We start from the raw sequence: 72,089 nt of genomic DNA on the forward strand, positions 1-72,089 counted from the left end.
CAATAGTAATCTTTAGGACAGGTCTAATATATGAAGGGAACTGACTTTATATCACTTAAGACAGTAATAGAATATATCCTTATAATAGATTATACCTTCCTATGTATCAACTACTACTTTGTTAAGAAAGATGGTAATAACTCCTAGATCAGGATTAATATGCGATGGGAATTGAATATGTATGTTAATAAGTATGCCAAAAGAGGATGACAAACCATATTTTATAGGCATTAACAAGACAACAGTAGTAATTCTTGGGTTAGGGCCAACTTATGAAGGAGATTGACCTAATATCATTTAAGATAATAACAGAATGTATTCTTATAACAGATCTCATATGTATTAACAATCACTTGACTAAGAAATATGGTAAAAACTTCTAGACTAGGAATAATATGTGATGAGAACTAAATATCTATGTTAAAAGAGATGGCAAACCATATCAACTGGTCGTTTTCTCCTTACAACTTCTCTGTAAATGCTTTATATAATAATAAACAATAAAATTATTATAAAAAAAAAAAAAATCACCTTGAGCAGTTGCCTTATTCCACACTCATCCTTGTCCCACACTCAGTTATGCAAACATATTTTCCATATATGAACTTTCCATATGCACATATAAATACCACTTCTTCCATAAGCATTAGCCTTTTCTTTTGGGTCCATGAAAAACAACTTGAAGATGGAAGCCAGAAAGAATGCATAATGAGTGCTCATTGTTTTTCATGATTTTTTTTTAAAACATTTTACCGAGCAAGTGGTAGATGGATTATAATTTTTTAAATTTATGATTTATTCTTTGCATTTCTCCCCAATGAGAACTCAAAGAGGCTTACATCAATCTTTCCCCCTCCTTTTTTGCCTCAGTACAACAGCCCTGTGAGGCAGGTTAGGTGGAGAATGTGTGACTGGCCCAAGTTTTTTCTCCCAGACCCTTGTCATATATTCTAATCCCTACACCAAACTTTTTTTTTTTGTATTTTGGGTTGAGGATGATGTACAAATAAAACTGAGAGGCAGATTATTGCAGATTATGTGGAACACATAATCTGTGAGAATCGGGCCTTTACTGGCAGTTGTGGCACCAGAGGCCACTTGAGGGATAGGTGGGTTGGTGGCTGACCAGGCCTGGCACTGACCCCGCTCACTCTGCCACGTTCTTGGCCACCACTGTTTCCAGGGCCTCCACTCTAGCAGCTGCCCTGGCAGCCTCCACCACCGTTGGCTGCCTCCCTGACTATTATACTGTGGCTAGTGGGGGGCTGCATGGACAGACGTCACATCCGTGACTTTGTCCGTTTCACCACACACAGCATAAGATGTGTTCCGCTTAAAAATGCATTGTGATATACACTACGGATGATGTGTGGGCTTTATGCACAATACAGTCTGAGCTGGGAAATAAAATGCTCAGTTATACACCAAATGATTGCATGAAATGGCTTTCATTCCTTCTATGGTTCAAATGCTCAACCCTGTGTCATAACGAACAATTCACCTAAAGTAGTTTGGCAGGGATGTCCATTTGTTCTGCACCGTGCCACCCCCTTGTTTTGCAATGTAATGTCATTAAAATGCAAAAATGTAATTAAAAGTACAACTGAATATTCTGTGGCATGTGGAGCAGTGCCTTCAAGCCTTCCACATCCCCCTTGCTTAATACATTTGCCTTGCTGAAACGCACGTCTCCTAAAACCTTCCTCTCAAATTTTCAGTTTCATTTATTGTTATGTTTAGCATGCAATTGGCAATCGGCACCTGCATTTGAATGGAACACAGCATGGCCTCTGCTATTGATTAATTTGTGCTAATTAAAAACAGCAGTGATTTTGCAGAAAGAGAAAGATGTGTAAGTGTCAATAAATTACAGGAAATTTCACAGATTAAAGTTTGCCAATTTCTGCCTGCAAAATAACTAAACAAACATTAATGGCCTTTCCCAAGAGTCTAGAAGCATCCATAGGGATTCTGGAAGGGTGACAGGGCCCTTTGGTGAGTCCCTTTGTGAGTTGTTGAAAGCAAGTTCATGCCAGCCCTTTTCCTTTGTTCAAATGTTAAAAATGCCCATTTGGCCCCATGTTGCCACAAAGTGCTGCAGAGCTGAGCGGGGCATTTTCTGTGCCCTCAGGGCCGCCTCAAGGGGGGAGCTTGGCCTGGAAGGTCTGGCTCTTTCTCCATCTAAATGGGCCTGCAAAGGGACAGGCCCCATTGGCCTCCTCCGGCAGACTGGGGAATGCAAGTATTTCCGTGTTCTCATGATGCGGGGCAACAGAGCACCTAACACAATGTCTGGCACCGAAGTCATGTGGCCACAGGGACTAACCCTGCTGTCATATTGGAGCTGGCCTGGCTTTCTCCACTCCTGTGGAATCAGAATCTGCAACCTCTCTCCACTCACCAACAAGAGCTATTTCAAGAGACATGCTAGAGTAGGGTTGCTAACTCTGGGTTGGGAAATATTCTGGAGGGTTTTTGGGTGCGGTAGATCCTGAGGAGGATGGAGTTCAGGAGGGACTTCCCTGGGTGTAACACCACACAGTATACCATCCAAAGTTACCATTTTCTCCAGGTGAACTTATCTCCATTACCTGGAGATCAGCTGCAATTCCAGGAGGTCTCCAACCACCACCTGAAAGCTGGTAACCCTAGACTGGAGCCTTCCTTGCTAGTGGTTCTACTCACACACAACTTCTGGACTAGAGTTGCTAAGAATATATCTTGACATAATCAAAGCCATTAACACGTTGAAGCAATGGGTATAGTCCCACTGGCGGTATACAATGGCAGTGTGGTGTAGCAGTTAGTGGTGAGTTTGGGCTAAGATCCAGGAGACCCAAGTCTAAGCCTTTACTATGCCGTGGAAGCTTAGTCACCTGGGGCCTCTTAGGCAAGGTTCTTGTGAAGACAGTATGGAAGGGGCCAAAGGAGAATAATGTTCAAAGTCATTTGGGGGCCAAATTGGGGGGGGGGGGGAAGTGGGTATAAATAAATAAAACAAATCTAGGTTATGGATAGCTAAATAGACGAGAAAGAGAGAGAGATGATAGTCTGATCAGGTCTCTGGAGACTAACCTCCCAATGTAGACCAGGAAGGAGAACACTGACTAATACTGTAGTTGATATTTTATCAGTGGGGACTAGTGACAGCAGATGCTCTTCTGATAGCTGAGACTCACTCTGAAACTCTGCAACCACCTCCAGTCAGTGAGAATAATCACTTAGAGCCTGGTTTAGTGACATGTGGTCACTGGATCAGAAAAAAATGTATCATGTAGGGCCTATGTTTGCATTTAAACACTTGCTCTTTCTCGCTGTGGGCAACCCGTCTAGCTGTTAGGTTTAAATGGCTGGGAGCCATTGCAGTGGTCCATGTTGTTTCCCCCTCTTCTAAGTGAAACTGGCCAGTTCTTTTCAGGCATTTTGCTTTGGTTGAGTTTGAAATCCCAAACCAAAGTGGAATTTTCGAGTCTGTGCCCATATCTATTTGGGAAAGCTGGGCTGCTGGCTCCTTTGTTCTAGTACTGTTCACATCCCACAGAGTGCTCCTCCCTGAACAGGCTATATTGATTCCGCATTACAGTCAGTTTTCTCACAGGTTAACGTTTATGTTGTTTGTTGAGGAAGGGAGAGTGGCAGCTGACAGAGGGGACACACTTCACACATTCTCTTGTAAATGCTTTAAAATCCTCTAGGGTTTTTGTTTTTGGAGAACTTTTCAGAAAAGCTTTCAAACACCAGCCAGAAAAGGGTGTCAAGGTGAGTAAGAGATTGGGTTACACATCTCCACTTCACAATGCTATCTTTTCCTTTTTTAACTTAGGATTGCTGATTACCAGAGGCATCAGTGTACAGATCTCCAAATCGGCATAGTTTTGACACCCATTCAAGTGAAGCTCCAAGCAGAGAGAGAAAGAGAGAGAGAGGGAGAGGGACACAGAGAGATCAAAAGTGGTGGCACGAACGTTAGTAAAGAGACTGGGTGCCTTTGGGTCTCCCTGTGTACTACCTATAGGTAATTGCCCAAAGGAGAAAAAGGATTCTATATATTTAGGTGTATGTGACTAGGAAAAAAAAATAAAAGGCCTATTAAGATGAAAGAATATGAGGCAGATTTCAGATTATTTGTATGCTATGTTTGAAGTTTCTTCCCACCCTAGTGACTACAGACAGCTGGAGAAGGGAAGAAAGAGCAGGTGGGCACGCTTTGAAAAAATGTTCACTCCTGTGTCCCTCTCACTTGTTATATTTCAAAGCCTTTTAAGGGAGGGGGGGGGAGGAGTGATGCTCAAAGACTATAAAGCCAAGATCAGCAGTAATTCCATTGGCACAGGATTTAATTCACTGCTGGCACTCGTGGCTCTATTGCCTTGTTCCCAAAAAGCAAAGAAATAGTGATCACATTTCCAATAATTGATTGCTGTATATCAGGCACTTTGGCAGTTTCTTCTCTGACTCAGGGTGGCTGTCTCATCCTCTAGAAGGATTCAACTGAGAGAATTCCAGGCTGGGGCCATCAGGAAAATGACCCAATAAGGGTTCAGCAAAAGAAAGGAAACGTGCCACATTCTTGGCCCTCACTTCTGATCCTAATACTGGTCAGACATAAAGGAGACCAGTCATCTTAAGGAACTAAGAATACAAAGGAACTGACCTGCCAGTAGTTGTGTCAAGCAAGGAACTAAGCTTCCAAGATAACCATTCCACACATGTTGAATAATACACATTCAACACACTTTAGAAGGTGATTTTCCTGTTTTGCACAGGTTGATTGATTGCTCTCTGACCCACAGAACTATGTTCCAATGAGTCTCCTAAATGTAACCTTGAACCTGTATGATAGGGAAAGTGGGATAGGAGTGTGATGTATACAAAGGCATGCTGAAAACGGCAACATACAACTGATTGCCGGGTGAGTTTCTCTTGCTTGTATTCCCTCCATTTACATGCAAGGTGAATCCCCTCAAAGTTTCCTGGCAAATTCCTCTCCAGCTGAGCACTGTGCCAAACAGCTCCGCGCCTGTATATTCACGGCCTGTGCTACAGGGTCATGTTGGTGCTGCTTCTGGCTACTGTCCCCTAGTATGATAATTGAAACATCTCATTAACTAGAGAAGAGGCAGAATCTCCCAGGATCACAGTCAGGTTATTAAATTTAACCACTTGAATTATGAAACAGCAGTGGGCAAGCAAGACATCACATTCTAGCAGTTAGGATCTCACTGTCTCTGCTCTGGGGCTGCTGGGTTCACTTTCTCACCTTTAAAACTTCCCTCCTTCCCAGTTTCCCTCTTCTTGCTCTTTTATGTCAAGGAGAAGGAAGCACATGCATGTGTGTGACTTTACTCTGAATGGGAAAACGACAGCACCAGCATCCTTTCCCAGCTGCCTCGCCACCACCATCATGTGCATCCACATGCATCCATGCTTTTAATGGGAAGGGAGGAAACTCATGGGTTCATTCCCCCTACATCAAAGCTGCCTTTCCCTCTTCCAGGGAAATCATAGGAGTAACTGTATATTTTTATCCTGCAGGGCAAGTTACAATTGGGAGTGGTGGTGATGGTTTTCTTTAGGAAAGAAGCAGAGCACAGCAGTCCTATTCTAGAATGATCTAATTTTGGCACCATTTGTGCACTTCAGAGGCAATGCAATACGGCCAATGCCACTCATTTAAAGAATGTATCCAACTTCGCATCTGCATGATTTTATGACTGGCTCCACCCAACAAGTTTAGGATTAGTGGATAAAAGCTGAGTACCTCCTTCGGTTGCTCAGTTATGAATGGAGACACACGCCACTGTGATCCAGGCACCACTGAAAGCTTATGTTCTGACATTTTGTGAATGCTGCTGAAGAAAGTAATGAAACAGGCTTTGCAGGTGAACACCTTCCACTCCACGAAGGACACAGCAACATTTTTTGGCATTAAAATGGCCACAACTTTTGTTCACTAAGCATTGGACAGTATGGGGGAAATGGGTCCAACCTTCGTGTGACCCTCCAGCCACAAGGCAGCCAATTTTAACCCAGCAGGCATCTGCCATCTGACATCCGCCAGGCTCCCCTGTGCACCCCATTGGCCTGCTGGCTACCAGGGAGGTGGCAGTATTTTGGGAACCCATTGAGGCGTGAACCTCTGCTGGGTTCCCTTGCCACCTGGAAATGTGGTTCTGCCATCAAGGTCCCCTCCTCCATGAGTGGGAACCACCCAGCTCCACTTACCCACAGCCTCATATGGAGGCCCCTTCTCTAGAGCAGGCCAGCATGTTAGCCTGGTCTGCTCACCAATGGATCTGCCCCATGCCAACTTACCGCCGGTTGTGACAATAACACTTCAAATAGAAACTTTATTTCTTAACAGCAAATAAGCAACAAGTATACTCTTCTCATTACAGCAATATCAATATAACAATATAACAAGAACAGGTGGGTGGGCAGGCATGCACCCCCTACCCTCCTCCTTATAAAGGGCAGGGAGGGAGGAGGCCGAGCCCTCCCTCCCTCCACTGGCTCCCACAATGTGATGCCACCCAGAAGACTATGGGACTTGTAGTTTCAAGCCGACCGGCAGGTCTTCAAGTGGCATGGGGCTTCCTCACAGCAGCAAAGTTCCCTGGAGTCAGTCTCGTTCACCCTTGTTTGTACAGGAATCCTGTTCAGCATGCATTATTGAAAATTTTCCCTCTGGCTTGCCAAGAACTGGATAATAACCAGGACATAAATTTTGATTAACAATTTATTGCATTGTTGCTTATATGCACACACACAAACTGCTTTTTTGCTATGATCCACCCACCAAGTAGCCATCTTGTGACTGGTCTCTCTAAAGGTTTGGAGGGAAAAAAACAGGTAGTTCCCAGAAACGTTTAGTCTACCCTCCCCTATTTTAAAGCACAAAATTGTTTGTAGTCCATCCCCCTTTTTGCAGCTGTACAGCTGGATGCATCTGTTGAATGAGCAACACTGCCCATGTTGCATGGCTTCTGAAGTCAGTGATAATCAACTGAGAAGTGAATGCAGGAACTGATTGCAAGATTATTTGTATTCGTAGCCAGGCATGGAAGGCACTCTGAGATATATAAATACTAAGTCTCAAATTCAAAATCGTAAACTTCCCCCCCCCCCTCATTATGGTGTGTCTTTAGAAACAGCACTTGATTGTTGCAGATGGGTGGGGGTGGGTGTTGCAAGAAAAAGTCTAATTATGGGAGAAAGCAGTATAATTGTTCATATCAGATCCATTCAAACTCTCTTGGTAATATCCAAACAGCTCACTGCTCACAACCAGTGAGCAGAATGCCAGCCAAAATGGCAGGTGTTTGAGTATAATTATAGATGAATAGTATGAGACTCGCTGAAGGTATGAGAGCTGGACCAGTGCCATAGCCCACTGAGCCATTATCTTCTCTTTCCATTCAAAAGAGAAGAATAGGGTTGAGACAAGGAATAAAGACCCATCATCCGAATTCTCCTGGACTAAGATTTTCCCATTTGCTAGTGTCCTGGCCAAAGTCTTTCCACCCATGACTGAAATGGCACTCATCAATGTCTCCTAAAAGAAGCAGATTTGCCCAGTGCAAGCAAATGGAAACATTTCTGTTGCCGACTCATTCCCCCCCCCCCCACACACACACACTTTTGCTTCTATTTTACCTGCCATTTTCTGAAAGCAGCTGATAACACTAGCAGTGCTTGAGCAATGGAGAGGAGAAAAACAGCTATTGGCTGAAGCAACCTTGTAAAAGGAGAAGGACCAAGTGGTCCAAAACAGATAAAACGTTGCCACAGCTGAGAGGCCAACTGACTGCAAAACAGTTCTCCTTGAGGGCATTTAAGCATTTTCCTTATTCTCTGTGTGATTCCCCATTCCATTTTGAGCTTTCCCCTCTCTCATGCGGCAGTTTTCACCTGTTTTCTTTCTCACAGTTTTCTTCATGGGAAAGGGTGGAAAAAAGATCTGTTCTAGCCCAGACTATATGTACTATTCATGATAACCTCCTTCCGTCTTGTCCTATTTATTATTCCAAAACCATTTCATGGCTGGTTCTTCTTCTCATAGCGGCTATTTTGTCATCGGCTCAATCTCTCATGACAGCCTTAGGGCCAAAATGCAACCTGTGAGAGAAAGTCTTCATGAAAACAAGGGAGAATTAAGCATGACATTTCCTCTTTAAGCGACTGGGTCTCAAGACCACTCAATATATCAGGCAGTCATGTTGAAGCAGCTTTTAAAGGAGTAAATCTGGGGGGCTTTTCGCACGCCTTCAAAATCGCACAATGGTTGCCAATTGAAAACGCTACTGATTTGCCGTTATGCACAACGTCGTTGACAATCTGCCACACACCTGAAACCGATCTGCAAAAAGCGCTTCCTTGTAGCGCTTTCAGGGAAATCCCCAAAAGTGGATTCACCCTCCGGAAAGCGATACACTCCTGCAACCAATCTGCAACACTAGCGAAAAAGACCTGTGCGTTAACATTGTTGCGGTTTCTACAAAGTCCCTCCCCCTGGCTCTCTCCTCTGATCTTCCGGCGAAGCGATCGCCATTTTTTTTTCTCCGAGTGAGCGGGGATAAACGCACCAGTGAGCCTCTTTCTGTTTAGAGGCTTCCCTGGCTTCAGTCCCTCCCCAGAGTCACTAAGCACAAAGAACAGAAAAGCCTGTTTGCTGATGTATTTTCCCTTTATTTTTTACACTTTCAGCCGAAAATCAGGCCCGTGAGAGGGGGGGGGGGGATTTTTTTTTTTCACTCGGAGGGAGCGTGGCAACGATGAAATGACAGCTCAAACACACCAGGCAGCTGGATGGGTCTCTCCGTTGCAACGAATCAACACAGATTCGTTGCAATGGGTCTGTTTTTTTTGGGAAAAAAAACTTTCTTAAAGGGAAAGGGGCTGTTTGGGAGCATGCTAACGGCTGCCCATTGGATTTTCAGCCGAAAATCGGGCCCGTGAGAGGGGGGGGGATTTTTTTTTTCACTCGGAGGGAGCGTGGCAACGATGAAATGACAGCTCAAACACACCAGGCAGCTGGATGGGTCTCTCCGTTGCAACGAATCAACACATATTCGTTGCAATGGGTCTGTTTTTTTTTTAAACTTTCTTAAAGGGAAAGGGGCTGTTTGGGAGCATGCTAACGGCTGCCCATTGGCTGCTTGACGGCCAGGGGCGGGACGAGCTTGGCAATAGCGCTTCCTTTCTAGCGATTTTTGCTGAGACCGGAAGCCTGTGGGAAACGCTACAAAACGCAACTGGATTCCACTACAAAGGCAGGTATGCATAACGACGAATTCTACTATTTTAAATGGCGATTTTTCATTCAGCAACCAATTTGCTACAAAGATCCCGGTGCGGAAAGCCCCTGGCTGTTTATCAACTGATTGCTTATGGTTCCAAAGACAACAACTCTGCCTCAGATACTGAGACAGGTGGCTGCCAAATGGTTAAACAAAGTTTAGTAGTGAAGTATTATAAACTTAGAGTCAGCTTGGTAATGGTTAAGAGTGGTGGCTTCTAATCTGGTGAGCCAGGTTTGATTCCCCACTCCCCCTCATGCAGCCAGCTGTGCTCAGCATAGTACTGAGAGAGCTGTTCTAATCGAGCAGTAATATCAGGGCTCTCTCAGCCTCACCTCCCTCACAGGGTGTCTGTTGTGGGGAACCGCTTTGAGATTCCTGGTAGAGAAAAGCAGCATATAAAAACCAACTCTTCTTCTTCTTCTAGAATAGAATAAATGTATACTGAGATGTTGTCCAGAAAGAACATTTCTATTTTTCAGAGGAATCTCCAAATGTTCTATTTCCATAGATAGCCTAGTGGGAAGCATCAAGCAACACATAAGCTAACATCTATAAAGAAACTTCTCTAAGATCCATTTGCAACAGGGCAGTTTGTTCCGCCACTTCCTGTGTCCCCATGGGGACTGTTTTTGCCAGTGCACCCTGTCGACCTTGGATTTTTGCCTCCAGATGAGGCAGCCAGAGCAGAAAAGTTCTACCAGCTGTGTGAGTGGTGAGGGCAGTTTTTTTCCTGTTTATGAACGTGATAGCAATAGCACATTCCTAAACAGAAAAAATGCCCCAGGCAGCTTGGCGGAGCTGCACAAAGCAGTGGAGCCACCTAGGGGATTTTGTGTTCTTCCTGGGACATTGTAGTTGGCCCAGGGAGTGGATTCTGGGCCTCACTCTTCCTTGCCAGATGGGCATAGACCAACATGGGCCCCGATGGCGCCTGCAGCAGGGAAGGGAGTGGTGAAAGAATCTGCGTTCCCTTGCCACAGGGCAAATGAAGGCCTGATTCGGGCCAGGCCCTAGCTGGTGTTGACATCATCTGGAAGCAGGGATTAGCCCCACGGCCAGCTGGACACTGGCCAGGCCTTTTTCCCTCGTGCGGAAAAGGTATAAATTGATACTTACCTTTGATGATCCTGCTCTTTCTACCTATGCCAGGACCTGGAACAGGGACGTAGGAAGAGAACTGAAAAAAGATAAGTGGTAAAAAAAATGTAAATCACTGTATAAAATATCTCAAATATACATATGTATATTATAAGATTACGCATTAATACATTAGGCCACTGCAATGGGTTCACAGTGATAGTAGCCTGAAAAATTACAGTGAATTCTCTTCAGTCTATGGCACCAAAGCTGAGTTTCATGGCATTTTTTTAGAAACGGTCATAATAAAAATTGTGATTAGATGTTGCATTGCACAATTAACAAATATTTTCTGCGAGTTGATTTTTAAATGATATTTGTAATGATCTGGTATGCCCTTAAAATCAAATAGAAGCATCTATTTTAGTGACTAGAAGAGAATAAACTGGGATGTGATATGTCTATACAGGTTTGTACAAGCCAGGTCTGTGCAGTCAGAGGCCTCCTAAAACTCTAGACTTTCTGACCACCACACTTTTCCTTTCTATCATATAATAATTTCTCAGATTCAACTCGGTTTCTAGTGAAATATAAGTACATTTTCTTATATTGATTTTATAGTGTTTACCCAACTGGGTAAGCTCACATGTTCCCATTATTAGTTTGCTGAGTGATAAATCCTTGTTTGGGTTTTATCTGTATTGAATTAGTCATGCTGTTGTATGCTATTTCTACCATTTAGTTGTTATTTCTACTATTCTATGTTTTCTCAAATTACTGTAATTATGAGAACCCAATAAACACATTAGGTTAAATCTAATGAACTGAGAGAACAGATCTGCGTGCAGAATGGATCTTCCTTCCTTCCTCCATTTCATTGTTCTGCACTCAACCCTGCCCACAGCCCTCATTGTACCCCTGCTTTAAGGGGCAGGAGAATTCTTTTTAAAGGGCAGAGGTGACTCTCTTACAGAGCCAGTTTGGTGTAGTGGTTAGGAGTGCGGACTTCTAATCTGGCGAGCCGGGTTCGATTCTGCGCTCCCCCACATGCATCCAGCTGGGTGACCTTGGGCTCGCCACAGCACTGATAAAATTGTTCTGACCGAGCAGTGATATCAGGGCTCTCTCAGCCTCACCCACCCCACAGGGTGTCTGTTGTGGGGAGAGGAAAGGGAAGGCGACTGTAAGCCGCTTTGAGCCTCCTTCGGGTAGGGAAAAGCGGCATATAAGAACCAACTCTTCTTCTTCTTCTACATCACTTCTGTGGAAAATCTCAAAATGACATTGGGTTGCTCTAGGAATTGCCAGAAATATCTATGTTCTACCATAGACTTTCTAGAGATTCCTAGAACTACTTTATATCACTTTTGGGGGTTCCTGGGAAGGAAGCAGGTAGCGCAGGTTGCTGGAAGGAGACTTCTCAGTGTAGAAAGAAGCCTGGCAGCCCTAATTCTACCTTAAAGGTAAAGGTAAAGGTATCCCCTGTGCAAGCACCGAGTCATGTCTGACCCTTGGGGTGACGCCCTCTAGCGTTTTCATGGCAGACTCAATACGGGGTGGTTTGCCAGTGCCTTCCCCAGTCATTACCGTTTACCCCCCAGCAAGCTGGGTACTCATTTTACCGACCTCGGAAGGATGGAAGGCTGAGTCAACCTTGAGCCGGCTGCTGGGATCGAACTCCCAGCCTCAATGGGCAAAGCTTTCAGACGGCTGCCTTACCACTCTGCGCCACAAGAGGCTCAATTCTACCTTATAATTCTGCTAAATATGTAAATCAGGCCAAAACCTTGGTATTCATAGAGAAGGTTCTGAAATTCTATAGGCTGGAGGTAATGATGCAGGTTGTATCACTGGCAGGATTTTTTACTTTGTGACAGCTCTGGGATTAATTTTTAGGTGGAGGGAATGAAGTCCCAAGAAAAGGAAGTATTTTAAGATGGCACAGTGCCAGAAAATATTTATCTAATATTTATTTACAAAATATATATCCCACCTTTCTTCCTCCACAAGCACCACCAAAGCAGCTAGCAATTTAAAACATGCTTGACAAAACAACATTTTAAAGCTGTTAAAATCAACCAACAACACATATCATGAAAACAAAGACAAAAAATAGCAATTAAAACATTGGTCATGAAGGAGTGGTCACTGAAGGACTGCCAAACACAACAGAAAAGTTTCAACCTACTGGTGGAGAATGGCAGCAGAAGGGAACAGACAAATCTCCCTGGGATGAAACTTCCAGAAGCCTTTCCCACCAAGTATTCTATGTCTTATTACATGGTTCAGGTCAATGACTATCTCTCAGCCCCTGAACATTGCAAAGAAATTCAAAAGGATTAAGAGCTGGGGGAAAATAATGTGGCGTTGGAGTTTGACCTTCAGGGCATTAGAATCAGATGGCCAATAGGGAGTCACATCCAGGAGGGATATTCTGGTGAAAACAAAAGAGGAACAACAGATCAGGAAACCTCTGAGCCATTGGCTCAGTGGGTACAATCAATTTCCTAGTTGCTACTATTAATTAACTCAGTGACTGCTCTTTGGCCCAGAGTTTGCCCAGTGGTGGGAAGTGGCAAGGCTTTTCTGGAGACTGCTTATGTCTGCAGACAGATAGCAAGGCTTAGAATGGATGAATTTACATTTTTGATTTCCCATGCCTAGGATGAATGTAAATTTCTCTTTAAAAGAGAATCCATTTTTATAATCTGGGGAGGTGTCAAAAATTGGCTTGTCAAGCAATTAAAGAAACTGGAGCACTGGATGTGCTCTGTTGTAAACTATGACTTTACCTGCAGTTGGATATAACAGAGTCTTCACATTTACCTGTTTTTCTTTTTAAGGGCAGGAAATCTTCTTGGAAAGCGGATGTTTCCAGATATAGCATAGGCAGTCTAATATGTCCTTAATTCTTTCCCCATTTTCAAGATCTCTCCAACATGCAATATCCCTCTCCTATTGGGTTACAAACACATAATAGCATGTAATATTGGTTGCCACTCTCCAGATGGTGAAATAGGCTGGCCACAAGGTAATGAGGCTTGACGAAAATCTTGAGAGGTGAACAATGAAAAGGAATACAACAAAAATTGAGTCCAATAGCACCTTTAAGACCAACAAAGATTTATTCCTCAGACTGTGCATGCACTCAAAAGCTCACGCCTTGAATAAATCCTTGTTGGTCTTAAAGGTGCTATTGGACTCAATTTTTGGTGTGCTACTTCAGACCAACATGGCTACCCACTTGAATGAAAAGGAATAGAAATGTAGTTTGACTCAAAAGTCTTAAAAGAAAAGTTTGAAGTATGTTCAGATTAAATAATCTTTTCAAAATAATGCTTGAATAGCTATCGATTAGAACTATTTTCAGGAAATTATTCCTTTCTTCAGAAATATTTCATCTGTGCAAATAACAAGAAATAAAAAATAAGATCTGAACAAATACTATAAACTTACATCTATATGCAATTAATCAAAATAAATCCCTCTGTGCCTTTCTTTTGATGTTGTATTGCATACAGTTGTAAGTCTATGGTATCTGTTGGGCCTAGAGGGGGTGGGAAGGGAAGGGGCCCCAGGCACTTCTCATTCATATTCTGCATGATTGTGCCACTTCTAGGGGTTTCTTGAAGCCTAAATAATGTTTCAGGGGGATCTCAAAGGGGAAAAATAGCCAAGAAAGGCTGTTCTATGCCATTATAACCCACTGAAGTCCCTTAGGCAAACCCTGCCCTCTTCAGGCTCCACCCACAAAATCTCCACCTATTTCCCAATCTGGAGGTGGCAACAGTAGTAAGTAAGAAAAAGCATCTAGGTGTGAGGAATCTCAGCAGGGCCCATTATGCACGGCCGCCGAAATGGCGATTTTGGGTCACATGGAAAATGTGGAGGGGGAAGACGCGATGCACTCTGGTTATGCATGGGGCGGGGTGCGATGGCGGCAAAACCCAGAGTAACCGATTATGCACGCGGTGATCCGGGCGCCGCTTCTGGTTGCGCCCCAGTCACCCGGAAGCTGCGCTTTCTTCCGCGTTTTGCGAACGCGGATTTTTCGGCGGCATGCACCGAAGCTGCGGCCGGTTGCAGCCGGCATCATGCGTTATCGGTGATTTTAGTCGCCGCCATTCCACCCCGAATGTGCACTAAAACCTCCATGCATAATGGGTCCAGAACAGGAAATGGCTTGGCTGCACCAATACTGATCTGTGATGCTTCTACCTTTCTGTTGGCTATGCCACAGGAGGAACTCACAAGCAAATTGCTTCAAGGCCATAGAAGTGGGAACAATCATTGAAGAAGAAGGAAAGACCATAGTTCAAACCAGAGGTAAAAAATATCTGAACGATTACATACACAGCCACCTTTACAGAGGCTTTTTCTGTGTAGTGCACTAGTTACAAATTCCATGAATATGTGAAATGTCTCTCAGTATAGCTGTTCAAAATTAGGTAGAGAAATTAGCTATGGAATGGGAATGAAACTGCATTGAGCCTTTAATTAGCTAGCCTAACTTTGCCCTTTTAGTATTGTGGGAGGATGTATTGTAGGAAGAAGAGCCAATATGCCCCGTCCCCGTTTCTAGCTGAGTCAGATGGACAAACATTTCTTTCTCTGCTATGTCTTGTCAAATATTCTCCACTGGATGATTTCCATTTCCAATTATCAAGTGATGTTATCCAGATTATAAAGCACCATGGCAACGAGGAAATTTAAGTCTAAAGTGGGAGGTCAGTATTTATTTGCTTTGTGCAGCTATGCCAGGCTTGCTCTTGAAAGGTAGACTGTACCAATCCCCACTTTCATTTAATGAACCTATTCATTTTTAGACACACAGTATGAGTGTTCTGGATAACATGTCACACACCCCCAGTCACTGTTATGAGGCAAATCTCTACTTTCATTTTTTTTAAATGGCAAATCTAGCCAAGAGTGTGCAAAACCAATCCCTTATTTCTATGGAGTTTTCTGCTTTTTCTTTCCATCTCTTGGCTTTCACATACAGTCCACATGGCATCTCAAATATGCTTTAAGGAAACATAGGGTATAAAATTGGATGCAGATTGCAACAGAGTTTCATTATTGTTTTTTTAACCCACCCTGTCTATATTAAGCAAAGATTTCTGCTTCTGATTTTGGATAACGATTTCTCAACTGAAACTAAATTGTATAGAAGGTGGGTCTTCCTTGGCACCATAGAATCATAGAGTTGAAAGGAGCCATACAGGTCATCAACCCCCTGCTCAATGCAGGATCAGCCTAAAGCATCCAGGTTAAGTATCTGTCCAGCTGCTGCTTAAAGGTTGCCAGTGAGGGGGAGCTCACCATCTCCTTAGGCCGCTGATTCTGCTGCTAAACTACTCTGACTGTGAAAGTTTTTTTCCTGATATCTAATTGGTACCATTCTACACATAGTTTAAACCCATTACTCTGAGCCTATCCTCTGCTGCCAACAGGAACCTTTCCCTGCCATCCTCTAAGTGACAACCTTTCAAAGACAGCAATCATGTCCCCTCTCAACCTTCTGTTCTCCAGGCTAAACATTCCCAAGTCCCTCAACCTTTCCTCATTGAGCTTAGTTCCCAGACCCGAGATCATCCTCCTCATTGCTCTCCTCTGATCCTTCTCAATTTTTGCAGTGAGGCCTCCAGAACTGTACACAGTACTCCAGGACAGGTAGAGTCTGACCAGTGCTGCATACAATGGGACTATGACATCTTGTGATTTTGATGTGATATCTCTTTTCATATGGCCTAAGACTGCAGTTACCTTCTTTACCACTGTATCATGCTGTCTGCTCATATTTAGCTGACAGTATCCACTTATGAACTCAGCAATGCAGTTCTAATGAGAGTTACACCCTTCTAAATCCATTGAATGGGTTTAGAAGGGATTCACTTGGTTTATCATGGGACTGTAAATCACTGCATCCGTATTTCTACCAGGATGACAAAAATGTACAAGGATTAGAAACAAAGGGAAGGAGATACCTTTTAGCTCTCGTGATGGCTAATAAATGTGGTTTTCAAGTCCGTCTCCTGACTCCTCCGTTTTCAAATGAGAACATCTAAAACCTTAGGCAGGGATTTACCCTGAACCCGGATCTAAAAAGAAAGGGGAGAAAAACCTGCTGTTGTGAGTTGGAGAAGGAGCAGAGTGAGATCATTAACTAGCTGGGGTATGAAGTTCGGTGAAAGACCTGCAAGCAGAAGCACCTGCTTCTGCTATTCATTCTGGCAGTGAGGCCTATGATTCATTCAAGATATTAGTTTTAAAGGGCAGAATGAGAAAGATGTGCCAGAATAAAGACAGTCCCATTCCACCCAGGCTGTCAGCTTTCCCTTTTTATTGCCATATTTTCTGGATTCATGTCAAGATGATCTGAATCAGAACATCTCTAATGCAAAGTAGCAAATCTTATTTGTTAAAGACTCTTATTGGTTGCAGTAGATTTCAAGGTTCATTAGGGAAGTTTCCATTGAGTAAGATAATGGGATGGAGACTAAACAATGGCTCAGCAGCTGGATAATACACACACTTGTAGCTAAACTTGCATCTCATTTTCCTTTCACAAACTACATTGTCATCAAGGCCATCGATTTGCTTTGACTTTAAAGAGGCAGCTACTGTAATCAAAAACTGTGGATGGTTTCTATGGCACCGTTTGTACAGTCACTTGACGGAGACAACTCCAAACAGAACATGAATCATAATCCCTGGCTACTTAAAGGAATATGAACAAAACACATTACCTTTTTGCCATTTGAGGGTCAGGGTGACAGTCTAGTTAGTTGTATGAGCTGAAGAATCTATTCTGGCCACATACGATGGTCTGATCTAGGCCTAATTGTAGAAATGCCAATATAAAGTCATATCTTTAAAAACAATAGTATCAATAATTTGATTGTATCTTTCCACAATTACTAACACAGAGAAACACTCCCCAAATAAATTAGTAAGTGGGAAGTTGTTAACCGTAACCAGGGATGCTTGATTACTTGGGTTGCCAATTACCAGGTAGGGTCTGCAGATCTCCAGCTATCACAACTAATCTCCAGACAACAAAGGCCACTACTCCTGGGAAACATGGTTGCTTTGGAGGGTAGCCTCTATGCCATTGTACCTTGCTGAGGTCCCTCTGCTCCCCTCTGCCTTCCCCAGGGTCCACACCTAAGATCTCCTGGTATAACCCAGAGCTAGCATCCTTCTTCATTACCTCATTCTCCAGATCACAGTTTGTGGACAAATTGCACACAAAGTTTTGTAAAACCCGTTTGGTGGCAGGGGGAGCTGTGTGGATTCTCACTGTATTCTAACCCTGGCCGTTTGTTTGAATGGCCCATATTGCAAACAATCCGTTGCAGTTATTGCCCTACCTCTCTCCACAATATTTGCCAGTGGCACCCAACATGAAAAAGCTTACAAAATTGGTCCTTGTGCTTGGTTGTTTTTACCCTGCTGGGGAAGAGAGTAAGCCGAGCTGAAAAGTTCCAAGCAAGCAGATAGGGCAAATACAGAAGCATAGTCCAAAAGTCCAGTTCTAGGTCAAGAATTTCAGGGAGACTTGCAACACCGGATACAAGCAGGAATCAGGCACAGGGGGTGCCAGCATCATGGCTGAATGCACAATTGCTTCCACATCAGCTTGGACTTCCAATTGCACTTAAATTTTTGTCTCAGTCCTCATCCCAAAAAGACCCATCTTGAATCAACTGACAATGGGCTAAAAGCCATGTACTTTTACTTGTCAGTTCCCTCCAAAGACTCTGCCTGCAATGACCTGCAGTTGTGGAGGGGTGGTGGTGGAACTATCAGTCTGATGAAATACAGCTGGTCTCGAGCAGGGCTGGCAATTGGTCTGAGGAGCTTCTTCTAACTCCTCCTGTTGGAGCTCAGCCTGTCTCACCTCCCCACAGCTCAGTTCATCCTCTGAGAAATCTCTACTGGTCTGAGGTTCGCTCATGACAAAAAATCTTACATTTCTTATAATAAGAAGATAGAGGATATTCCTGCTCGGGATCCACTTCTTTACACATTTATACTCAGTTTTGCTATCTAGATAATTCTAGATAAATCTGAATATCTATTCCAGATTTTTTGTTAATTTAATATGAATGAGTGGAGGAAGACTTACAAAACTAGCACATATCTGGAGTGCTAGTTCTTACTCTGTTCTATGATGTTGAAAGTGTTTTTCATCTTATTCTGATTTATTATGTGAAGATGTACTGCAGACTTTCTTGACAGCCCTGAAAGGGTTTCCCGCATGGGATTGGAGTTAATTAATTTTAAATATATTTTTTTTTAAATGTTAAATTTATGATCATTTTGACTTCCAAAATGGCCAGTGATGGACCTGGGGGGGAATGGGAGGAGCCCTGGTAGGCATTTACACAGCTATGCTTCCTAGCCATATGTTGCACAATCATACCACTTCTGAGGGTTCTCAAAACCTAAGGAATATTTCAGAGATTTCTCAGTGAAAGACTGGAATACATTTAGTATGGTTGAATTCCATTTTATAGTCTTGTTCCTTGATTATTGCCTCATCTTGTGTGATTTCTTCCAGTAGTTTAGGCTTCAACTGAGGACTGAGACTGAGAATTTGAAGGTCTCTGTAAATTACTGTGTGTGTAAACCGTACTGTGTGTGTAAACCGTATTCTCAAGAGTCCATCTCTGATTGTACGGCTTCTTTCTTGTGCCATGCTCATTTTGATTGATGTCTTAATCCAGAAATAATTGTGCAAACCTTTCAGATCTACTGATTCAAGTTTTACTGTTCTTTGTCTTGGATTTTAATTTAATCCATAATCCAGAGCAGGCCTGCTGCTTGGTAATATAATTTTATATTTGGGATTTCTAACCCTCCTCTCTTTTTCTAATTTTGCAATACTTTAAAGTTTACTCTTGATTTCTTACCATTCCAAATAAATGTGTTTTTCTGTCTCTGCCACTCCATAGATAGATATAGATATATCGATATCAAGAGAGAGAGAGAGAGAGAGAGAGAGAGAGAGAGGTAACATTTGAAATTAAAAAAATACTTTTGGCAGTACATTAATTTTGATTGTAGAGATTCTTCATAGCTATGAAATTTCATTTTTTTCCCATCTAGGTAAGTCTGCTTTCATCATTTTCAAAATCTTCTGGTAATAATTTCTTAAAATATTAAAATTTTGCCCAGTCCCATTCATTTCCAAATATCTAATGGGGTTGTTGGTTACTGTGCATTTCATACTGTTTATAACATCTTCTTGTGGCATTAAAATTTTATTATCATTTTTGTCTTTTTTCTATCAATTTTATATTTTGATAATGATCCAAATAGTTCAGTATGGCCCATTACATAATGTAGTGATTTTTGGTGATCCATTACTTTATTTACCACATAGATTTTCGTTTTAATTTTTATATCATACACTTTTATTCCTTTAATCCTTGTATTTTATCTGATCCTTTCAGCTAAAATCTTTAATGCTAGGATAAACAGTAGAGTGACAAAGGACCCCCTTACATAAGGACATCTCTGACAGGTTCCTTTTTCTATAGAAATTGTTTATGTTAAGTTAATGATGTTAAGAACATCATTGCTTGTTGAGTTGAGTATACACTTTGCATCCAGGTCCAGAATTCCAGGCTGCAGCTCAAATTTTGAAGTACATTCCATTTAAAAGGCCATATTAAATAGTCAAATGCTTTCTCTGCATCCCAAAATAAAAACACTGCTTTCTTTCTCTTTTTGTTCACAATTTCAAATGTATCTATTATAAATTGTATATAATCTTTCATTTACTTCTTCAGTACAATGCCTGTTTGATTGGCATGAATTAGATTTGGTAAATATTTTCATTTTTCTGCCAATACTGTAGCCAGATTTTGTAATCTATGTTCATCAAAGAAATAGGTCTTACTGTGATACTGCAGAATTACTGCTTTATATATTAATGATATTAATTTATTATATTATTTCCCCAGGAGAACCATTTGGCAGGTGCAGATGCAGGTGGATGTCAGCTCTTGTTAGGCCCAGTGGAACAGCTCTGTATCACAAGCCCTGTGGAACTATTGTAGGTCCTACAGGGCTCTGTTCTCATTTGGCAGAGCATTCCACCAGACCAAAGCCAGGGCTCATGCCATGTCAGAGATATTATCTTTTCTTCTTTCATTTAATTCATGACTTTTTGTAATGGCATCATCAGGATTTTTTTCAAAATTGTTGTAAACCCATCTGCGCCTGGAGATTTGTTCTTTTTCTTTTTTTATAGCTTGGGAAATTTCTTTAATTATCTTTATTTGATTTCAAAATTTCCTGTATTCTGGTGTGAACTTTGTGGTTGGGATGTCATTTAAATATTCTCTTCTTCAGAGAAATATTATGTTATTTTTCTGAGAATGACTTCTTATATAATCCTTCGAGACCATTGATAACTTGTTCTTGTAGTCCTTTTTCTACATATGTAATATGATTCCTTTTCTTTACATCTCTTATTACTCTTTTTTCCTTCTCCTAACAATGGAAAATATATTTCAATAATCCGGTCACCTGAGTCTTTTCCTCCCTCCCTGATACAGAGCTGATACAATCAGCCTCTGTATAAATGAGTGGTTTATTTAAATCTTCTTTGAGTTGTACAAGGGTTACACACTGATCAGCAGCTAGGAGTATATGAAAAAGGCATTCAAATCTGAAGCAACATTGAATATTATTTTTTTGTATATGTCCAGTATACCTTTGCTATATGACCCCCCAAACTAACGGGATATAAATTTCAAGTAATGTGTGGAGAGGGATGGAATTATTTGAGGGGTTTTTTTTGGGGGGGGTGGTTTTAAATTGTGATGCTTTTAATTGTGATTTTCCAGGTACCTTATGCTGCAAGGAGAGGCAGGATATAAATATTTTAATAATAACAAGACTTTTTCAGGTTTACATTGATGCATACCAGAAGTCTATAAACTAAGTGTAGATCTTCCTGATATTCACAATCTATTTTGCATGAACAGAGAAAACAAACATATTTATCATGTGCACACAACTCTGAAAGAGCAAAGTTATCACTAGTTTTTGGGTTGCATTTGCTCATACAGAGATTTTCATTAATTTATACAGAGGTGGTATGTGTATGGTGAATATGCACATTGCTTCTATTCATAGAACATGGCAATCAAACACATCATAAGTATTGTGAGTAACAAGCACTCACAACATGTTTGGAAGTTATAGGCTCCTAGTATGCACAACTGTGAAATTTGAAAAGGGAATGTAAACTCTGAGAAGAGCTTTTATATACCAAGAATGGGTAACTTTTCTCTATGAGCCATTACTTATATCACTCAAATGACAGATCACCCACTGTGCCTCTTAGATCTGGATGGAAAATCTCACATCAAATTAAACAAAAAATATTTATATGGTTGATGATGCAGAACCTTGTTGTTGTTGTTAGTTGCGAAGTCATGTCCAACCCATTGCGACCCTTGGACAATGATCCTCCAGGCTTTCCTGTCCTCTACCATTCCCCGGAGTCCATTTAAGTTTGCACCGACTGCTTCAGTTACTCCAGCCAGCCACCTCATTCTCTGTCATCCCCTTCTTCTTTTGCCCTCAATCGCTCCCAGTATTAAGCTCTTCTCCAGGGAGTCCTTCCTTCTCATGAGCTGGCCAAAGTATTTGAGTTTCATCTTCAGGATCTGGCCTTCTAAGGAGCTATCAGGGCTGATCTCCTCTAGGATTGACCGGTTTGTTCGCCTTGCAGTCCAAGGGACTCGCAAGAGTCTTCTCCAGCACCAGAGTTCAAAAGCCTCAATTCTTTGACGCTCGACCTTCCTTATGGTCCAACTTTCACAGCCATACATTGCAACTGGGAAGACAATAGCCTTGACTAGACGCACTTTTGTTGGCAGGGTGGAGAACCTACACATTTCAAATCTTACATATCAATTTTTGTATTATGTAAACTTTAATTTCTCTTCTCAAGTTCTGGTAGGAAAGTAGGAAGCATAAGAACAGGCAGGCAAGTAAGGGAAATATCCCGGTGGCTTTCCTCATCATCATATTGATATATGGATCTACTAAACAAATGAAGCTGATATGGCAGCAAGGTAACAGCATTGCATTGGCTTTCCAGAATCACCTGATTCCCAGGTGTGAGAGGACTTTGAACATTAGAGGTGGTGTCCCAGGTCAAACTGTCCTTACATCTAGCCTATTGCCTCAGTGGATTAGGAGTAGGAAGTCCCATTGAGGGTACCTGGCAATTAGAGATGTGTACCAAGAACAAAATGATACTTTTTGGATTAAAGTTCTCCTGAATTTGTAGAACTCAAATCAAGTTCATCCAATTTTGGAAACTTGAACCGATTTGGAGATCAAGCTTCTGCTCCCTGGGAAGGGTCTGTGTTGGAGGGAGGCAGACATTTAAAGAGCATCCAAACAGCTGATCCTCAGGACCAGGTGTTTGGCAGTTCTCCTCCCTGCCCCCCCCCTTCCTAGGCAGCAAAGATCAAGCCTCTGCTGCCTGGGAGGGATCTGTGTGAGAGAGGAGGCATTTAAAGAGCACCCAAAGAGAGGATCACCTGGTTGACAGCTCTTTGCCCACCTTCCCAGGCAGCAGACAGCTCTCTGCAGGTTAGGAAGGTCTGCGCATGTGGCATTTTAAGACCCCAACAAACAGCTGAATCAGGATCAGCTGTTTGGTTGGGTCCTTGTCCATGCCAAATCGAATCAAGCCCAAATTGATGCAGGCTTCTGTGATTCTGTTGATTTAAACTGATGTGATTTTTAAATCAACTCAGATAAATCTGAAAAATTCCTGAGTCAGCATTGATTTGGGTACTTTTAATCTTATATGAGACAAATCGGCCATCCTTACTGGTAACATCCCTCATAGTTGCTTCCTGTAATATACTCTGTTGCTTCCTGTAATACACTAAAGTGACACTGGTTTTATCCCCGGCAGTTTTGATAAAAACATATCTGTCATTATTTCTCTATTCAGCAATACTAGCTGCATAAAACACATGAACTTACATAAAGCTGTCTTATGCTGAATTAGGCCGTTGGTCTATCAAAGTCAGTATGTCTACTCAGACTAGCAGTGCTTCTCCAGGATCTCAGGTAGATTATCTTTCACCTACTGCCTATGCCTTTTAACTGGAAAGACCAAGATTTGAACCTGGGTCTTTCTGCATGCAAAACAATGTCCCACAAATCTGCATGCTCTTCCACTGTCCCACAAATCAAAGGCATCCAAGGCAGCCTTCTTCAATAGCCCACAGGTCTGATAAAATAATATCACTTAACCTTTTGGAAAACATACTGAAAGCTGTAAGCAAATATACATGTATCAGCATATGCATGTCTTCTGGTCCAGGATGAGCTACCTTGAGCAGCTCGTTAGAAGCTTCGTCCCAGAGCAAAGATTGCATCAAAGTATGGTCTCCTTTGGATTAATCCTGAACTCCAGAACCCAATGCTTTAGGTGAAATATTGATGAAACCCACTGGACATATTCTGTCAGGGCACTTTTATGCAGCTCAAACATTCTGAAAAACTGAGCTCACTAAACATTTTCTATTTCAAAACAGATTTCATCTTCCATAGAAAGTAATACTGCCTCCAGCCATGTGTAACTTATTTTTTATCCAACAGAGTATATGGGCTTATAACTAGATCCTGATAGGAACCCGGGTTTAAAACATTATTCACAGCAGGTTATTTGATCTTTATTTGCTGAATGCACTCAGCTGAATCCCTATCTCCAAACAATATGAGAAATAAAATGCCAGGCATGCTTCATTGGCCAGCTAGCTCATCTTGATTTGCAGACACGATTACACCCCTCTCAGCAGTTGCACACACAGGCCATCTTCCAGGCAATGAGGTTCTGTTCCTTATTCCCCAGACTAAATCTTGCCCAGGGGCAGCAGAGACAGGGTGGAGCAGAGAAGCTCTGATTCTTGGTGCTTACAAAAAAGAGCAGGGTGCTAGAAGTTTCCCTCCTCACCTTGCCAAGCGATTCCTACTGCATCTTCCATTGGTTCTACCTGTCCACATCTCCTCTGATCTATTCAGCCCATGGAATTGCCTACTGTCAGTCATGGTAACTAAATGGAACAATTGTGGATGGAATGCACTCCTCTAACAGATTGATTGCATGGTGGTAAAGAAAATGATTGCAACCCTCTGATTGATCATACAGTTATTAGAAATTGACTATAGTTCTGCATATTGGTTTGACTGTTTCTGACAAAAACCAAAAGGGTGGGGGGAAACTAGAGCTGGAACCATAAAAACCCAACTGGCAACAGTTAGGACCTGCAAAGGTTGAATGTCTGTATTGTTGTTACAATTATTTTACTTTTATTGTGCACAATTGTTAAAAAAACAACTATAGGAATTAAAAACGTATGTCCAGCCCATAGGCTATTGCAAGCCAATATGCTATGCACTATGTGAACCAAAAGACTGATGTGTTCCAGCCCTTATAGGGCCTTCTTCAAAGGTCTGGTTTAAACACACGCAAATTCTTAACACATATAAAATGTGTACAGCAGCCAATAAAAGCTCCAAAGGAAGAGCTGTAAAGTATTGGAGTCACGTAATGAAAGATGATGTCTGGTTATCAGTCATTAGCTCTCTTCCAAAGGCTGCCCTAAATTTTCAGTGGTGTTTCCTTATTAGTGCATGTATTGTAATAGGGGAATTTTTGACTGTTTCTGATCCCTGTTTTTTTTCAAGACAGCAGTATGTTCCTCTTCATAATGTAGCTTCTTCATGAGTCAGAGGAGGGAATGTTTTAAGCCGGGCCAAGCCAGTCTTATCTTGTGTGCAAAGGCCAGAAGGCATGAGTAAGCCATTACAATATGTAAATCTTGGGGGCTGGGTTTGATGCCAGGCGAAGACCCAGATCCCTGTCAGCAGTTCTTGGAAGGCTGGTTTAAGGTCTGTATGGTGTTCCTGGGAGGTGGAATGGGAAGGTAGAGACTGCAGACTATTGGCTCATCCTGCAAGGGGCATCATCTTTCCCAGCCTCCAAGGAAAGGGCATGTAATCCTATTGTTCTCTGTGCAGATTTGGGAACTCCTCTGTCTATATTTCTTTTGCTGAGGAAAAGAAGCCTAGTTATGAAGTTTGGCTATCATGATCACTTTTGCAACTAGAGGATACTTCATCAATGTTTCTGGATAATTACATGGTAGAGGGGTACCTTTTAGCTGTTTGGACTTGTTCATTAACACTGGCTGTTGCTGGAGATCTGTGACCCGATGACTTTTACTTATGTAGGGTTCTCACATTTGGGTTGGAAAATTACCAGAGTTTGGGGTGGAGTTTGGAGATGGTGAAGTTTGGGGAGGGGAGGGACTTCACAGGATATAAAACCATAGATTCCTGTGTTCAAAGCAGCCATTTTCTCCAGGTAGTTGCCGACCTCCATGTGGTGGCCAGAAACACTCCTCATCCCCCCTACAGAGTTGCAGATCTTCTCCAGGTATCAGAGATCAGTTCAACTGGAGCAAATGGCTGCTTTGGAATGTGGACTCTATGTCATCATCCCCCATTTCTTTCCCTTCCTCAAACCCCATCAGCTCCACCCCTGAATCTCAAGGTATTTCCCAACCCAGAGCTGGCAACTCCATTGTCAGATGAACTGATCTTTGTAGACTGGAGATCTGGTAGATGTGGCAACCTTAGGTTTTCCCTATCCCATTCCTTTATTGTTCCACCCCCCCCCCCCGCCATGATACTATATTCTATGCTTTAATTTTGGTTTAATAAAGAGAACATTTAAAATAAATTCTTGAATTGATCTCAAACAGTTTGCCACATTGTTCAGTTCCTTCAGTTCATTTGTATCTTTTACCTCCTCTGCATTACCAATATGCTTGATAAAACACTGCAGTAACCTCAAAAAAGCAGCATAATTGTATGTTCCTTTTTCCCCCTGCTGAGGTATTTTGCCATTTTAAGTATGCTGCTGTGTGCATTGATAAAATATTGCAAAATAATTAATATAGATATGATTGCTATGTGCAGTTGCCTTAAGTTTCTTTAGGAGTCGTATTTCACTGCTGAAGCGCAAATATGTACAAGTCAAACACACAACAAAAAGAAGCTATAAGATAGGTACATTTTGATGTTTAAGATGCATAGAGGTGATTATGAAATTGGGCAAATCTACTCTCAGATCAGCACCCGATCACTCAACTATGCCTCAGGATGGTGCTTTGGTCCACTGTAAAACCTATTAAAGTAATGCACTTAATCAGAAGGAGAGACTGGAGCAAAAAGCTGGCAGAAAAAATCATATTAGGGGATGAGTAACAGGAGGGACAGCACTGTGCTTACTTTGACAGACCAGGGACTTGAGATCTCTTCTGTCTTGTATGGGGTTATCGTTCCTTTGAAAAGCCAGGTTTAGTTTGGGGTGAAATTTGACACAGTAGTCACCTTCGAAAAGCAGGTGGCTGTGGTGGCTCAGAGTGCTTTCACCCAGCTTCAGCTTGAATGTCAGCTGCATCCATTTCTGGTTCAGTCAGATCTCGCCACTGTGATCCATGCCTTCATTACTTCTAGACTGGACTACCGCAATGTGCTGTACTCGGGGCTACTCTGGAAGAGTATTCAAAATATTGTTATTATTGTTATAATATTATTATTATTACTAGCAATTAAGCCTGCTGTATCTGAAATACAGCGGGCCCTAGTGGGCAGTGGGTGGGTGCAGGAGGCCCCCTCCCCCCTCCCAGGCCCTCCACCCACTCCCCTGACTCTTTCCCTCCCCACTCACTGGCCAGCCCCCCCCCAACCACTTGAGGCTTCAGCGCGGGGCTTGGAGACTCGCACTGAAGCCTGCCCCACCCCCACCCCAGTCTGGGGACAATGACAGGGCTTCAGGGCGGGCCAAGGGACAGCCCCACAGCATCAGCAATGTGGCGGGGTTGTCCCTTGGGCTGGGCCGAAGCCTCCCCGCCCCCGCTTGGCTCCCGGGAGACACTGGGGCTTTGGGGCCAGGAAAGGGACAGCCCCGCCATGTCTGCGACACGGCAGGGCTGTCCCTTTGTCGGTCCCGAAGTTACCCCCTGCCCGGCCACCATCCGGCCAAGGGCCACAGGGCAAGCTGGGCTGGCTGGCCACCTACCTGCCATGTCGGCGGCCAGGGGGTAAGCTCAGTTCAGGGCCAAGGGGCCAATTGGCAGCCGCTCTGTGTGTGGCTGCCAATTGGCCCCTTGGCGCTGGACTGACAAGCGGAGGGCCCAATTGGCAGGCACAGCAAGGGGCCAAGGGGTGCCCTTCCCCATCCCAGACTGGGCCCATCCCGATCCCCCCTTAATGCTTTATTTGTACTGCTCCTACGGAGCGGTTAAAGATTATTATTAGCATTATTAGTATTAGAATTAGTGTTAGAATTGTTATAATGTTATTACTGTTATCACCTGTTACTATATGTTATCTGTATCTTTTCCTGATTCCTGTAAACCGCCCTGAGCCCTCGGGGAGGACGGTATATAAATATAATAGATAAATAGAAGAAGAAGAAGAGTTGGATCTTATATGTCACTTTTCTCTAGCCAAATGAGTCTCAAAGTGGCTTACATTCACCTTCCCTTTCCTCTCCCCACAACAGACACCCATGTGGTTGGTGGGGCTGAGAGAGCCCTTATATTACTTCTCAGTCAGAACAGATTTATCAGTGCTGTGGCGAGCCCAAGGTCACCCAGCTGGCTGCATGTGAGGGAGTGCAGAATCGAACCCAGCATGCCAGATTAGAAGTCTGCACTCCTAACCACTACACCAAACTGGCTCTCAGAAGCTGCAGCTAGTGTAAAATGCTACAGTTAGACTCCAACTGCCAGGAGCTTGTGATCCTGCAATTTTGTTGACTGCCAATCTGCTCCCAAGTACAATTCAAGGTGCTGATTTTGCCATTTCAAGCCATATATAGTTTAGGAATGGGCTATCTAAACAAACTTCTTCTCCCATATCTTCCTGCTTGGGAATTAAGATCATAGGGAGAGGCCCCCTTGATTGTCCTGCCAATCAAAAGATTACCTGGTGAACACAGGAGCCTGGGTCTTTTCAGCACCAGCCCCACAGCTATGGAACAGCCTCTGCAGGGAGGCGCACCTGGCCCCTTCACTTTCAATCTGCTGGAGGCAATTTAAAAGAGTTTCATGTAGGACTGCATTTGACCATTTAATTTTTATTTATTGGCAGGTCTAATTGGGATTTTAAATTGCAGTTGGGGTTTTGTAGCCCCTATAATTTCTTCTGCAATGTGGGCTATTGTTTTTATATCTCACTGATATTTCTCCCTGAGACTTTCTTTAATTCTTTAATTCTTCCGTTTCCTTTCTTTTAATTCTTTTAAGGCTCTTAAGTCCGAAGAGCATTTGTTGATTTTTTTTCCTAATCTCATGTGCCAGTTTCATTTCGTCATAAAATCCTTTGATGCCTTTTTCTTAATCTCCATTCCCAATTCTGTTGTTACTACAACTGCTGCACCATACATCAACTGACTGGTTTCAGTTATGTTTGCTATATGAATTGTTTCAATTGCTGCATTAATATTTACAATTAGTCTTGCAACTTCTTTCTTTGATGTTGTTCTGAGCACAGGTAATCTTTTTGTCTTCTTTGCTGTTGCTATGTTAATATGCCAATAATGCTAAAGAGTCCAATACCTGGATTAAAGTATCCACAGACTAGGCATGTTGAAAATCAGATGTATTGACAAGCAGGGAATCCATAAAGATTTGGAAGGGCTACTTCTTTTCCTCCTGTAGAGCCTTCCCTATAATTCTCTCTTGGTGACCACAGTATCCAGTCTTTTTCTGCTTCCTTCTGTCCTTCCAGATCACCAAGCTTTCGTTCTCATGCCCCTATCATCATGTATTATTTACTTCTTCCATACCTTAGTTTTCTTCCTAGTGGAAACTCAAAGTAGCATGCATCATTCTCTTCTCCATTTTATACTCACAGGAATCTTGTGACATAGGTTAGGATGAGAGTGTGTTAGTGACCCAAGGTCACTCAGAAATTTTTCCATGGCAAGATGGGGATTTGAACATGGGTGTCCCAGATCTTAGAGTGTTACTCTAACCACTGTACAAACTGCCTCTTGGTTTTCCTTCCTTCCCTACTCCTGGCAGCCTCTTCCTGCAATTGCATATCCAAATTATAGAGGTCATTCATGTTGCTCAAGAAAGTTGTGTAGTGGCTGGCTATTGCCAGGCCAGGCTAAATTGTGCAAGTTTTGTGAAGGCTGCCATGGAACCCAGAGAATTTGTGTTGTTTCAAGTTGTCCAGTAGCCAGCATTGTAACTGGATGAGTTAACACCAATTGTTGGTAGCATGTTGCTTGCTGTTGGACCTGGCCTGAAGGGCAGGAAGGAGGAGTGTAGGATGGACTGAGAGACCTTGTAAATTGTTCTGTTTTCTACCCCTGCCTTTAACTAGTGGAAATCACAGTTTGAGGATTGGCAATGTTGTTTTGGTTGCCTAGCATCTCCCACAATAGTAACTGAGATCTCCTTTCTTAAGTTTACAGATGCTGCTTTCATAATTTGGGGACAGTAACCACCAACTAATTTATTTTAGGTTTCAGATTTTTCTGTAAGCTTGGTGCTTCTCCTGTTTGAAGAAGTATCTGTTTTATCTGTACATTCATGGCTCCAATCACTGGATTGAAGTATCCACAGATGGGGCCACATTTGGAATTAGGTATAATGATATCGTTAACCACTCCTACGGAGCGGATAAAATAAACCGATAAGGGCAACTGGGGAGGAGTTAGGACGGGCCCTGTCCAGGATAAAAACTCGCAGGGGCAAATCAGGAGCTGCGAAGCACTCAAGGGCCAAGCAGCCAATAGGGAGCCGTGAAAAGCCTCGCCCAGGCCACCAGGGGACCCACTGCGCAGACGGCACAGACCTCCAGCATGGTGAGTCCTCCTGCCGACCTCTCCTCCCCGTCTTCGACGCGGTGTTCCTGTTACTTTCCCACCCTCTGCACTCACGCAGCCACCAACCCCTAACTAACCATCCCTCGATCTTTCCGTGCCGTCGCTGCTTCCCACCCACTAAACACATGCACTCACCCACCGTCAACTACCCCCTCAATCCCCCAAACCCTTTCCACGACAACATGACGCCCACCGGCCGCCTCTCGAACAGCTGCCCTCCCAGCCCTTCCCACCCCCACCCCGACTGTCCCTGTCCCCTCACCACCACACTCACCCTTATGCCTTCCCCCGCTTTTTCCACCCCTTTTCACCCCTTCCCACAGTGCCGGCGGCAGGCCGTGCGGTACGCACGGCCTCCGCCAACGCACTGGAATGAACCAGGCATGCGCAGACTCTCGCGCATGCCTGGTTCCCCTGGCCGATATGTAGATGCGGCCCCGCCCCTCGCCCTGCTCCCCAGGCCACGCTGCCCTGCCTCCCCGCGGCAGCACCTCCTGAAAGCTCCCTTGCCGCTACTGAAACAGGCATTCGCGGACTCCTGCGAATGCCTGGTTGCCCTCGCCGCCGCGGCCCTGACCCTCATCCCGCCCCCCAGCCCAAGCTGACCTGCCTCCCTGACGCCGCATCTTCTTACAGCTCCCTTGCTGCCCGCCGCTCCGCACAGATAAGTGGGGGAACATGTCTCAGCTCGCGGCCACCTGGACAGGATGCCAGCGGCCTTTTCCCAATCCCATAACAGCCTTGCCGCCTCACGGACGTGGTGAGACTGTCCCCGGGGATGGGAGAACGCCCCTTATCGTGGATGCCAGGCTGCGCAGCCCCAGCCCCCGGGCAGCCTTCATCCTGCGAAGGCTTCCCTGGGGCGGGGGTGCCTAGCTCCCATTTTATTCCTGCATAAAATGGGCTTTAGTTCTAGTATATGCATAAAGTAGTCCTTCATTGGTGGCATGTTGACAACCGGCTGCTAAAATAAGCATTTAAGTATGAATGTGTATAAACTGAGGTGAAAATTAAAATAATGAACAGGCCAGTCCTAGCCTGACAGATTTCAGTAGGACTAACTTCCAACTGAGTAGCCATAGTAACCAGCAAAAGAGAACTAACATAGATATCCTCGTCCTCCTCCTCCTCCTCCTCCTTCATGTTCCTTTACAAGTTTTATTTCACAATTACCAAACTGTCCAATCTTTAAATATTCTCTACAAAGTTATTACAGCTTAGATCAACAGAACTATATGCATCTCCCACCCCTGTATACAGACACATGCACATACAAACATGCATGCAGATTTGCTGTAGTTTTGATTTGCACATGTGAAATCTGAAGGAGAATTCTTATTTTCCTAGAAGCATCCAACATTTTCTTTGTGAGTTCACCTAGCTGTAGGCAGCTGTCAGTTACTTGTTTCTTGCTGGCATCTAAGTCAGTAGAACCCCTGCTGTGTTTATGACAAACTTCTCCTAGTTTTGGAGCCTGCTTGGGTAGACAAGCTGTCTTCTAAATTGTGTGGGGACTGGATGGGGGAGGAGGAGATGGATTATAGAGAAGCTCGCCTTAATTCCCACAAGGCTGAGATGCCTAGAACACAGCATTGACCAGGGAAATCTGTCAGTCATTTTGTTACACCTGGTTGGTTTTGTTGAACTCTGGCCAGACAAAAGGTAAGTCTGAATTATATACGCCACTTTGCTCCTAAAGTAGGGACCTGGGGCATGAGCAATGTAAAGGGCAGCATTTTGTTTTAAAAAATGAGACTGAACATTAGACTCAATAAAGTAGACATTTTGAAATGTTTAAATTTCATAAATTGTTTAAGTGTGTTACAGAAATACAAGAGTTTTCAGAAAAGTTGTTGTATTGTAGTCTGGTGCTGTTAAAACGACAACGGTCTTGAATTATGAGAGAAGAAGAGATATCCTCTGTCACATGCATAATATTATAAACTTCAATCACGTCTGTCCTCCTTAGATGCTTTTATTCTGTATTGAAAAGTCTTAGGGCCGTTCCGCACAACTTAAATATAACTGAAGTCTTACCTTTTGTAACTGCTATTAATTTAATGTTCCGCATGATGTCGTAAACAAACCGCAAAACTCCCGCCAAACTCCAGCAACAATAGGAATTTTATAGTGCTTAGGGGGAAATCCAGAAAAGCGGATTCCCTCCCAAAAAACTGCTACACTTCTGAGCACAAGCCACAACACATCAGCGAAAGACATGTGCGTTCTCAAAATAGTGGTACAAAGAATGCCCCTCCCTAGCTCTCGCTCCTGAGCTTCCGGAGACGCAATCGCCATTTTTTCCCTTCAACCAGCGAAAGCAATGAATAAGCGAGGCTTCTTCAGCTGAACTCACTCCACTGAATTGCTTAACAGTAAAACAAAGCTCCCTTCTGCAATTGTCTTTAAAGTTTCTGAGCACAATACAGCCACCTGTCGACACTACCCGTAATTTCGACCAGAAATTGCACCCATGGAGGGGGGGATTTTTTTTTTACTTGAAGAGTGTGTAAACGATTAAGCACCGGCTCCTACGCCAGTGAAAAAGGTCTTTCTAAGACATTGAATTAACAAATATTCATTGCTATTGTTGTTTTCAGGTTTTTAAAAAACAGTTTTTAAAGGGACAGGGGCTTTTCAGGAGCATGAACATAACAGTGCATTGGCTGTTCTGTTTGATTGACAGCCAGGGGCGGGAAGAAGTGCGGAAAAATATTGCCTCCTTTGTTGCGATTCCAGCAAGACTGGAAACCTGTGGGGAATGAATAGACCGCTACTGGGACTTCAAAATTCCACTAGAATTGAAGGTGTGAGGAATGACAAAATTCCACTATTAAATATAGCATTTCTGCATACTGCAAACATTTAGCAACATTGGTCATTGTGCGGAATAGCCCTTAGTCTTTCTAGCCTCTCCTCACAGGAAAGGTACTCCAACCCCCTAAGACATGATGCCATCTTATATTGAATCAGCCCACTGATCCATCAAGGCCAGTATTGTCTACTCTGACTGGCAGCACCTCTCCAGGGTCTCAGGTGGAGGTTTTGTACTTTGCCTAGTACTGGATCCATTTAACTGGTGGTGCCAGGGTTCAAACCTAGGACCTTCTGTATGCCAAAAAGAGGCTCCAGTCTCCAACTTTTGGGGAGGGATGATTTCTGCTGATTTCTCCTTGTTGTAGCATATTGTACTGTATCCCACTCTGTTTTCAAGAATTTCCTGGTCTTTATCAGCAACTTGGGATGAGTGCACAGGAGATAGGAGGAAACGGTAGTGAGAAGGAGAAAAACCTTGTGAATTAATATAGTCCATTGTGGTTTATTGGATTCAATCTATGTGGCAGAACAATTTATGGGCCAGAACCAACTTTATGAGATTCAATTGTATGTTATGTGACATATGCAAACTATAACTTTAGATTTCCCTTATCACAAAAAACTTAATGGTGTCTAGTGTTACCATTTAGTTTTATTGAAACATATGCTTTCTTGGGATAGAGCCCACTTTATCAGTGGATCTATTGGACATTGGAGGTAGTATCCCATTCACATAAATGTTGAACTCATCCTGTCTCTATCATTGCATTAAAATGGATCTATTCAGTTAACATGACAGTAGTGGAAGTCATTCCTAATATTATCCCTAATATCAGGCTACCTTTTCAGCCTGGTATATTCATAACAGCTGTTTTGTGGGAAAATCTGTTTTAGTTCATTAGACTCTATGCCTTCTTTGATATTCAAGCAACCATATACCACAGTCTGTCGATTCTATAGTATCTAGGCAGACATGTATATATATCCTGCTGATTTTCCATATCCCATCATTTTTTCTGACTTGTCCATTGTATCCATATTCTCATTTAATACCAGACACTTTAGTTCTCCCATTGTAGTTCGAAGGCTTTTGCTTATAAACATCTGTACTTCATATTTTTTTCTTTTCCCTGTTCCCTTATGGTATTCTCCTTATGGTATTCTCCTACTATTGTTCTTACCCATCCCCAGCTAGATTATCAGTTAACCCATTATTCCTTATGAATGAGTCAGTCCCTTAACAGATGCTCTCCATCTTCTGTGGGTTTCTTCCCAGAGGAGATAGGCAGTGGCTCAGTAGGAGAGCATTCACTTGTCATGCACAAGGTCTCAGGTTCAACTCCCAGACCAATTCTGCACTTGATAAATACAGTGAAATGCTTACCATATAAAGACAACGCATTTTGGGCATTTTGCATGGCATTGCCAACCTCCCATGTCCATCCAGAAAACCACAAGCAACATCCTTCATTTTAAAGCGCTAGTTGGGGAATTGCATAAGTGGATTCCCCACCCTAAAAAATATGAGCTACAGGAGAGCAACCAACAGACCACATGCTAAAGAAATGCATGGAGGCAAAGAAGCGCTATCTCCGCCTCCAATGTCCCACCCTCACACTCACCTCCCTCTCCCTTCTCCTGGGGATGGTTTTGTGGTTGTTGTTTTTTTTTTTAAGTAAACTGCCTGGAGCAACAAACAGATGTTCAAGCATGCAGGCAAAGCAAAAAATAATTCTTTTTTTAATTAGTTAATATTTATTGATTATACACACACACACACACACACACACACACAAGATTGTCATTGATTAATTGATTCTCTTGACAGATTCATCCCCCCTCCCTCACCTCCATTCAGTCATTGGTTAGTTTGATAGTCCACGAGGAGCTTCCATTGTTTCTGGAATTCATTTTCCGGTCGGCTATTGACTAATACTGTCAGTCTCGCCAATTTAGCAAAGTCAGATAGTTTTTCTAGCCAAAGTTCTTTACCCAAAGTTGTCACACAAAGCATGCATCTCTCTATTCCCCCACCCCCAAATCAGGAATGAGATTTTTTTTTTTAAGATTCCAGACTCCTGATTCAACAAGGGATGGCATTATAAAAAGCACTTTGCATCTATGGAGAAGTTTTACTAAAAAAAAAATTTAGTGGGCATCGCAGGCCCTTTAAAATATTGTGAAAGGGATTGGTTGCCTGGCTTGATTGACAGATGGAAGATAGTCATGTGTAAAGCGCATTGCTCTCTTCCACCATTTCAAGCAGAGCTTGCAGAGTGTAAGAAGCGCGAGAGGGTGGCAGACGCAAGTGAGAGAGCCAGAAGATGAGGAATGACCAGATGCACAATAATTTTTAGCGCTATGTCATTTCACTGGTGTAATACTGTTTTTTTTCGATGTGTGGAAGTGCTCCCAGTATCTCCAGTTAAAATATCTGGCAGTAGATAATGTGAAAGACCTCTGCCTGCAACCTTGGATCGCTGCTGCCAGTCTGAGAAGACACTGACTTTGATAGACCAAGGATTTGATTCAGTATAAAGCAATTTCATGTGTTCATGAGAGGTTTAAACACTTCTCTGCAATCTTTGTGCTTTAAAGCTCCAGGCCTCTGGTTCACATCAGTTCAAGTGCACCCCATCTATTTTGTATAGGATCAACTTCTCATGAGCATTATTTGGTGCTTAACAAAACTAAGCCCTCCTCCCAACACAAACACACTCATACATTTAGACTCCTGATTGCCATTGGTCTAGTCAGCCCCACATTTGAAACATGAATGTTTCTACCTTAGAGACTGGGGGCTTAAAAGTGTCTGCATAGAAACCTAATTTATTTCTTCCAGAATTGCATGACTACACTTCCAGTATAATTGGTGCCAACAGGCTCCTCCCCTGCACTAGTTAGCTTCCCAGCTCCCATATATCCCAGTACTGCATTTCATATTCTCTCTCATTCTAATTCATTCCCTCCCTCTATCTTCTTCCTTCCACCTCAGAACTTCCATGTGTTTACTCAGAATTTGCATTAGTGAATCTCTCCTATTTGATTTCTCGGTTGAGGCCACACCATGGCCGTGTGGACAAAGAGGTTCTCTGCCCTCTCCTTATACAGCATTTGAGGTGCCCCCTGACATTCAGAAGTATCAACATAACATGTTCAGCTACAACAGGTGTGCAGCTATTATTCTCCACTGAGGTCCTTTCCCTACTCTGCATTTTGCTCCTTCAGAATTCTTGTTTAATGAGAAGGCTTCCTGTAATAATTTCTTAAGGAATTTGCCACTGCTATTGCCCCTTCAGCTCATTGGCATCTCCCCTCCTAGCTTCATGTTGCCACGGTGCCAGTGCCTTTCCTTGATACTCAGCGCTAGCATCTTTCACATCTGCCGTCTACTGGGTGTCCGCGTCTGCTGCTGCGCAAAGAGAAATGAGTGGGGGGTGGAACCTCCCACAGAAGCCTGAAACTGTGCAAAAGGAGACCAAGTGCCACACCAGTGACAGTGCCGATAGGGTGTTAACAGTCAAATTAGCTGGAAAAGGCCAGTCAAAACAGCACATGTAAAACCCCACCCAGGCTGCCCTTTAAATTTGCTGTGACATGGAGTGGAAGATGTGGAAGCATATTTCTGCGTAATTAATTCAAAGAATGAGTCTAATGGCTAATGCTGTCATTTGTGACTGTGAGGGAGGTCTGAGGCTGGAGCAATCAGTGAAGGGAAAAGAAAAGTGCTTGGAGGTCAGAAGTGGATGTTAAAATATTTTGACAACCCCACATCCAAGAGGCTGGCTTAATGAAATGCGCTAGCCAGCACCTTTTTAAGAGGATGTAAATGGAATACATTCATTCCTCTCTGGTGTGCCACTCTGTAGCTATGGGCTTGAACACTGGGCTGGCTATTAATCACTGTTCCCCATCTGTCACAGCAGGGCAATATTGAGAACTGGGTTTTAAAAAAAATTAAACAATAATAGCATTGACGGCAAATCATATTTATTTATTTAGAATCTGATACATTGCCTCACCTGGGCACTGCTGGAGGTAGTTAGATAGGGCTAGGCTTTGGATTCAACTCCGCATTCCCATTTTTCAGTGCCTCAAAGCTACCAAAGAATACAACTCCGACATACAGAACTGGTTCGAGGTATTTTGTGACCTCAAGCAAATTAGATCTGTTGCTTCCTTATATGCTACTGCCTACCCTAGTCAAGAGCCTCTTGTGGCGCAGAGTGGTAAGGCAGCAGAAATGCTAGCTGAAGCTGTCTGTCCATGAGGCTGGGAGTTCAATCCCAGCAGCCGGCTCAAGGTTGACTCAGCCTTCCATCCTTCCGAGGTCGGTAAAATGAGTACCCAGCTTGCTGGGGGGTAAACGGTAATGACTGGGGAAGGCACTGGCAAACCACCCCGTATTGAGTCTGCCATCAAAACACTGGAGGGCGTCACCCCAAGGGTCAGACATGACTCGGTGCTTGCACAGGGGATACCTTTACCTTTACCTTTATAACCATATATATAAGAGCCTCTTGTGGCGCAGAGTGGTAAGGCAGCCGTCTGAAAGCTTTGCCCATGAGGCTGGGAGTTCGATCCCGGCAGCCGGCTCAAGGTTGACTCAGCCTTCCATCCTTCCGAGGTCGGTAAAATGAGTACCCAGCTTGCTGGGGGGTAAACGGTCATGACTGGGGAAGGCACTGGCAAACCACCCCGTATTGAGTCTGCCATCAAAACACTGGAGGGCGTCACCCCAAGGGTCAGACATGACTCGGTGCTTGCACAGGGGATACCTTTACCTTTACCTTTACCCTAGTCAGCGTCTGATAAAGTAACATCCACAATGAAAATCAGTATAATAGTGATTAAGCTCATTGACAATAAAAAATTAAAGATATTAATTATGAAGGCAAGTACTCTACATTATTATTTTTAATCAAGAAATTACTTATTTGATTTTAAAAAGTTTTAGCTTGTTGGTTGAAGTAAAAAAAAGACCAGATGGTGTGAAGTTCACACACAAGTTACCCACTGCAAAAAATAAAAATAAAAACACCTTGGGTGATTATCTGCCTCATCTTTGAATATGGTAGCGTGATATAAGCCACCGAAAGTTCTTTGTAGGTATTACTTCTTAAGCAGGCACATATGAAAGCAAATGGTTCTTGATATATCCTTAACACTATTTCGCTCCCTTATATATTTGGGAAACAGCCTCCTGGGAGGAGACTGTCCAGGGCCCTGTCTGTCCAGGTCCACCCTGATTGGCATTCCCCCTCCAGCTCCCACCCTCCCTTCTTGCCTGCTAGAAGCCTTGTGGCTGCAGTCTCCATTATCACCCACGAGGAGAGAGGCAGCAACAGGACTTTGTGGCCCGCAGGTACTCTCCTGCTGGGAGGGAGCCCATTTCAAAGCCCATTTTTAAAATGGGCTTTGATACTAGTAGATATATATATGGTATAGATAGAGGATGGATGGATGTCAGGAGCACAGAAAGCCAAAATAGGACCTGGCAGTCTTCAAGCAAAGGTTGGATACACACTTTTCTTGGATGCTTTAGGATGCTTAGGGCTGATCCTGAATTGAGCAGGGGGTTGGACTAGATGGCCTGTATGGCCCCTTCCAACTCTATGATTCTATGATTCTATGACTTGATATTAATTTCCTATCTGGAGGTTTTTGGACAGAGTTATGGGGAAACAAAGAACATAGAATCATAAAGGAGCCACCTAAGCTATCCAGTGCAACCCTCTGTTCAATGCAGGATCAGCCTAAAGCATCCACAATCAGTATCTGTCCAGCTGCTGCTTAAAGACTGCCAGTGAGGGGGAGCTTACCACCTCCTTAGGCAACCTATTCCACTGCTGAATTACTTTGTGATTTTTTCCCTGATTTTTAACTGATACCGTTCTATATGTAAAGCCATTACTGTGAGCTCTATCCTCTGCTGCCAACAGGAACTACTCCCTCCTCGAAGTGACAACCTTTCAAACACTTAAAGAGAGCAATCAGGACCCCTTTCAACCTCCTCCAGGCTGAACTTTCCCAAGTCCCTCTGCCTTTAGTCATTGGGGCCCTCAGGCCCCAAATCACCTTCATCACTCTCCTCTGAACCCTCTCAATTTTGTTGGCGTCCTTTTTGAAGTGAGGCCTCTGGAACTGCACACAGTACACGAGGTGCTGTCCTTTCCTTTCTCCTGAGAGTTGACTTCATTTCAAAGAAGACCATTTTATATGTATGGTAGTGATCCTGAATGGCATTCATGATCCATATCCTCTAACCTTTGAGTGATTTGCACAGGTGACATGTCATCAAGTGGAGCAAATATCCCAAAATTTATGCTGTGTACACTCATGAGGGCATTTAAAACATGGATGGAGAGGAGAAGTGCTCCACACTGCTGGCACAACTTCATGCCTAATTTCCCTTGCATGAATGATATTTGCCTGCTGTAATTGGTTAGCAAGAGCAACCTGTACTACCAGATAGATAAGTGTATACAGTTGCACAGTTGACGACATACCACTGCAACAACAGTTCAGCATGAAATTACAGAGCCATTATGCACATGCATCTGTGGACTAAATAGCTTGAAAATCTGGCTATGGCTGCATAATTTACATTTATACAACATGCTCCTATGTGTGTGCATTGTGTGCGTGTTTGTTTGTTTAGCAAAAGATACAATGTACATAAAAACAATCTGTCTCTCCAACACATTTCTCATCAGTTGTTCTCCAGGAAAGTAAAATAAATGAATGTGTGGATATACATAAGCAATTAAGCTGTTGCTTACCCAAATATTATACACCTCCAGGTACTTGGTGAGGGAGAGGGAATCAATAAAGAATATTCCCAGGTCAGCAACAGTCACCAATCCCCTTTGCAAGCAGTGAATAGTATGTTTCCCCTTGTCCTAGCCGAAGGACAGAGTCTATAGAACACAGACTCTGTTCTGTTATTCCCTTCAAAGCATCTGACAAACCCTCGTTTCCCCCCTTGTGTGGTAATAACAGACCTGACTGTACTGTCAGGGGTGTGCCAGAACTTTATGCCTGGCTGACCCATAATGCTGGGCTGCTCTTCCGTCACGCTATGCTGCCTTTTAGCTTCATGCAGAGCTTGCCTCAAGCAGCTCTTGCCAGCCTCCTTGATATTTTGGACACAATTCCGAAAGAACACCAAGTCCACAGCCCTCCTGTGCAGTTTGGACTGCTCTTTCTTCTTTGCTTTGGCTAACAGGAAGCTCGGGGACGTGTGGCTAAGTGGGATGGCACCTCTGAAAGGATGAAAAGGGGCCACCAATACTGGACGCGCAGGTCTTCAGAATGGGGACACAAAGCAGCTCATACTGTTCTCCATTTTTTCCACATCAACCATCCTACGAGGTAGTTTATGGGGAGAGAGTGACTGAATCAAATTCACCCACAAAGCTTTCAAGGCAGAATGGGGATTTGAAGCTGGGCCTCTCAGTTCCGAGTCCAACAGGATATTTCTCATGCCAGCACCCCCATGCTTCTCCATTATTATTATTCTTAATATTTACATCTCATCTCTCTGTGCAATTTTTTTTTTAGCAAGGCATCTTGAAATGAGAAGAACTCTAAAAACAATAAAATAACAGGCTACAGGGTAAAGAACAGCAGCAATACAGACAAAAATGTAGCAAAATAATTCAAAGTTGTACTAGAGTTGCAAGGGCTGTGACTGAAGGCAGGTCCTGATATAATGTGCGAACTGCACAGTTCCCTAAAGTGTGGAACAACTGTGCTTGCACATGGTTCCTGATCAGAGAGGACACCAGTGTTTCCGCACTGGGAACTTCACTGCCCCGGCTCCCATCTGGGAGCACAAATCTGGGGCGGATGAGGTGTACCGGGCCAAATACACCCCCACCCAGAAGCAGGAATAGGCGGGACAACCTGCCCTGGCTCAAACTTTAGCCTGAAGCCCGGTGCAAATCTGCCAGTGTGGAAACAGCCCTGATGATGCTTCTTCAAATGGTCTCTAAGCCCAGTCCTCACCTGCCAGGTTTTTCTCTTGGCTGATCCTAGCCTACACAATAGACATTGGGTAAAATAGGGATCCCCTATCCTCTGAAAGTGCTTCCAGGGTGTGGCAGTACAGGGATACCCATGCTACTGCTGAGCAGCTGTAGGCATGGCTGGAACAAATTCCTATCATGAAATTGCTTTAGATACTCTGCATCTGGTGGGGGGGAGGGGGAGAGAAGGAAACGGCCAAAGGATATAGGGTTGCCAGCAGCATTTTAGGGTGCACCTCCAGATTCTCTTTTTCCCTCCCCTCAGAAGGCCTGTAGGATTCTGGAGGAACAGGAGAATGAACAGTCTCTCCTCTTGGGTGAACTCAGAAACTGGAAGACTCTTGTTCCCCAAGTTCAGCCCAAAAGACAATTTCAGCTGCTACTTCTCCTGCTGCTGATTCACAGCAGCTGGAGGAGAAGCATCCTAAGCAGCAAACCCCTGCCCAGCACCAGCACCTAACTTTGGCACCTCTTCTGATGGTGCTCCAATGGCAGCCTCAGTGAAGAGGACCTTGCAGTCAGGAGAAGGAGTGGTAGAAGGCTACTGTAGGGCAGGTCTCCACACAAATGAGCCAAAAGCTATAGCTTTTCTCCTTTCCCCCTCTCTGACTGACTACTGTTCTTCCTACCCTTTCCTCAGGGCTCCACTACTATTTCTTCTGTCTCTCATTCCTTCCCCCTAGACTTGCAGTAAGATACTACTACCCCTATAGTAAGATAGCGGCTACATTAGGCTACACTGCACTGCAGTCTAGGTCTGAACATCAAGTAAGGTAGTAGCCAGACCCCTCTGCACATAGTTTATCGGGTATTTTATCGGCAGCATACAAAGGAATTCCTTTCACACACACTGCATCAGATACTAATTGACAGCACATTGCCTGGATGAAATGGATATTTGGAATAGCTGTCAGTTCCATCTAAAAGTGCCAAAATACACTGTATACTCCCAAGCAGTGTAAAAAAAACCAAAAAAACAAAAAAACAAAACAAAAACTAACATGGATGGAAGTCAGATGTCAATCTCTAGGATGTACCTGGACACAGATTAGATTCTGTGAGACTGCAAGGACACTGATTCACTAATGGCTTTCTGTCCCCACCCTTAGGGACAATAGGATCTCTGAGACTGGTACCTAATCTCATAAATTTCTTAATCTTCCCTTACTCTCACACCCATAGAATTTAATTAGCAACTCCTAACAGCTATTCCACCTAGACAGTTACCCATCCAGCAATCAAGGGGTTGTCAAGAAACAGTAACAACTTTAGTTCTACTCTGGCAGGGCAATCACAGTTGTTGTCTATCACCTGAGAACTCATCGTGGTTTCACCCAGAGTATTGTCCTCACTCTAGACAAACTCATCACATGCTTTCTAGGTTCTTTGTCAAGCACAAACAAGTTCATCAACACATAGTTTTAGAGGCTAGCATATCAGCCATAGTCGGAAGTTATATCACAATCACTATTACTAAATATAATAAAGCTCTATGACAACTCACTCCCTACCTTATTGGCCCTCCCTGGGGGTGTTCCACCAATAGAGAGAGAGAGCACTCTGCCGATGAGGGCCAATCAGTTCATATTGCACTCTGGCAATGAGAAACAATTAGCTCAAATTGTATGCAGAAAACACACTTCCTACCTGATTGCCCCCCCTGGGAAATATTCCCCCAATAGAAGATGGCCGTTAGCAAAGAATGGCCCACCCTGATAGTTTAGATCAACCAGGAGGGAGCTCTTAGCCAGGAAGAGCAAATAAGGGCTCAGCTCTCTGCCTTCAACTTCCTGCCAGTTTCAGAAATTTGCAAGGTGGAAGAGGAGGCATCCTCAAAGCATGTCTCACTGCCAATAAGTTGACTTGGCCTCTGGCATCTTTCAACACAGAACACAGGGGGCAAGCTGACTTCTAGGGCAGCCTCTATGTGTTTTCTGGAGACGGGGCGGTGGAAGGCCAAGAAATGACCCCCTACTGGCCCTTTAGGACCCAGGATGGTCAATAAAAGCCTCTATCCTGGGAATGTTTACTCATGAGTAAGTCACAGTCCTTAACCAGAAATGGCCTGCCCTGGTAGTTTAGTCCCAATCAGGAGGGAGCTCTCAGCCATAAAAAGGATAATAAAAAATGAGCTATCCACCTCCTACTTCCTGCCCTTTTCAGAAGTTTGCCAGGCAGAAGAGGAGCCGACCTCAGAGTATGTCCTGCTGCAAGTAAGTTGCCCTGGCCTATTTAAACTCTGAAATCATGGGAAGGAGGAGTGATCTACCTCCTGGCATAGCCTCATTATGGATGGGGGGAGGTGGTGTGAGATTCCAGAAATGCCCCCCTGTTGACCCAGGAAAACCAGGGAAAGACTCTGCCCTGAGAAAGTTTACTCAAGAATGAGTCATGTGAGGGTTGCAATTTGCAATCTGAGAAGGGAGGAGTGCTTTTGGGGCAACCATCATAGGCAATTGCAGCAGGGAAAATTGTGTTCCTGTAGGTGGGACTGTGAAAATGTAGACTTGCCATTTCTATATGCTCTTGCTGCTATCTTTATAAGACCACTGGAAACTGTAAAATGGGCACAGCAGCACCATGAAGTCATGGGGACATGTGGAGGAGGGGGGGAGACACTGTTTCCCAGTAGCACCTTCCCAGTAGAAGAAGAGTTGGTTTTCACTATACAAAGGAGTCTCAGAGTGGGTTGTAATCACCTTTCCTTCCTCTCCCTACAAGAGACACCTTGTGAGGTATTTGAGGCTGAGAAAGCTCTGAGAGAAACTGTGACTAGGCCAAGGTCACTTAGCTGGCCCAAGGTCACCCAGCATGTGGAGGAGCAGGGAATCAAATTCAGTTCACCACATTAGAAGCCACTGCTCTTAACCACTACACCAAGATGTACAATTTGCCACTGCAGATAGTTGTAGCTATAGTACTGGGAAAAGAAGCTGTTGCAGGAGGATGGTTTGTCTTTTTTTTACTTGCTCATTGACTGTTATTGGACTCTTTTCCTTTACATTTGGACCTTTAGGCCAATGGCTCCTCAGAGCAATCCAAGGAGGGCAACACTCAGGTATTTCCTACATGGACAGGTGATTGTGAGATTAATGTTTACAATTTGAGAAGGGAGGAATGCCTTGTTCTCTCTCTGTCTCTGTCTCTGTTTGTGTGTGTGTGTGTGTGTGTACAGGGGAGTGCCACACAGCCCCCAACTCCATTCAAAACAGCTCTTATCTCCAGGGGAACTGAACTTTGCAGTCTGGGGAGGCGCTGTCATTCCAGAGGATCCCCAAGTTCCACCTGGAGACTAGCATCCCTAATCCTCCCTGGGGCACAGTGCCACAGAGACCTCCCCACCCAAGCAACCCTTTTCTCTAGGGGAACTGATGTCTGCAGTCTAGAGAGGAGTTTTCATTCTGGGAGTTCTCCAGGTGGCTAACATCCCTGAATAGTGGCAGGGATGCTAGCCAAAACTGGGACCTGGAGATCTGACTTCTGGGGTTTCTCAAAGCCTGAATAATATTTCAGGGTTTCACAATGGTATTAAAGTTGAGAAAAGCTAACATAGAGGATGTTATTGTGAAATTCTCTGTAAATTCTTTGCCAACATTTTCATGTTTGTTTGTAACATGCCATTGTTTTTATTTACTTTGATATTGAACTGAACTGAAGAATATACAGTCTGAAAAGTTTCAGTTCTTCAAGTAGATTTTGCTATCATTATAATATTCTCATTGAAGGAAAAAACTGACAGGTTTATGAATTATTTGATGTTTAGTGTTAGTAGCAATTACTACCACAAAGCATTTATCTTTGTTTCCCACTAGGAGCCTGGTATCCCTACACCTTCATGGGATCCAAAGCCAGTCCCCCCTCCCAAGTAGTCATTTTCACCAGGGGAACTGATCTGTTTTGCCTGGAAATAACCTGCAATGTCTCAAATTTTGCCATGTAGCCAGTCCCCAGGAAGGTCGCAGTGCAGGTGTGGATTCTAGCACCCATTGTTTCCCTGGATACAACGGGCTTTGCCTCTAGTTTTCACTATAAAAACAGAGCACCCAGCACCATTCAGTGTGTGAGTGTGTTCTATGGGCAATTTGCATGCACCAGCTGGTTGCATCTGATTCATTAAGTAAAGTGTATGACAAGCTTTTGCTGGTTTGTGGTTCATAAAATGAAGTTTGTGACAGGTCAACCAGAATGAACCACATGGAAGGGTGGTATACAAATTGAAATAAACTTGCTTGAATTCCCACAGTGACACTGGGTTCTGCTGGGTTCTGCTGGGCACTAGTACATTGTATTGGTTCTGGAAGACTCTGCTGGGCACCAGTAAATTGTTCTGGTTTTGCTGGACTTGCAACCCCTCTCCCCATGTTTATGAATGATTCTGCGCTTCAGACCAGTCCTGCTGAGATGACACTGGGTTCTGCTGAGCACTAGTATATTGCACTGGTTCTGCTGGGAGATGTACTAAAATGAATGCAATGATTGCCTACTAGAAATAATGGGAGAAGACCCATTAGAGATAATGGGATCCAGGAATACCAATTGACATCAATGGACACTCCACTGAAATGCATTACAGCTCAAAAACTTGCAATGAACACGTGGAGTGAATATTTAACTAATGTCTCTGAGCTCAGATAAAATGCTGTGGGACTGGTATAACAGGGCCCAAACTGGAATGATAGTACTCAGAAATAGAATTTGTGCTCTGGGACTGGAATGACAACCCCCAGAGTGGAATGATAGCTAACTGGAGTGCCAGAATGGCTTTGGGAGTAGAATTACAGCCCCCAGGTGGGAATGACTGCCACTGGGAGTAGCAGAAGTGTCCTGTGGCTGGAAATATAGTCCCCACAGTGTAATGAGGCCCCATAGTTCATTGAAGTAGGAGAGGTGTTATGGCTTTGGATGGACAGGCTGCAGATTGGAATGATGGCCCCTAGGAGGAAGGGAAATATTCTGGAGTCTCCAGAGTAAAATTACAGCCCCTGGGAGTAGCAGAAGTGTTCTGGCACTGAAATAATGTAGTAATATTTTTTATTTTTTAAAAGAAGACAATAATACAAAAGAGATACAAAAGAAAAAGAGGACCATACAACAGAATATAATATACATTACTAGGTGAATGGAACAAAAAAATAATATTCCCCCAACATCCTTTTCATTACATTTTTTCAAGGCATTTTCTATACATCACAATAGTCCATACTTCAAATGTTTTAAATTTCAAATTTCATAACTGACGTATTTTACAGCTATATTACTTTCATCATTACTACATGTTCCATGCTACATATGCAATGATTTCCACATACCAGCCACAGCTTTTAATATACCTGAGCTTAGAAGAAAGTCGATTATACATCTCACAATAAAAAATAGAGAAGATTTTTGTTCAGAAACTGCTTCCTTATACCTTTTATTACAATTTGTTCTCATTCTGCTTCTGCAATGTAATACATTTATGTACATTACAATACATTTATACACTATTTTAAACTGTTTCTCATTCTAAGTTTGTCTCCTGCTTGCATAATAAACACTCCATCTCTCCTAAAATTTCAAAAATGATTTGTTTCTCAAATAGGATTTTAATTTCACCATTACTGCATTACTGCCATTTTTCATTTATTTTAGTTTATGTAAACATGCATTGTGAGCATTTTCATTCTGCCTATTCTCTTTGGTAATATTAGTGCATCATTCATTTTATGTCAGTTTTTCTGTACAACAATTTTACTGGTAATTTTGTGCTCTACTCCATCTATTTACCATATGTATGAAAAAACAGGCATCTGTTTTCATATCACTTTTACTATTGGATTTTGTTCCTTTGATCAGGAAAAACATAACTGCTTTTTAATTATTTTAATAGATTTTTATAGCATTTGTGGTTGTTAGTTTTCTTGTAGCATTGACAGTAACATCTTTATTTGTTTTGTACATCCTGGGTTGATAGTTTACTTGGATAGATTTGTGCTAAATCTATTTCCATTCAAACATTTTATGTCTCCCAAAAATATGAACAGCTCTACCAAAAACTCTACCAAAGTTTCCTTCAAGTTTTCTGTGATGGAAAAGACATTAGATACTGATTTTCATTGAGATTGAATCTCTTGAGAAGAGAAATCAAATGCATTTTCTATCACTGAATATAAATACTTCACCAAGTAAGGATTTTTCCGTACCAGTAGTTAGACTTGAAAAAGAAGTCTGAACCTTATAGTTTTCATTATCTTAGTGCAATCAAGTCAGATCCACCACGATTTGCTGCTAAATGCCCAATAATACACTGCATGGTCAAGACTAGAGAGTAAAAAGAAATGTAACCATATATCTTAAGGCCTGGATAGTGACTGAAGAACCCCATGTGGACCGTTTATGCACTCAAGGTTTCATGCCAGGCTGCAGGCTGGAGTTTTAGTCGTGGCAGGTTATCCCACCTCTTCCTGCACCCACATGGAGGAGCACTTGGCCTGGTGCACACCATCCACCCCTGATTTGTGCTCCTGCACAGGAGCTGGGGTAGTGAAGTTCCCAGTGCATAAACGGTCATGGTGGAACAAGCTAACCCTAGTATCCAGGGGCAGTGTCCACACCCCCACACAAGCAGAAAAGATGAGGCAGTCACCAAAGGAAACAAAGGAGACAAGTGTGCCTCTCCTCTCTTGTGTGCATAGGAAGAAGATAGCAGCAAGGAAGAAGCAGCAAACTAAAGCACCAACTTATGCAGCAAGTGCAGGGCAAGCAGGGGAGGAAGAATGTGGGTGAGACCCAGAGACACTGGAAAAGCAGCTGGGCCACCGTGAGCAGGCGACAGAAAGGGTGCTTGCAAACCCCCCTTCCCCTAAGCTATTGGAGACCAGAACTGCTCCAAGTCACTTGGAGGTCCTAGGATCTGACAACCAGCTATGGTAAAATGATTCTCCTTCATATTCAGGGCTGCTTCATACATGATATATTTTTCTTGCATGTTTTCCACACATATGTAATCACAGCACTCTGGGCAGTTACAAGGTTATGTAACACACAGCAGTGTATATTTTCCTCTATGTGAAGATGATCTCCATGTTACTTGATTGGGATAGAGTGGGCTGGCCACCCCTGGCCTCAATGCTGGTTTTGTTCACCCAGCCACTATGCCCAGCCACAGCTCCACACTTTGTGCACCCAAAAGACCAATATCATGACTACCCAAGAGTACACATCAGGAGCCACTACTACCACTAACTCCGGTGTTATGGATTAAGTAACAGCAAAGCCCGTAGGTGACTCTATGTGGTCAAAAGGCAAAGCACTGGCAATCTCACAAGTTCATCACCTTGATGAACTTAGAAGCATGTGGGGAAAATTCCCTGAGGCAACCTGGCTCTACAGAACAAGAGGAAGCTGGAGCATGGCTTGCAAAGGCTGTGAGGGACTATTAAAAGTCTCACAGTGAAAGGCTGAAGACGAGTTGCTGGGGATTGTTTCTGTCTCCCAGAGCAAGGAGAAAAAGAGAGCACAGAGAAGAAAGGAAAAAGCAACATGAAGGCAGGGGGAGGATACCAGTGAACTGAAATGTCCTTCTGTCCATTCTGAAATCTGAGGGTTTTGCAGGTGTTGGGACTTTTGGACTTGGTTTGGTCCTGAGTTCCTCCAGAGAACCGAATATTTTGAAAGTAGGCAGTTATTAGTTACTTTTGTGGATGAGGGACAGATCCAGACTCACAGTTCTTTGAGGGTTAAAAAGAGAGAACCTTTGCTAGGAAAGATTATTTACAAAATACATAAATTCAAAAGCAGCACACTTCAAGCCTCTATGGCTAGGCTGCAAGCAAACTACATCTCACACATCAGCAGATGGAGAGAGCTGAACACCTTGATGGCTGCTGCTTGCTTCAGCAAAAGCACTCACTGATCTGTTCCTCCTGAAGAAAGAGGACGTGGGTAAAAATCCACCTTAAACAAAAGAATCTCCAGCCATGTGCTTGGGATTTTTCCACACAAAAAAAGGAAAAGAAAAAAATGATTGATCTGCTGTCGTATTCAATAAACTATAAATTGAGTTTATTATGACACCCAGGTTAATCTTTTTTTTTTCTTTTGTTGGGCTCTCTCCAAGGTCGACTGGTTTTCCCGCTGCAATCTCAGAGTGACCATTAGACGTCACTAGTGAGCACATCTTAACAACAGCCCTTCAAGGCTGACTTCACCAAATTACTTGCTGATTGCAATTTCAACAGCAGGATAGAGACAAACATCCCCCCTCAGGAGGGAAGGAGGAAGAGGAGAAGGCTCTGGATGAAGCTTTACCTCCCTCTGCTCTTCTCCTTAAGGTACTCCGTCCTGAGTCAACTATGAGTCTTTCACTACTATTCCCTGTGTCAAACCAGCATACCACTCCTTCCTCACATGCAAATGGCCATGTTTGAGGTGGTCAGTAATGATAAGTAGTACAGATATTCTTGGTGCTCCCCCATTGTTTCTCATAGAAGAAACATATGGAACTGTACCATGCATTTGGCTGTGCCTTTGATTCAATACTATCTACTCTGATTGACACAATTCTCAGAAAAAGCCAATTCCTAGCTATGTTACTTGAAATCCTTTAACTGGTAGAGACTGAATGAGGGAATTTCTGCATGCAGGGTGCGTACTTGATCACCGAGATGTATGCCATATCTGGACAAAAGGAAGGGGCATTTCCTTAATTTTAATGGATCAAAGGCATTATCTGCTTTTCAGATGTTTTGACAGTAGATATGTTCTCATTACAGGCTTTCCTGACATGATGGTCATAGTGTTCAAGGACAATTCAGTCAGGCTCTTTGGTGGGAATGAGGTGTACAATTCTTGGGGGAAGCTTTATGAACAAACATCATAATGTTTAATCCCAGGGTGAAGTCTGAAGGATGATGCTGTATCAGCATTGCTGCTGAACCAAAGATACACATGGGAATCACTACTTCAGGCCCTTATTGTTGTTTTCTGGAACAGTAACATAAATCTGGGATTCTTAGGTATTATTTTTTTAAAAAAACCTTCCCAGAAAAAAGCTTTGCTGCTTTCATCTGGCTACAGCATGTTCTCATGTTTTTCTTTGATTGTCTCAATTTCCTGAGTATTGGTATTTCTCCCTTCCAGTTGGATCTCTGGATAGGAGCAGTGCAGAGTACTTCCAGCCAATCACCTCTGGAGACAAGTTCTAGAGAGGGGCCATTCCCTTCCCTTCCATTCTTTGTGGGGGCAGAGCCCTTTTGTTCTTCTACAGACTATAGCTGGGAAAATAGAGGGTTTGGGGCACTTTGTTCAGGAGCTCATAGAATTCATCCCCTAGGTCCAATTTGCTTGAATCTTGGGGATTCGTTATCAATTAGGTAGCATGCACTCTCTTGTAATTTTGGTGCCATTTGATTGAAAAACAGCTATATCATTCTTCACAAAACATTCCCCTATATGGAGTAATGAAAATGGAATTATGACGGCTGGGGGTAAACATATTCAGGAGCTGTTAGAAACCATACCCTTAATCCAGTTTATTTGAAACCTGGGGATTGTTTAGAGGACAGGCATTACTGATTCTGCTGCAATTTTGGTGTCATGTGGTTGAAAAACAGCCACCACAGCCCTCATGAAAATTCTTCAACAGGAAACCATGGTAGATTAACAGAAATATATGCTAAGGAGTGTGCAAAGAGAGCCACTTTCTCAGAGTTTTTAGAGGAAAATACATTTTTAGTGTCAGTCAGTCAGAGTAGGAAAATGCAGAGGGGTTGTTTTTAATTCCATGACCAGTGGGAGCTTTCCTGCTAGGCTGCCAATTGACCACCTTTTTTAGGGATCAGTAGAAAGAGGTGCAGCTGCACAGAGAGTCATCTTCCTTGTTGGGCCACAAAATAAAATGTCTTTGTTCGATCTGTTTAAAAATGAGGTAGTCTTTAGATTACAGGAGGACTGTGATCCATAAAAAATTGCTGCTATTATCTTTATTGGCATCTGCCAGGGACCCTTATATACATTCAAAACAGAAAGGAAAAATAGGGATTCACCCAGCAATGTGCCAACAGACCCCCCCCCAAAAAAGGGGGGATACGTGGTGACAGCTTTATTGTTATACAAGACCCCTATGTGTTTCACCATAAAATCTTCCTCAGAGAAATCAGAGAATTCACTTTGTATTTGCTGTGGAAAGGTTCAATACAAAGTGAACTTTCTGATCCTCCTGAACCAATAATATGCTACTGCAGAATAAGCAATTACATTGCTTTTCCCCCATACCCAAAATTATAATGATTTGTTTTTGGGTGCACACCTCTATTTGCTTCCACTGAATTCATCTGGGTCTAGTCAGTGGTCAAATAAGAGACCTCTTGAAAACCATATTCTCTCCTTACAACTCAAGGGTGTATTATGCACGGCAGGACACCTTGCAAAAGGTCTGCCCCAAAATCCTTTTTTATATCTGCACAAGGAGTTGGTTTCACCATGAAAAATCACCATAGTATTTTTGATTCTGCACGGCATTCCCCCCTCATAGTTGCCACTGTGACTTTTGAGTGCAATATTTAAAACTAGCCTTATAATGATTTTTCTTTTACAATGGTCATGAAAACCTGTTTTTGCATGCATAAATGATAGTGTGTTTTTGATCTCCTCCCCTGTGCCACTGTACACCAATGGGAGAAATGGACAGTCCCTCATCTACCTGTAGGAGCTTGAAGCGCCCCTTGTTTGACGTAGACACTCCCACCTCTGCTATGACAACATTACACCAACAGAAATTAATCTATTCATTCCTTCTGAGGCATTTCAATCCTCTCTATATGAGGAACAGCATACCTTTGAGGGGGAAAGGTGGTAGTGTTCTCAAAAGACTGTGTGGAAATTTCTTGTTGAGGCCTCTGGGTTCATGAATTAAAATTCCCATAAGGCCCTGCCAGTAGCATGTGCCAGAGTGGCGGTCATATGACATTGCAGCTCACCATGGCCTGCCAATGAGCATCTGGCACAATGGATGAATTGCCCCCCCCCCCCACACACACACACTATTTGTCATAAATCCATCTTTCTAATGCATAATCCTTGCAGAAAAACATGAGAGTTATACAAAATTATGATTTAAAAGGGTCAGTGTGCTGGCTTCAGTGAAAACCTTTACATGCATAATGGATGAAGGAGAACTTTAATTCCACCCCCTCTTTTTGAATCATTATTTGTATTCCCATATAACACTATGTTGGCAATTTGATCTCTAGTTCCTCTGCCTCTTTGAAATCCTGCCTGTACTTGTGGACCAAGAACTTCCAGAAGTACAGGCAGGATTTCGAAGAGGCAGAGGAACTAGAGATCAAATTGCCAACATATGCTGGATCATGGAGAAAGCTAGGGAGTACCAGAAGAACGTCTACTTCTGCTTCATTGACTATGCTAAAGCCTTTGATTGTGTGGAGCACAACAAATTGTGGCAAGTTCTTAAAGAGATGGGAATACCAGAGCATCTTATTTGTCTCTTGAGAAACCTATATGCAGGTTAAGAAGCAACAGTGAGAACCAGGCATGGAAACACTATTTGGTTCAAAAATGAGAAAGGAGTTCAGCAAGGTTGTATACTGTCACCTTGCCTATTTAACATGTATGCAGAGCACATAATGAGAAAGGCGGGTGAGTCACAAATTGGGATCAAGATTGCAGGGAGAAATATCAACAACCTCAGATATGCAGATGATACCACTCTAATGGCAGAAAGCGAAGAGGAACTAAAGAGCCTCTTGATGCAGGTGAAGGAGGAAAGTGCAAAAGTTGGCTTGGAACTCAACATCAAGAAAACGAAGATCATGGCATCCGGCCCTCTCAATTCCTGGCAAATAGATGGGGAAGAAATGGAGGTAGTGACAGATTTTATTTTCCTGGGCTCCAAGATCACTGCAGATGGGGACTGCAGCAAAGAAATTAAAAGATGCTTGCTCCTGGGGAGAAAAGCTATGGCAAATCTAGACAACATTCTAAAAAGCAGAGACATCACCCTGCCAACAAAAGTGAGTCTAGTCAAGGCTATGGTCTTCCCAGTTGCAATGTATGGCTGTGAAAGTTGGACCATAAGAAAGGCCGACCATCAAAGAATTGAGGCTTTTGAACTCTGGTGCTGGAGAAGACTCTTGTGAGTCCCTTGGACTGCAAGGTGAACGAACTGGTCAGTCCTAGAGGAGATCAGCCCTGACTGCTCCTTAGAAGGCCAGATCCTGAAGATGAAACTCAAATACTTTGGCCACCTCATGAGAAGGAAGGACTCCTTGGAGAAAAGCCTAATGCTGGAAGCGATCGAGGGCAAAAGAGGAAGGGGATGACAGAGAATGAGGTGGCTGGATGGAGTCACTGAAGCAGTCGGTGCAAATTTAAATGGACATGGTAGAAGACAGGAAGGCCTGGAGGATCATTGTCCATGGGGTCATGATGGGTCGGACGTGACTTCGCACCTAAAACAACAACAAATAACACTGCAGAAGTTAAAATAAGAGCCTCTTGTGGCGCAGAGTGGTAAGCCAGCCGTCTGAAAGCTTTGCCCATGAGGCTGGGAGTTCAATCCCAGCAGCCAGCTCAAGGTTGACTCAGCCTTCCATCCTTCCGAGGTCGGTAAAATCAGTACCCAGCTTGCTGGGGGGTAAACGGTAATGACTGGGGAAGGCACTGGCAAACCACCCCGTATTGAGTCTGCCATGAAAACGCTGGAGGGCATCACCCCAAGGGTCAGACATGACTCGGTGCTTGAACAGGGGATACCTTTACCTTTACCTTAACCTTTTATTTCTTTAAGAATACAAGTTAGCTTTTGACATAAACATCTTCAAAGCCTGGAAAGGATACTTTCCTTTTCCTGTGAGGCAAACTAGTTGAAATAGTTATTCCTAGATTCAAGTCAAGCTGGTTTTCATGGCCTATAAAAGACATGGATCTAGGGTCATGTCAGAAAGACAGGACAGCTACTCTGATCTGCAAGAACAACTAATATATGGCAAGCTGACACTGAACACACAACTATATAAAGCAAGTATTATTTGGGGAAGACGAAGGTCAACAGCCCACCTGTGCTGGGTCAGTGCACTTGGCCTTCTTTCTCTATATAAATTTGGTGTTCAGATAGTTAAAAAAGATCCCTGTGTGGCAACATCCATTTTTAGCTGCTCTTCCCATTCATTTGCTGCACAGGTATGCTAATTTGGCCTTCCAACAAGCCCTTCGACTTCTGCCAGTGTTTTGGGCTCTTCCATTTATATACATTTCCTTACTGCGGGACTTGCTTAATCTCTGCCTTTGTTAAAAGCCACTTGTCAAAAGAAAACAAAACCCAGTGTCTCTACTTGGCTGCACTATCACTTTCCTTTTTGTAAGAGCTCCAGTTCTGTCATTTAATCTTCCCTTTCTCCCCAGGCGCCTTGCACTTCCACATTTGATACCAGCTCTTCTTTGTTGGTCAGAAGAACCAAATATAAAATGGAGAGTCTTTGCTGTTTCTTCTGCCTTCTGAAGCCCAGTTATTCCCAACTGTGCAAAGAACTTTCTTTTGGACTGCCTACTTTTAGCCATTTTTTCTTTCAACAAACAACAGGGTACCTGACATTTCCCCTTGTTACCATTTCAGGAACTTGGATAGCTTTGTTGTGAGTATTAAAATGCTCATTCTGCTTGCTCGGGTGTTTTACAGAAAGTTCCTACAGTGACAACTTTCTATTTTCTCTTCATCACAGTTCCAGGATTCAGCCTCATTTTTGCCAGAATTCGGATGCCAATATAATCCTCTTGTAGATAAAATGGTGCACCCCATTCACCTTTCCCTTACCAGTCCTCCAGAATAGAATGTTGTGGCATTCTTTCCTTCCTTTTTCTTTTTACATTCTATGGGACTCCTTCCGTATTAACATTACGGTGATTAGCTCTATCCCCAACTGATATTACTTATAAAATCAGAGTACAGTAGAACCTTTAAGACCAACAAAAATTTATTCAAAGCGTGAGCTTTCAAGTGCAAGCACTCTTCCCCAGACTATGAACTGACCATCATGATAGTGGGAATATATAAGCAAAATTTAATCCTGTTACACAACATCCAAATCCTGTGTCACAACATCCAAATACAGCCATATGATAATTCTTTGATAAAACAGCCAATCAGACCCCTCGAATTCAGTTATAATTCACAAAAACATATGAGAAATAAAACTGTCAATTCCAGTGATCAATGGCTTCCACCCCACCATTTATGCTGGCCCCATCTGTCCCCATATTAGTGTGAAACATTCCTACACATAGAAGCTGAGCTGGCAACTATCTTGTCCTTGGACCAGAGAGTTGAATTCAAAATTACATTATATATTACTAGCAGTCACATAATCCACATAAGGAATGTGGATACACAAATTAAACAAGGTTAGCATGTATAGTGAGATAAAAAGAAACCTTTGCCCTTGTTGAGTCCAGGGTATGTCATAGAATTGAGTGTTGTAATAACTTGCATTTCTGCAGTTTTCCATTCTAGCCTGTTTTTGTGAACTACAACTGAATTTGAGAAGTCTGATTGGCTGGTTTAGCAAAGAATTATCATATGGATGTATTTGGATGCTGTGATGCAGTTTACTGATGTAACAGGATCAACTTTTGCTTATATATTCCCAGTCATGATGGTCAGTTCATAGTCTAAGGAAGAGTCCTTGAACTCGAAAGCTCAAACCTTGAATAAATCTTTGCTGGTCTTAAAGATGCTACTGGACTCTGATTTAATTGTGCTACTTCAGACCAACACGGCCACTCATTTGAATCTGATATTACTTATGCCTAACATGACATAGTTTCCTTGATACGATTTCTACTTTGTTCACCATGACTGTTCCCCTCTCCCAGCCTCCAGGTGAGAGGCTCCCCTGACACATTGATAGACCATTCAGGATGCCGATGACAAAAACCACCATTACAGCATTTCCCCCTTCCAATGGCCTCCAATTATCACCATGAGCCCATTCCTTTTTCCAGGAAGAGACATGGATTTGTAGGGGGGGGGGGGAGAATTACATTGGGCCGAAAGAGTGATAAAAATGCTTTTCAAAAAAGGTCCCATCTACATTTTAGCTGCCTTTTAAAAATAACATTTAGATGGAAGCTATATTCTCTGTATTGTTTGCACATGTATTCCTGTTCCTGCTTGTATTTTTCTCAAGCTATCTCAAATTTAAGGAATGAAGAGAAAGCAACGGGAGAAAAATAAGCACCACATTCTGCCGCCTATCCCAAAGAAAGGCAGCACAATCTGATTTCACCTTTTTCTCTCCAGGCTGAATGTGTTCGTTTTTGCTTACAAAGGAAAGGCACAAAAGAACTGGGAGAAAAGAATTCAGATGGTGCTGACCGATACACTTTCACAGTTAAAATGGGAAAACAAAACCCAGCTTCTGTTGTCAGTCTTTGAATCTTAAAAAGACCTTATTCATTTTGTAAAAAAAAATTATCTTAAGGAGGCAGTGTGAGAAATACAATGAAATGCACCATTTGTTGTAATTTCACAGAACCAAATCATATTCAAGTATTTAAAAAGGTGCCATATAGACGATGGAACAGAGTTGTTCTCTTTTGCCCCAGAGGGACGGACCTACACCAAGCCAAGCTACTAGTGCCCTACTTGGCACCAGAACACGTAGTCACAGTGATCCATGCAACGGTCACCTCTAGACTGGATTTCTGCAACCCGCTCTATGCCAGCCTACCCTTATCCTTGATTGGGAAACTACAACTGGTTCAGAACGCCGTGGCCAGGATGCTCACCAATACACCATGGAGATCCCACATCCAGCCAGCACTCCAACGACTCAACTGGATCCCAATTGAATTCCAGACCAGGCTCAAGGTTTTGGTTCTCACCTTCAAGGCCATACATGGTCTTGGGCCCCTTATACCTCAGAGACCATCTCTCTGCCTATGCCCCCAAAGGAGCACTATGCTCCGCCACCTCCAACTGACTGGAGATCCCTGGGCCCAAAGAAGTACATCAGTCCTCAACAAGGGCCAGAGTTTTGTCTGTCCTGGCCCCCACCTGGTGGAATGAGCTGCCTGAAGAGATCAGGCCCTGCTTAAACTTCCACAATTTTACAGGGCATTTGCTTGAGTCTGACCGGCCCAACAACATCCAAAGGTCTCTCCTCAGAAACCCCGTCCATGACCTGAACCAGCCTGACCTCCTTGGAGGTTTGTCTAAGTTTTAGTTGTTGTTATTGCTGACCAAAGCCATTAGAGTTCTCTTGATTTAAATCCACTGTTGTTGCTGATGTGTTATTTTGTGACTGTGTTATATGTTCAGATTGTTCCATGTATTACCCCTGCAATGTTGTATGTGAAGCACCCTGAACCGTATGGTATTCTCTTGGTTGTTCTCTTTTGATGTGGTTGTTCTCTTTTGCCCCAGAGGGACGGACCAGAACCAATGGGATGAAATTAGTTCAAAAGAAATTCTGTCTAAACATCAGGAAGAAGTTTGTCAGATGGCTATCCAGCCTTTGTTAAAAAATTTCCAAAGATGGAGAACCCACCACCTCTCATGGAAGCCTGTTCCACTGAGAAACCGCTCTGTCAGGAACTTCTTCCGGATGTTGAGACGGAATTTCTTTAGAATTAATTTCATCCCATTGGTTCTGGTCCATCCTTCTGGGGCAAGAGAGAACAACTCTGATCCATCCTCTATACGGCAGCCTTTTAAATACTTGAAGATGGTTATCAAATCCCCACACAGTCATCTCCTCTCTAGGCTAAACAGACCATGCTCCCCCAACCTTTCCTCAACATCTTGGTCTCCAAACCCCTAACCATCTTTGTTATATGTCTTGGTCTCCAAACTCCTTACCATCTTTGTTGCCCTCCTCTGTACACGCTCCAGTTTGTCTACATCCCTCTTCAACTGGGGTTCCCAAAATTGAACACAGTACTCCAAGTGAGGCCGAACCAGAACAGAGTAAAGCGGCACCATCACCTCCCATGATCTGGACACGATACTCCATTTGATACAGCCCCAAATCCCTTTTGCCTTATTAGCCACCGAGTCACTGTTGACTCATGTTCAATGTATGGTCTTCTAAGACTCCTAGATCCTTTTTGCACATGCTACAACCAAGACAAGTCTCCCCCATTCTATATTGGTGTATTTGGTATTTCCTACCTAAATGCAGGTATTTCCTACCTAAATGCAGAGCTTTACATTGAACTATTAAACTTTGTTTTATTCAGTTTAGCCCACTTCTCGACCCTATCAAGATCATCCTGTAATCTGATTCTGTCTTTGTGTTTGTGTTTTACTTTGTGTTTACTACCCTTCCCAGTTTAGTATCGTCTGTGAATTTAATAAGTATTCCCTCTAAACCCTCATCCAAATAATTTATAAATATGTTGAATAACACAGGCCCCAGGAAAGATCCCTGGGGCACTCCACTTGTCACTCTTTTCCAAGAAGATGCTGAACCATTAACAAATACCCTTTGGTTATGATCTGTCAACCAGTTATTGATCCACCAGACAGAATAAGGATCCATACCGCATTTTACCAACTTGTCAACAAGAATATAATGTGGAACCTTATCAAACGCTTTACTGAAATCCAGATAAATTATGTCCACAGCATTCCCCCAATCCAGTAAAGTAGTCACTTTCTCAAAAAAAGAGATAAGGTTGTTCTGATATGACTTGTTCTAGTAAAATCCATGCTGAGTCTTAGAAATCACAGCTCTCTGTTCCACCTGCTCAAGGACTGACTGTTTGATAATTTGTTCAAAAATTTTGCCAGCTACAGATGTCAAGCTGACAGGTTGATAGTTACCCGGATCCTCTTTCCCCCCCCCCCTTTCTTGAAGATGGGGACAACATTTGCTCACCTCCAATCATCTGGCACCTCTCCTGTTCTCCAAGAAGTGTCAAAAATAATTGAAAGAGCTTCAGAGATTACATCTGCAAGTTCTTTTAGTACTCTTTGATGCAATTCATCTGGCCCAGAAGACTTTGTTACATTTAAAGCAACTAGGTGTTTGTGGACTGCCCCAACAGTGATCCTAGGGCACCATTCACGTCTCTCCTGTTGTGTTATGTTTTTTCCACATTTAGCACTATTTTCCTCACAAGAGAGGACTGAGGAGAAATAGGAGTTAAACAGTTCAGCCCTCTCTTCATCTATTATAATTTCACTTTCTTGTCTTAGCAGTGGTCCTACGGTGTCCCTATTCTTTTTTTTACTTGAAATATAACTAAAGAAGCCTTTTTTGTTATGTTTAGCACTTCTTGCTAGCCCAAGCTCATATTGAGCTTTAGCTTTTCTAACCCTCTTCCTACAATTATTGGTTATTTGTTTATACTCATCCTTGGTTACAAGGCCTTCCTCCCATTTCTTAAATGACTCTTTTTTATTCATCAAATCATTTGGCAGCTGTTTATGGAGCCACCTTGGCTTCCTTAGGCTCTTTCCATCTTTCCTTCTCAAGGGAATTGTTTGTGATTGGGCCTTCAGTATTTCACTTTTAAGAAACTCCCAGCCCTGTTGGACTCCCGTCTCTTTAAGTCTTTATGACTCTACCCAACATACCTTTAAGTCTCTTAAAATTGGCTTTCCTGAAGTCCAGTTTATACGTACGACTATGTAAAAGTTTTCTCTTTCCCATAATTGAAAATTCAAAAAGCACATGGTCACTACTACCAAGTGTGCCCACTATTTCCACCTCATCTATCCATTCTTCTCTATTGATGAGCATCAGATCTAAAATAGCAGAGTCCCTGGTTCCCATCTCGACTTTCTGGGAAATGAAGCTGCTGGCAAGACAAGTTAAGAATTTAATGGAGTTTTTATTTTTAGCAGAGTTGGGCCTCCAACAAATATCTGCGTAATTGAAGTCACCCATGACCACTGTTTCCCCTCTCTTTGAAAATTGTGTGATTTGGTCTAGCAGTATCTCAGCATTCAAATATAGTCACTGTATGTCTGTAAGGCTTTGCCCTCAAAAGGAATATAACATTCACGGCTATGTATGGTGTCACCGGTGTTCTGTTATGTCCCCCCCATTTTATAACAAAGACCTGGGTACAAGGGACAAGCAAGTTCATCTGTGCTTTCCAAATCAACCTAAGTTCTTGGTTCAGCAGCATGGATAGGGAAGGATCACTGTGGAATATCATGAATCCATCCCTTTAACTGGGTACACACACACACACATGCACACACACACTGTACTTCCAGAACTTTAATTGTCTGCTCTTAGTGCTGGGCAACTAAGACAGAGAAGATATTCTGCTGATCACCTTACTGCCTTCTTCGTGAGCTAATGGAGGTGGCCTTGCAGGCACACTCCTCCAGAAACCTGGCTGTGATCCTCGACGCCTCCCTCTCCATGGTGGCACTGGTCACGAGAGTAGTGCAGCAGGCCTTCTACCACCTACACCAAGCCAAGCTACTAGTGCCCTACTTGGCACCAGAACACGTAGTCACAGTGATCCATGCAATGGTCACCTCTAGACTGGATTTCTGCAACCCGCTCTATGCCAGCCTACCCTTATCCTTGATTGGGAAACTACAACTGGTTCAGAACGCCGTGGCCAGGATTCTCACCAATACACCATGGAGATCCCACATCCAGCCAGCACTCCAACGACTCAACTGGATCCCAATTGAATTCCAGACCAGGCTCAAGGTTTTGGTTCTCACCTTCAAGGCCATACATGGTCTTGGGCCCCTTATACCTCAGAGACCATCTCTCTGCCTATGCCCCCAAAGGAGCACTATGCTCCACCACCTCCAACTGACTGGAGATCCCTGGGCCCAAAGAAGTACATCAGTCCTCAACAAGGGCCAGAGTTTTGTCTGTCCTGGCCCCCACCTGGTGGAATGAGCTGCCTGAAGAGATCAGGCCCTGCTTAAACTTCCACAATTTTACAGGGCATTTGCTTGAGTCTGACCGGCCCAACAACATCCAAAGGTCTCTCCTCAGAAACCCCGTCCATGACCTGAACCAGCCTGACCTCCTTGGAGGTTTGTCTAAGTTTTAGTTGTTGTTATTGCTGACCAAAGCCATTAGAGTTCTCTTGCTTTAAATCCACTGTTGTTGCTGATGTGTTATTTTGTGACTGTGTTATATGTTCAGATTGTTCCATGTATTACCCCTGCAATGTTGTATGTGAAGCACCCTGAACCGTATGGAAGGGCGGTATAGAAATCTAATAATAAACAAACAAATAAACAAACAAATGGGCAGGACCTTCATTCTGTTTTTCCTAGCAGACCTCTGTATTTTGGTTACTGCTATGGCAACCATGGTACCATCTCAAATTATATCTAGCTTCAGAAAGTTAGCAGGGCACTGTCTTGATTTGTTCTGCTTCTAGAAGGGAGGAAGATAATTTCAGAGTGAAGGATTTCATCAAGTTCCCTTGTCATAGGAAGATCACTTCCAGGTAGGATTTATATTACTGTGAACTTTGAAATTCTTCAGGGCTTGAAGATGTATTGGAATGATCCATTCCCACCATCTGATGGATCAGGATGATTTTCTGATGGTTCACCGGAATTTTCCTGCTGACATGGCTAATAGTCCTGTCAAAATCCTAGGTGATCTCTGTCATTTTCAACATGACCTGGAAATGACATCATCATGTTGGTGAAGTCAGGGCAATGCTCTGATATTTGGATAAGAAATTGGCAGAAGCCATACTTCATACTGCATAATATAGTAGAACCCAGCTGGCATATTAACCAAGGAATTTGCAAAAATGACACAGCAGGGCTGGTAGAAAAAGCAGTGGTGGGGAATATACCAAGTAATCTAATCCTTGTTACAGTTTAGTTCATAGAAGAGAAGCCCTCAGAAGGCCACTGTGATCTAAAGTAGACAAATGAACTCATATTCATTCTAACTTGGAAAACACAATTTTCAGGTAGAGGTTTTTGTTTGTCCCCTTCTTTTGAATTGCTTACAGTTCACTCAGTCTAAGGATGTGAATGCAATTCCTTGGAAAGTTGAAACCTCCTGGTATTCTTGATCTTTGCATTTCCGGGCTGTTGAGAGCTGCCAGGGCAGGATTGGTTAGTTGGCTAGTTGACATTACAAATGTTCTCAAGTAAGGGTAGAGTCCGAGTCAATTGAAAGAGGCAGGAATAAGGCTTATACTTGACTCATTCAACTTTGGAAACTTCCATTTGGTCTTTCTGTCCGTTTACGCACTTGGAACTTCACTGCCCCAGCTCCGGTGCAGGAGCACAAATTGGGGGCGGATAATTCACACCAGGCCAAATGCTCCCCCGTGTGGGTGCAGGAAGGGGTGGGGCAACCTGCCACGACCAAAACTCCAGCCTGCAGCTCGGCATGAAGCCTCCAGTGTGTAAATGGTCTCTGTGATGGAAGCACAGTTCTAGAAATTCTTGATCTTATCTGGATTTGTTCCTACCTGGGTCCTGCACAGGGTGCCTCATCCACCCTGAAGGATGACCTTGGATGGAAAATAGGGGAAATACATTCCTGGTGAATCTCTCAGCAGTGTTTGATCCTTCAATTATGGATTGACTGACTGAGTTTGTTGTAGGAATTCCTGTTTTATAGTGACTGTATGTCTTCTTAGTAGATCTCAGAAAGTGGTACTGGAGCCTATTGCTTCATTCTGTGACCTTTGGCTTTGAGATGTCTTGAGGTTTCATTGTGCCCCTTACATTTTTTAAGTACAGCAGTACTGCAGATTTAGAAGTTTACATGCTACTGTGATACTTAGTGATATATCTACAATCTATCAAATTGGACGATTTTTTTTGTGTGTACACTTGTGTTAAGTTATGCTCAGCTGAAAGATTGCTGATCTACCAGTTATTTTATGATACTTTTATTGGGCTAGGGTTTTGGGGTTTTTTAAAACCTTTTTTTTTAAATAGAATTTGAAGGCTGCTCTCTCGCAGGTTGTCATTTTTTATTATCATCATTCTAGTTTTACTGTTGTTTTAAAATATATTGTAACCTGTCCTGGAATCTATTGTAGGAGAGAGGAGCAGAATATAAATGCTTTTACTAAATACAATAATCAGTCTGGACAGGAAGAGTTTAAGGGCCAAGTTACACAATGTTGGAGATCTGTGGTCAAATCCCCAAATGCAAAAGGCAGTCGCAGAGGGTTGCAAGGTTATAGACTGAGGCCATAGCATTGCCAAAAGCAAGTTAATTCCAACTCTTCTCTGCTGAACCCACTTCTTCAGAAACACTCTATAGTAATCTATCTTTTTTGTTATTGATAATTAAGTCAGAACAGAGGGTTTTTTATTTAATGAGGTATTTATTCATGAATAAAAGTGTTATTTTTTTATTCCATAGCACTGTAGCCTGCCGTAGCAGCTTCTGCATCCATTCATGGATTCCCCCCACCCAATCCTACACACACACACACTTTGGGCCTGAGGGAGTCTCAGGTGCATTTCATTCAGTCATAGCACATCAGTTCAAGCAGTCAAAGTTGGCAGTAGTGTCCTTGGAAGAACTCAGAAGCCTTCCTTTGGTCGAAGGATCTGAATCCGGAAAAGTCCACTAGCATTTCTTGGTTCAGGAAAAACAGTTCTAAACAGTTCCATTTCTCACTGAGAGGAGAATGGGAAGTTTTCCTCGTGCTGGAGGCTCCTCATTGAGCAATACTCCCACCCTTGTAACCATCATCTGAAAACCATGGCCACTGCCGCTGTGGTAATAGAAAGTAGCATGATGTGTCTTGTGGTAATTTCTTGTGGTAAACAAGTGAACCCAGTTATATTTTCTTCAGGCTGTTGTGTTGTGAGATCATAACAAAGACTGCTATAGCAAGGAAAGATGGACATTGATCCAGTGGATATAATATACCCTACATCAATCATAAGAGCCTCTTGTGGCGCAGAGTGGTAAGGCACCAGAAATGCTGTCTGAAGCCGGCTGCACATGAGGCTGGGAGTTCAATCCCAGCAACCGGCTCAAGGTTGACTCAGCCTTCCATCCTTCCGAGGTCGGTAAAATGAGTACCCAGCTTGCTGGGGGGTAAACGGTAATGACTGGGGAAGGCACTGGCAAGCCACCCCGTATTGAGTATGCCATGAAAACGCTGGAGGGTGTCACCCCAAAGGGTCAGACATGACCCGGTGCTTGCACAGGGGATACCTTTACCTTTACATCAATCATTCTCAACCAAGGACCTGGATAGGCCATTTCCCATCTTCCTACCCCTGGAAAATTCCATCATGCACACTCCATGCCCTCATCATGCCCCCATCATGAGTTCAGCATATAGCCCCCTCCCTAAAAACATATATAAACAGAGGCTTCACAAAGCTATCTTGGGTCTTCCGATTCAGATCCATTCAGAACACCCTGCACTCTGGTCATGTTTCTGCTTTCTCTGCTTCCTGCTCATCAATACCAGGAATTATACTGAAACCTCTTTTCCCACTCTATTTTTCCATATCTGCCTGATTGCTAGTGTGCTAGATATATTTTTGTCTATTTTCTTATTTTCCTTCTAATTAAGATTGTTACTATTTTTACTATTTGTGTCTGCCTTGAGTTCTTAAGGGTGTAATCACCTTGTAAACGTTGGCATATGATCCATTTCACTACGTTGCCACCTCTCATTAAGCAATTTCCCAAAGCTGAATATACATGTGTCACAGGACATGTGTGTAAATGCATTTTTGGTAACACTGCAGGGATCCAAGTTATTACAACACTCAAAACAACGAAATCCTCAGGACTCAACATTGGTTTCTTATCTCACTACATATGCTAACCTCAATTGACTCTTATATTTATATTCTTTACAATCCCCTCTTCATTTTATTTGGGACAATGGGACTGTAATGTGATGTATGTATGTAACGTGATTCAGAATCTAACTCTTGTCTTCTGATAGGTGAACAAACTCAGCATGGCTTTCACTTGTAGGGATGCTTCTATGCTTGGGTGGAGATGGATGGGACTAGCAGCAGTCTCTTTTAATTCCTTCTTTCCACAACAGGGAAAGTGTCTGCCATTAATCACTAACCTTGAAATTTTATATCCCCTTTGTTTTTGTGAATGACAACTGAACCCCCTCCCTAAATAGATTTTGTTATTCTAGTAAGGAACTATCCAATCTTCCAGTCTTCAGCTATCTACTAATTTACTCTCTCCATATCTGTACTCTTATGATTTTTGTTCCATCACCTGAGAAAGTGTGCACATGAAAGCTCATGCCTTGAATAAATATTGGTCTTAAAGGTGCTATTGGACTCAAATTTTGTAGTAACATCAGGGTTACTCCAGAGCCCCAGAAGGGTTGCTCCAGTTGTAGGGAGATAATCATTATAATAATTATTAACTAACCCAGGGAGGAGTCAGGAGAACAGAGTAGCTTTCTGCTCATCTGTCTGATCTGTGATAGTTTTGTCTGACTTCACTCAGAAAGGAAAAGGAATGGGAGGAAATAGTTGAATCTGCTGCACTCCCCCCATTGGTTCCTCCTATTTCCTTCCGCCTAGAGCCCTGTCAATTGGAGGAAAGTTGTTACAAGCAATGGGATTCAGAAATTCTGCCTGGAGATCTCCCAAATTTACAAGTGATCTCCAAATCACACAGATCATTTCCCCTGAGCAGAAAGATTGAGCTTTTCCACCAGGCATACGGATAAGGCCGGGACAGAGTCCTGGGGGAGGGGTTTTCCAACGGGTTCCTAAATTCATCTCGGCCCCGGCTCTCATTACATTAGATTAGATCAAGGGCCCCCACCCTGAACAAGGAGGGAGTACGAGAGATTATGGCCGCCATTCTTATTGTTATTTTAATGCGCATTTTATTGGGGTTTTAGAATTTTATGTGTAAACCGCCGCAAGGCTACGGCAAGTAGAAATAGAAATCAAATAAATAAATAAATAAATAAATAAATAAATAAATAAATAAATAAATAAATAAATAAATAAATAAATAAATAAATAAATGATCAATCAAGGTACTGCACACTCAAAAATGAATCTAACTTCATAACAAGGTTTTAATGTTATTAGTGATGCCATACCCACTGTCAACATGTGGCTTCTGGGGGCATGGCAGGGCAGCATAAGCCAGCAGGCATCACTCCCAGGGTTACTCGAAGCCTGAGGAATACTTTAGGGGTTACTTCATGGTCAAAAGGTTGTGAATGGCTATTTTGTCCTATTCTTTCCACCTGGGAAAGCAAAGCACCTAAGAGGTTAGCATATCAACATCTAAAAAGGGCGCTTTTTTTCAATACTCAGCATGTATACTCTGTTTTTCCCCATTTGCATCTTCAGAGGCTCTAAAATGGCCTAGTAGTTAATATTGATCAGGACAGGTTAAAATTACAAATCTTAATTGTATTCATGTTTTAAAAGCACAGGGTCTGGCTATTTTGCTGTGTTGTCAAGAAACAATATTTTAATCCACAGTGAAAGAGGAAGGAGGAGAGCTGTTGGGAAAAAATTATTTTAAGTTCTGTGTGGGTTAAACAGCCCTATGCAGTGCTCCATTCTCCTAGCCTCTGAACAAGCTTCCTCAAATCCCTCCCTAAGTGAGCTAAAGCTGCATCAGCAGCCCAATTCAACTGTAGTGACCTTGTCACTACAATTTCTCATGAGCATTTGCTTGGCTCATATCCTAGTGACGCCTTGACATTTTCCCCTGCCCCTTTCCTTAGATCTCTGGCAGAAACGAAAATGAGGGAAATGTGCCATTGGAGACTAAGGGCTGCAGTTAAAGCTCCTTTGCTTGGCATAGGCCAGTGAAGCAACCTCTTCTGGATAACCAGATCATGAACAGCATCTCCCTAGGCATGTGTCTTTTGAGTCAGTTTTTAACCACAGTGTTAGGATTCTACATCATTGGTCTGAGGTGTAGAAGTCCCAAGAAGTTTAATTTTCCCTTTAATTTTCACATGCTAAAGTTTTTAAAGGCTGCACCCTAATTCTATGACCTTATCAAATCTATACCTCTTGTCTCTGGCAGCCTTAACTATTGAAATGCAAGTGGTTGCTTTTTTTCCAAACCAGACTCACACATGAGGCAGTGTGCATGTTTCGTTCTGGCCTCCCTGCTCAAAACATCCACCATATCTTCACCATTTTGACATCTGTACCTCCTACACTGGGAAAGTGGTCTCAACTAATTGTATGTAGAAAGTTTAAAATTGTTATTTTGTCTGTGCTTTTATATATGATGTTACCCACCCTGAGGTGTTGTTGTTGTTAGGTGCGAAGTTGTGTCCGACCCATTGCGACCCCATGGACAATGATCCTCCAGGCCTTCCTGTCCTCTACCATTCCCCGGAGTCCATTTAATTTTGTACCTACTGCTTCAGTGACTCCATCCAGCCACCTCATTCTCTGTTGTCTCCTTCTTCTTTTGCCCTCAATCGCTCCCAGCATTAGGCTCTTCTCCAGGGAGTCCTTCCTTCTCATGAGGTGGCCAAAGTATTTCAGTTTCATCTGCACCACCCTGAGGTACAATTTGTTTATTACTGTTGTTGTTATTTGTAAAGAGTCCTTCTAAACTCAGTCCCTTGTAACTTCAGCTTAAAAAAGAAAGCCTATATTTGCCTAAGACCTCAAAGTACTGCTTCCACTTTTTCCTCATGTTCCCATCAGCTGGATCCAATGGGTGAGAGTCAGTAGAGTGACAAAGCTACAGGATGGACCAGGGGTTGGAAATCCAGATTCTAATTCCCAGTCTGCTGTGAAGCCAAGGGCCAATCTCTCAAGATTTCTTCAGATGTTACAACCACTTGTAGTGGGAACTCATCAACGGCAAGACACACTACCCACAGTGCTGCTGATCCACATAGCTGCCATTTCATGTGAATAGGGGAACACATGGGATTTCTATGTTCATACAATATATTCGGAGCATCATTGAAAATGCGCAGTTTCCTCAATGGCCTCCTGGCACACACTGTTATAGTATCTGAAAGGGATTCTCTTTCAACAAAACTTATCTCATAGGTTGTGAGGATAAAACGGGAAGGTAAAAAAAAAACATACTGTTTGATTTTCACCTTTTATTTAGCAATCCAATGATCCGGCTTGTTAAATGAAAGCAATACTAAAATCAAAGAAGTATCAAACAATAGGGTAACCCAGTGATGATTCTAAGCATTTCCCTGGTTACTGTGAGTTCTGACAAGATGCAAAATCTATCAATCCTGTTTTAGCCTACCCTCACTTTTGATTTTAGCACCTATACAGGTCCAGCTGTGTCCAGTTTTGTGGAACCAGAGTAACATCTGTCCCCAGACCATCACTATCGTCTTGATGCAGTATTAAAGTAGCTATTGAATGGAATGTACTAGCAAGCAGATCAGAGACAAGAAGTTTTGCCCCGAAGTTCAGGAGAGGACAAGTAATTATAGTGATTCAAGAACTCTTTTTCACAGATAGTGGTTTGAACATAAATCTCAAAAGCACTCCTCGGACTTTATTATCCTGGATATTATGTTTTCTTTATTTCTTTTAATATTCCCATATGGTGGTCATACAATACGGTTCTTTGTATTCCTGTCCCCTTTTATTCTCTTTATACTGGCTCATTGGATGCAGTTTGCCATTCATGACTTATCAAGTGCTGATGGCACTTTAATTACAGGGTCTATGTTATTACGGTTAGATTTTTAAAGAAAACGTAATAAAATTTTTCAATAAAAACACTGGAAATAATTCTGTTTCCATCAGCTAGAAAGGATGCTGGACACACGTAATGGGAAAGAGAATACTGATATATATTTAATAATGAGAATACAATACTACTTAAGTATTTCCATCTTCCAACATCAGTGGTGCCTCAAACATTAATAATACATTTTTCTTCACTGTGTTTTATTCACTCTATGAATATGCCTATGAATCCCTTCTTATTGCGGGGGAAAAGTACTACGCAGGAGAAACCATAGATAACTTGGTGCCATTGAGGCCTATCAGAGAGAAGGGTGTTGTGTTCAATCCTGTTCCCCATGACAGAAAGCATGATGTGAAAGTTTTACAGAGCAATGTAGTTGTTCCTGTCTAAATCCAGTAATTTCAAATGGCTTAGACTGAAGTAACTCTGCACAGGATTAAATTTCTAGACATGCTGGATATGAAGCAAAGCATCAGCCCTTCTGCCCTTCTCTTTCAGGTATGTGCCATCCCAAACAGTGCATGTTACCTCTCTATAAGAGCAGGCCATGTGGTAGGATTGCAGTGCCTGGCAACCGGGGGGGGGGGGGGCTATGGGTAGGGATAGAGGGGGGGGGTGATGCCAATTGCGTCATCAAATCACCAATTGTGTCTATAAATCACCAGAAACTCTATAATAAAACCACAGCATTTCTGATGCTTCCCAGTGCTAGGAAACAGAGTTGGGAGTGATGGATCCCCCACTAGGGGAATGGGACCCCTACAATGTGCTCATGAAATTATTAGCTCATGGGGAGGTCATGGCCATGAATCTGGGTGCATGAATGAAAAAAGGAAGGAGGGAAGAAAAGTCCTTCCCTTGCTCACCTGTTTTGCTTACCACTGGCAAGACTGAATCAGCTGATACGTCAACAAGAACAGCTTATAATTGTTTGAGCTCTATCGGGTAAACAATAAAAGATATTTATATAGCACAGAGTCATTGTCACAAAACAAAAAGAGCTGTGAACATTGCTGACAGCAAATATATAATACAGCAGACTGTGCAGACTATTAACTCTTAACAGCCATAAATCATGTAAAATTGAATGAAAAAGGGATCTTGATGTTTACCTATTTGCTGTCACAAAAAGGCAAATTGCATGGTATATAAGCAGATATGAGATAAGGATAAAAGAGACATCAAAGTCACAAATGTGACTATTCCGTTTGACTTGAGCAGAAACTTGTGATGGATTTCTCTACAGATGTTCTGGACTCACATAAGCAGAAATGATACAATACAGGCTGTCCAGGCAAGTCAAAACCAAACAGATTTGTTGCTTTGGTGTTCAAGTAACATTAATCCACATCCAGCATGTGTGTTATTTCCTTGTGTAATGTTGGAGGATCATTTAAGGTCTTCTTGCTTTTTCCTTCAGTGACAGAGCATCTAACTACAGAAGGAAGAGAAGGGTGTTACATTTAGGTATATTTTAGAAAAAGGCAAGTGCTATTGAAGCAAGAAAAAAAATCTACCATGATAAAGACAGGGGACACCAGGTATTAACAAAAATAATAATTACTGGAGAAGTATCATCACTGAACATATGCTACCGTGTATGAAATGAATGCAATTTTGTGCGTGCTTATTTGGTATAAAACCTACTTCACTCAGTGAGATGTTTTCCTAAATAGGCAGCCACAAACAAGTTCTGTCACATTTCTGTCCTGCCCTTCTTCCAAGCAGTTGTGCAGTCCATAATATTTAGCTGTCCTTAGGTATATTCTCCCAACAGCCCTGTGAAGTGGAATGCAATACTCATTGGCCAAGAGCACCCAGTGGTTTTCATGAATGAATAATGATCTGCTCTTAGGTGTTCCCAGTGCTACATAACACGGAGTTTCATTGGCCCATTCAGAACTACTGAAAGCAATTGATGAATGCTAAAGTAGAAAAGAAAAATGCAGAGACTTTGCTAGTTAGTATCATAGCCCTGTATCTGAACCTCTAAATGTTGAGGTCTAAAATTCAGAGAAGTGGAGCCAGAAGATTTCTGCTGATGGAAAGGAAGACATTTTTGCTGACTACCCTCTTCTGCTGCAAACCTTTAACTTTATTTTCATGTTGGTCCTGAAGGCCCACTGTCCTCCAAGAGCAGTACAGGGGAACATATTGAAGCTCAACAAAAAGGAAAAAGAAAGGAAATCTGACTCTACTGATGAAGATTCCTTCTCTTCCTGTGAAGACTTCCCATGGGATCCAAGCCATTAATTACTATAGAATCATAGAGATGGAAGGAACCTAGGGTCATCTAGTTCAATCCCTGCAGAATGCAGGGAATTCACAACTACCTGCCCACCCACAGTGACCCCAATTCCATGCCCAGATGATGCCCCACCCCCCACCCCCAAAATAAAATCCCTGGCCAGTCTGGCCTGGAGGAAATTCACCTCCTGACCCCAAAGTGGTGATTAGCATTTCACTGGGCATGCAAGAAAGGGCTACAAGAGCCAAGCATAAACATAATCCATTCTGCCCAAACTCTTACATATCTACCCAAATTCACAGAATCAGCATTTCTGTGAGGTTGCTATCTAGCCTCTGCTTAAGAACTTCCAAAGAAGGAGTATCCACCATCTCCCAATGATGCCTGTTCCATGAGACACTTTTCATTAATGTTTGGCCAGGATATTTTTTTGGGGGGAGATGCAGTACACTTCCCACTGGATTTTAGTAGGTTAGCATAGGTCACATGATTCCTATACTCTACCACCTTCATATCAATCTTCATCTATGATTATGGATTTGTGTCCTGAAGTCTTCATCACTCACTATTTCTACTATAGCCTAAGGATATACTACATCTCATTTTCTTCCTTTGAATGCCCTCAAATGAACTTCAGATATTCAGTTTAGGCAAAATACCTAAAGTATAGCCAAAATGGTAAGTAGTTTAGTCCCAGGTCTTATCAAAGTGATCAGTTTCATGGATAATTTCTTCATTAGGGGTTCCAATATGGTAGCCTGCAACAGTGGGAGGCAGATTATACCCATATCATCTCCTCCCTCATAACACACATTGCTGTGTCCTTTAGGCCTCAGTTGGGATTTGAATAATACATAACATTCCTGAGAAATAATTGCTGGTTCTGTAAAGAGAACCCTCCACTCAAGGAGTTCTAACAACTGGCCTGAAGAAAGATGTACTGTTCCTTGGTGGTAGAAACTGCTGTCACATCACAGCCAACTTATGGTGACCCTGTAGGGAATTCAAAGCAAG

The 72,089-nt window shown here is 42.8% G+C and overlaps 1 long non-coding RNA gene across 3 annotated transcripts; it reads right to left on the minus strand.

Moving 5' to 3' along the window:
- Positions 1-6,330: 6,330 nt before the first annotated feature.
- On the minus strand, positions 6,331-39,994 carry LOC143831094 (uncharacterized). Of its 3 annotated transcripts, XR_013228710.1 has the most exons (7): positions 26,727-26,970; positions 17,129-17,219; positions 16,367-16,480; positions 13,206-13,334; positions 10,419-10,479; positions 7,912-8,118; positions 6,331-6,702 (listed from the first exon to the last, which is right to left on the minus strand). It is a non-coding gene; the product is annotated as an uncharacterized LOC143831094 (long non-coding RNA). The 3 variants fall into 3 exon arrangements; XR_013228708.1 differs by having other exon boundaries at positions 6,331-8,118; XR_013228709.1 differs by lacking the exons at positions 17,129-17,219; positions 26,727-26,970 and adding an exon at positions 39,942-39,994 and having other exon boundaries at positions 6,331-8,118.
- Between the last annotated feature and the right edge of the window lie 32,095 nt (positions 39,995-72,089).

Source organism: Paroedura picta, chromosome 3, assembly GCF_049243985.1.
Source record: "Paroedura picta isolate Pp20150507F chromosome 3, Ppicta_v3.0, whole genome shotgun sequence".
Taxonomy (NCBI): Eukaryota; Metazoa; Chordata; class Lepidosauria; order Squamata; family Gekkonidae; genus Paroedura; species Paroedura picta.